Below are 72,089 nucleotides of genomic sequence, written 5' to 3' on the forward strand. Positions count from 1 at the left end.
ACCCCCACCACCATGCTTGACTGTAGGCAAGACAAACTTGTCATTGTACTCCTCACCTGGTTGCCGCCACACACACTTGACACCATCTGAACCAAATAAGTTTACCTTGGTCTCATTGGACAACAGGACATGGTTCCAGTAATCCATGTCCTTAGTCTGTTTGTCTACAGCAAACTGTTTGTGGGTTTTCTTGTGCATCATCCTTTTGGGACGACAGCCATGCAGACCAATTTGATGCAGTGTGCGGCATATGGTATGAGCACTGACAGGCTGACTCCCCCATCCCTTCAACCAGCAATACGTCTATTTCCCAAAGACAACCTCTGGATATGATGCTGAGCACGTGCACTCTACTTCTTTGGTCGACCATGGCAAGGCCTGTTCTGAGTGTAACCTGTCCTGTGAAACCACTGTATGGTCTTGCCCACCGTGCTGCAGCTCAGTTTCAGGGTTTTGGCAATCTTTTTATAGCCTAGGCCATCTTTATGTAGAGCAACAATTATTTTTTTCAGATCCTCAGAGAGTTCTTTGCCATGAGGTGTCATGTTGAACTTCCAGTGACCAGTGTGAGAGAGTGTGAGAGCGATAACACCAAATTTAACACATCTGCTCCTCATTCACACCTGAGACCTTGTAACACTAACGAGTCACATGACACCAGGGAGGGAAAATGGCTAATTGGGCCCAATTTGGACATTTCCACTTAGGGGTGTACTCACTTTTGTTGCCAACGATTCAGACATTAATGGCTGTGTGTTGAGTTATTTTGAGGAGACAGCAAATTTACACTGTTATACAGGCTGTACACTCACTACTTTACATTGTAGCAAAGTGTCATTTCTTCAGTGTTGTCACATGAAAAGATATAATAAAATATTTACAAAAATGTGAGGGACACAGCAGAGTGCTCAGAGATGAAAAGGCAGGACACACTAAGCACCCACAGCCGCATCTACACGCTGCGCACCGCTCCACTTACAGTGTGTCACAGCCTTTATATTAATATACTTTTTACCTCTGTGATTACCTTGTATCTAAGCATCATCTGACTACCCCCTGATCACATTACTTTTTAATTAATTATCTATTGACTTGCACTTAGTACTGTGTTGTGCTAAATCTTAAATAACTTCTCAGGCGTGAACACAATGTTATATATATGGCCCACATGAACTTGCAGTCTCCTGTTGTGAAAAACAAATAAAAAAGCTTGCCCCACACTCCCTTAAAAAAAACATAAAGACAATTCTGTATTTTTAAAACCTAAGTTACAGAATTACCTTTTTGGCCTCTCTAGGGAGAGTGACACAAGCAAGGATGTGTTCTATGTCCCTTTAATTTTTTTACATGCCCAATTAACAGTAATAATTAGCAGTATTTGTTAGATCACTAAAAAGCTAACAAAATATTTTGGAAATATTTTGTTAACTTTTTACTAATTTAAAGTTTGTGTTTATAATTGCAAATACATTTTAGGACATTAAAAACATTATAAAAACAGATACTAAGACCTCCATTACATATAGAGCGTCGCCCGCAAAAGCCAGCGACGCCGGTTTTTGCACTGTTTTGGTATCAGATATACGGCGTAGCATACAAGTTACACCCTTATATTTCACCCGTAGGTCGCAATTTTTACTCCCATAGGCTAACATGGGACCGCGTCGTAAATCGGTATCCAATAGCCAGCGCAAGGCCTTACGTGGCGAAAATGGAGAAATCTTACTCCATTCTTACCTCGCCATAAAAGGCAGCCGTAGCAGGCCTTGCGCTGAGTATGGGAGCACCGTAACTCCTGAAAATGCCTGCAAAAATAAACTAACACCTAACGCATGCGCAATGTCAATCTACCCACCATAGCCCACACCACAATAAAACTATTCTAGTATTAACCCCTAAACCGCCGTAGCCCACAACGCAATAAACCTATTCTAGTATTAACCCCTAAACCGCCATAGCCCACACCGCAATAAACCTATTCTAGTATTAACTCCTAAACCGCCATAGCCCACATAGCCTATTAAATGTATTAACCCCTAATCTGCCGCCACCAACGTCGCCGTTGGTGACGTTGTTAATAATAGTAATATTATTTAGATTTATTTAAATAATATTTAAGTTAGGGGGGTTAGGGTTAGACTTAGGTTTAGGGGTTAATAACTTTATTATAGTTGCGGCGACGTTGGCGGCAGCAGATTAGGGGTTAATACATTTAATAGGCTATGTGGGCTATGGCGGTTTAGGTGTTAATACTAGAATAGGTTTATTGCGGTGTGGGCTATGGCGATTTAGGGGTTAATACTTGAATGGGTTAATTGCATTGTGGGCTATGGCGGTTTAGGGGTTAATAATTTAGTTATTATTTGCGGTGTGAGCTATGGGGGTTTAGGGGTTAATAATTAGGCTTATTGCGTTGTGGGGGGTTGTCGGTCTAGGGGTTAATACATTTATTATTAGTAGTGAGAGGGGGGGATTGCGGATATAGGGGTTTTACATGTCTGGCTTACTTTTGGGAGGCATGTTAGACTGTTACGGGAGATTTGATATTTCCTTTACTTTTCTTAGGTGCCGGCAGTTTCTAAAGTGCCATAAGTCACTAGCGACTCCAGAAATTTGTATTTACGCTCATTTCTGGACATCGCTAGTTTATCAGACTTACGGCACTTTATGAACTGCCGGCAGGGTATAGGTGAAATTACAGGCGGCGCAGGTTCCCACGCTTGCGCCAAAACCTGTGCCGTATATGTGATCGCGCCCTAAATTGTTAATTGCACACATAAGTAACTGATTTTATTTAAAGAGATATAAATCACCTTGTAATTACAAGATATGTCTGTAGCCTTAGTAAAAAAAAAACATATGAGCCAAGTTTAAATATTTTTCAAACAACGTAACATCTTGTTTGCTGCATTTTTTTAATAGCTAATAACTTGTCTTAGGAGCCAATCTGAGCTTGAACCTGCAGCTGCAAGGAAAGCCACAGTCATTATGTTAGTATTAAGTTCTTATCTGCTGCATATATTTACTGAAATATCTTAAAGCCATTTTATTATGCATCAGACAAAAATGTGTTTTATTCACTTTATTTCATACAGTAGCTATATAAACACCAGTAATAAAGAAATGGCTTAAATATTCCATTGTGCAGTTATTTTATTTATCGATATTGCAAAACTGGTCAGCAGAAAATTCCTTTCACAGTTACAAGCAAAATATATTATTAATAACAAAAAATAGCTTTTCAATTAGTTCTAATGTAATTATGATAGAAAGCCATTTTTTCCTTCCGCATATTCGGAACATTATTGAGTTTCTCTAATGTTACTTTAAAAATAATAATACATATGTTTATATTTGATTCTTTTACAGGGCCCTCCCTGCCCTGTCTAGACTTTTGAAAAGAAAATGTTCACATAATTCATCTGTAGGCACTTGAGTACTTCTAGCTAATTATTTTATAGCTATGTATCCCTAGTTTTTGTACTTTCTAAAAGATTCCTGCGGAGTTCAATGAGCTGGAATCACAATATCAAGTTATTACTATTCACAGTTGTTGCACTTAAAATCTCTATAAAAATCTTTAATAATATCTCTTTGGTGAATTAATGTAGGTAATATAGGTAATCAGAAGGCTATTTATAAGTCTTTCATAACTGTAGCAGTGGATCCTATATACAATACAAGGAAATCTGATGAAGACTAGATACTAACAAGTCTAAGTAAAGCAGCAAACTGATTATATAAACTGAGTCCTGTAAATGGTAAATAGGGTAACTGGAACAAGAGGAATTGCAAGGCTGGATGAGTTGAGCGCTTATTTATTGCAATAAATTAGCGCTCCACTTGTAATCTAACCCTCACAAGGGTGTTTGTATATATGTTAGGAATACAATAAACTCTTATCAGCTACTTGCCTGAGCCATTGTCCCTTTAACATTTGTTTCAGGCAAAAACACATACCTCCTGTAAGAGCATTAATCATTGTGTTGTAATAGGTTCTAGAAAATCTGCTACCCCCAACACCCACCATGAACAATTTTAGCATAAATGTATCTTATATATTTGTCACAGCTGGAAGCCACGTATACATAGAGGGGTCATGACCCCTTAGTAGACAACCAGGGATCTTTGATACCAAATCAAATTAGTACAACATTTTTGAGAACATAGGCGTTGGAAGACATCATGTCATTTCACAAAAACCTAAATGCCAAAACGAGCGGTCACAATCTAAAGTAAAAGGGTAGCAGATAAAGGAAACATTTGAGGAAGCATTTTTTTTACAGAAAGGGTGGTGGATTCATGGAATAAACTTACATTTGAGGTTGTAAACACAAGGAAATTATAAAATGCCTGGGACATGCATAAGGCTATCCTAAGGAAAAAGTAACATGTAATATGGGTAGACTTGATGGGCCTTTTTGGTTTTTATCTACCGTCAAATTCTATGTTTCTATGTTTAATTACCCCTTAAAAAAAGTTCCACCCTATACATCCTGATGTCCTATACACATACCTAGTTGGCTTAAGCCAAAATAAGCCTCTGATACCAACCAATAAGAAAACATTTACGGGCACATTTTTGTTTGATGCAATAGAAACCCAATGCCTTGTTTGAGCTCCATTTGTTGGCTGTATACACATATTTTATGAAGTTAAATATTAGAAAAATATGAGCAGCACTTTTTTCGAAACACTATAATTTATATATGAAATATGATCTCATTGGACCCCATTCCAATTATTAAGAATTCCAAGTGAAGAGCTTTACATGGCTTTTACATGTTTAAAATAGCCTATGGGGCATATTTAAGAAGGTGAGAGCAGACATGATCCAATTTAGTGGATCATGTCCACTGCACATCGATAATTGCCAACAGCATACGCTCTCGGCATTTATAATTGCACCCGCAGTTCTTGTGAACTGCTGGTGCAATGCCGCCCCCTGCAGATTTGCTAGCAGCGGGTGTCAGTCAACCCGATCGTATACGATCGGGTTGATTTCCAGTGATGTCTGTTATAATAATAATATCTAGTATTTATATAGCGCCTTTCTCCCAGTGGGACTCAAAGCGCTTGCTCTCGGAATTAACCAAATCGGCAGCTGAATAGTAATAGCTGTTATTATTACCCAATTTAATGGTACTCATTTTATTGACCTCGGAAGGATGAAGGGCTGAATCGGCCCTGCCAGGATTTGAAACTTTGATCTTTTAAACAGGCTTTTTTGTAGTCAGGGCATTTACCAACTGAGTTACCTCACCTCCTCTGAGCAGGCAGACAGGTTATGCAGCAGCGGTCTTTAGGCCGCTGCTTCATAACTTGTCTTTCCTGCAAGCTTGAAGGCTCACCAGAAACACGGACATCGAGCTCCGTTCAGAGCTTGATAATTTGGCCCCTATATATCAAACCTTTTAAACTATATTTGCAACAAAATAACTAGTCATCTAAATTCTCATTTATGATTGCAAATAAATTATTTAAAGGACCCCTTAATGCAATAGAATTGGATATCTGACAAAAGCACAATAAAAAGACAATGCAGTTTCTAGCAAATGTCAAAGTTAATCCAATTTTTCCTCCCCCTGTACCATGTGACATCCATCAACCAATCACAAAATTCATATATGTATATACTATGCACTTTTGCACATGCTCAGTAGGAGTTGGAGCCTCAGAAGTTGTGAATATAAACATAATGTGCACATTTTGATAAGCAAAGTATATTGCAAAGTGGTTTTAAATTTCATACTTTATCTAAATCATGAAACTTTGTTTTTGGCTTGTGTTCCTTTTAACATGTTATTTATAAAATTGCTCCAAATTATATAATTGACAAGAAAAAAGATGATCCAAGGCTTTGTCCAGGAAAAGGGAAAAACTTTGCACTCAAGTTCAAAACGTAAAAAAGCCTTTATTAGACAAACATAGGATAAAACAGGTCACAAAATTATCTCTGCATAGAGATCTAGTACAAAAGGTCTGACCGGTTTCGGCTCAGAGTGGCCGTAGTCATAGACTGATAACAGGTGTTCAACACAGAGCACCTGATATACCTGTTAACCACTCCCCCAGTGGGAGTGGTGAAAAAAATAAAACCAGGTTAAAAACAAACTAGTATCCCAAAGCAGTGCAGATGAAGGAATTAACATATATGTATAGTACATAATATATGTGCATGGGTATAAAAGGAGAATTATATAGGGAAATAAGTTAAACACATAAGTAACAAGAGCAATATGCTAAAATGTTACTACGAATATCGGCAGATTTATCTTATACAGATACTTATATACAAGTGGGAATGCACATACATAGTGTGATAGTGAAAATAAATGTTGTCAGATGCATAACTAAATAATCAAATAATGAGACCTCCATAAAAATAAAGTACATAAGTAATAAAAATACATATTTTAAATTACTAAAGCACTATATGAAATAGGTGGTTACTCATAAATTAAATACATAATATAACCTGAAAAAATATTTCCACATAATCTAAAGCTAACAGTAGCACCCACAGTAGACTGATATAGGCAACTCTATGCAAGTTAAATAACTAGATAAGATAGTAAAGCATAGCCACTATCTATGCCAAAAATTGATGATGTCAAATTCGGAATTGAAACCCTCAGGCAACAGGCTACCAAGCCTATGTATCCAATAAATCTCCTGTCTAGAGAGAATATGGAACAAATTGCCCCCTCTTGGTGGTCTGGACACTTGTTCTATAGCCTGCCACCTGAGGGTTCCAACATCTCCCGAATGAACTTCCAAAAAATGCTTAGATAAAGCAGAGACAGCCCTTTCCTGTGAGACATAAGAGAGATGCTCCCTGATTCGCTTGCCCACAGGTCTAGTGGTTCTGCCCACGTATTGCTTGTTACACTCAGTGCACTCAATAAGGTATATGACATATTTGCTGCCACACTTAATGCAACCTCTAGTGTCAAACACTTCTGACGTTCGGGCTGAGGTAAATGTTTTGGAAACATACATGTGGTCACATGATTTACATGTTCTTTTACCACACTTGTAAGTTCCTTTTACCTTCAGCCAGGAGCTGCCACTATCTTTCTGTGGCAGCATACTGGGAGACAAGATGTTACCCAAGGTTAGATTCCTTTTGTAAACAAAGTTACAGCCATCATCCATAATTTTCCTTAGAACCGTGTCACCACAGAGAATGGGCAGGTTCTTCTCAATTACCTTGCAAACTTTATTGAACTGATTAGAAAAGGCCGTAACCAGGGTAGGTTTGAACCTAGAAGAAGGATGATGCATCAATTTGTTTTCTTTTTGCCGACCATGGACACTTTTTCTGTCCATAGCCGATACCTCAGAGAAGGCCCTGTGTATCAAATTCTTAGGGTACCCCCTGTCCTTCAATCTAGATTTTAGTTCCTCACTCTCCCTAAGGAAATCCTCTTCCCGGGAACAATTTCTTTTAATCCGCATGAATTGGCCTTTAGCAATGCCTTTGAAGACATGCCGAGGATGACTGCTTCTGGCATGCAACAGCGTGTTCCCAGAAATAGGCTTCCTATAAAGAGATGAGGACACCCCCCTGGTTAGAGCATCAGAACTGAGGGTCACATCCAAATAGTTGACACTAGTCTGATTCCATTCAAAGGTGAAACTCAGGCCCACATTATTAGTGTTGAACATGTCAACCAGCGATTTTACTTGATCTTTATTGCCTGACAAGATGACCAACAGGTCATCTATATAGCGAAGATATTTAACAATATACCGAGTATTGTCTCTATTACCTCCAAAGACATGGAACCGCTCCCACCAACCCATAAATAGGTTGGCATAGGAGGGGGCAAACTTGGCCCCCATAGCGGTTCCACGTCTCTGTAGGTAAAATTTTCCTTCGAACATAAAAAAGTTATGCTGGAGTAGAAAATGAACCGCTCTCAGCACAAACTCCCTATGCTCCAAGGAGAGGTCAGTCTCCATTCTCAAAAAGTAAGATACTGCTTTTGGGCCACATTCGTGGGGAATAGAGGAGTACAAGGACACAGCGTCGATAGTAATCCAGCTGTATCCTGACTCCCAAATCACGTCTTCAAGTTTAGAGAGCACATGAGTTGTGTCTTTAACAAAACTTGGCAACTTTTGAACTAGGGGTTGAAGGAATTGGTCCACCCATTTGGATAGAGGTTCCAATAAGGAGCCAATCCCTGCCACTATTGGCCTACCTTGTACATCCACTAGGCTCTTATGGACCTTTGGAAAGAGGTGGAAGATGGGCACCACAGGACTATCGACCATTAGACAGTCATATGTCTGTTCATCAAAAATGCCCATCTCCACCCCATCATCCAAAAGGTCCCTAAGAATAGCTCTATACTGCATTGTGGGATCCCTGGCTAGTTCCATATAGGCCTCAGGATCTTCAAGTTGTCTTAAGGCCTCCTTAATGTACATGTCTTTATCCAGCAAAACCACACTGCCCCCTTTGTCGGACTGACGTATGACCACCTCCTTATTATTCTGTAGGGTCGCTACTGCCTCTCTTTCTAGTCTTGACAAATTAGAGTAACAGTCTGATTTGCTGGATTTATCCAGTGCAGTGAGATCTTCAATGACTCTTTTGTGAAAAACTTCCAGGCCTTTACCCCTAGTTTGCAACGGATAAAAGTTTGACCTAGATTTCAAATTGTATTGATGGTAGTTGGTTTGCGAGGTGGTTAATCTCGCCTCCTGTGTACCACCCAAATCTTCTAGGTCTGTCAGAGCACAGGCATCACTGAACGATAAGTCAGCTTGACTCCTCTCTTGATCATGTGTAAATGAAGTATCATATGCGCTATCAGTAGATGTTGAGAAGAACTTCCTCAGGGTAAGGTCCCTTACCATTTTATTTACATCCAATATAGTCTGGAATAGATCAAAGTCCCTGGAAGGGACAAAGTTAAGACCATATCCTAGGACTTTTCTCTCAACATCGGTTATCTGATAGGAGGATAAATTAATTACCGAAAAGTCATTCACTGATACCTGTGCCCCCTGGTATTCCTGTTCTCTCTCACTGGGTACCTCTGAAACTGTACATCTGTTTCCTCTTTCCTCTGTGAATAGTCTCTCCCTCCCCCTCTGCGTTGTTTCTGTGCCCACTGAAAAACCTGTGTATTGGGTCCCATTTCACTGGTCATAGACTCCCTAGTAATACTAGGTTGGGAATAATGAGACCGACCTCTTCTCTGCCTACCTCTCCCACCCCTTTTAGGGATGGTTCCCATATCAGCCCCCTTAGGCTCTTTCAGAATGCTTTTAGGCAAAGAGTTTTGTACAGTATTCTCCAATAATTCAGATATCTCTCCCTCAGAGGCTGAGCCTGTCTCATCATCAAAACTAGATGCAAATCTATCTTCATCAGTATGCTCAGGCTCTGAGTCAGAGAATACAACCTGTTTAGATCCAATCACTCTGGTGGATTTCTTATTCACCTTATTAGGTTTATAAGATGGAGTAGCCTGTCCCCCATTCTGCGCTATAGATTTATTAGTAGTTTGTGACCAAGCTCTACCTCTCTGCCTTTTACGCCAGATGTAAACCGTTCCATTGCTATAATCTTTTTGGTCACGTATGTATTTAGAATGCTTAATATGGATAATTAATTTCTTAGATTCTTCCATAACATTCTTGAGTATGGCATCATATTCTGGATAGACGTTACACAATTTATATTTATTCATATCACCCTGTAAAGCAGTTATCTTATTCTTAACCTCTGTCAATAGTAAATCCTTGTATTCAATTAATAAGGATATAAGTTTAACCTGGTTTTATTTTTTTCACCACTCCCACTGGGGGAGTGGTTAACAGGTATATCAGGTGCTCTGTGTTGAACACCTGTTATCAGTCTATGACTATGGCCACTCTGAGCCGAAACCGGTCAGACCTTTTGTACTAGATCTCTATGCAGAGATAATTTTGTGACCTGTTTTATCCTATGTTTGTCTAATAAAGGCTTTTTTACGTTTTGAACTTGAGTGCAAAGTTTTTCCCTTTTCCTGGACAAAGCCTTGGATCATCTTTTTTCTTGTACATTTCTGTGGAATACTGGGACTCCACTTCCATTTGGCTTTCTCCGGGCCGATTTGGGCTCCAGCTGACCCTGCTGACTCACACTGGAGGCGGAGTGTGCTACTGTGAGAGGTTGAGCTGTGTTTATCCGGCAATAAGCTGTCTGTGCTGCACCCGGCGTTGAGGACTACAACCTGAAACTATCCACTCTCCAGATCCCCGGTATTGTGAGTACATAATCTACAGTATTGGCTCTGTTGTTTTTTGCCCCAGGACTGTTGTCTTACTTGGCTTTTTTGGAGCTTGGGACCCGGCAGTATCCTATCCGCTTACCGCTAACAGCTTTACAGCACACATAATAGCTGCCAGGAAGTTTTAATATATATATCTACCTTCCTGTTGATATCTTACGGTAGCGGTTAACTTTGGAGGTTTTACTGCATGTGATGTCTTTATACTCTCACCCCTACGCTATCGATTACTGAAGTGGGAAGCTGACAGTGAGTGAAAAAGTAACTGACATAGAGATCTCTGTCTTGGGACATGCAGTTACCAATTGACTTCACACAATGAGCGCTGCTTTAACAGTTATCAGAAAACGTCTCTTTGCCTATGAGCTCTAAGTCTGTGCAAATTATACAGAAAGCATCTCTATCCTGGGTCTATTTTGGGGACTATCTTGGATGTGTTTATACATTGAGGATCCTATAACACTGCATGCCGCGAAGGTGGCAGCCTCCCTTAGCACACTATACACACCTGAACTCTTTATTCGTGAGCACAGTCAGTTGCTCAATTCCTCCTGTTGTTACATTACACCCTGACCTAGAGTTCAGCTGACTTCCTCTATGGGAGTCAGAGGGTCTTAACCTATATAAGCTACTTCGTGTGGGATTGCACTCATTTCTTCAAATATTTACATTATTAAAGCATTAACCAGTTAAAGTAGCTGTTGGCACTTTTTCCTGATTTATGGACAACATGTCACAATCAGATTTTTTTTTTTTCTCTTAATGAGACAGATGAAGAAAATTGGGATTCATTGGAATTGAAAGATGTGTTTGAAAGTGATACACCTAACACTGTTTTGGGAGATTTCTTTTATGATTTAGAGAATCTAAAGAAAAAAGAACAAAAACTCAAGTGGGACAAATGGATTCTATCTAAATATATTAACATGAAAATGATTCCAAGAGGTCTAAGGATTAACAAATTTCCTACATATGATGTAAAAGAGCCTGTTTTTATAGAAAGATGGAACCAAGCTTTAACAGACTGCTCACTTAAACTTATATCCTTATTAATTGAATACAAGGATTTACTATTGGCAGAGGTAAAAAATAAGATAACTGCTTTACAGGGTGATATGAATAAATATAAATTGTGTAATGTCTATCCAGAATATGATGCTATACTCAAGAATGTTATGGAAGAATCTAAGAAATTAATTATCCATATTAAGCATTCTAAATACATACGTGACCAAAAAGATTATAGCAATGGAACGGTTTACATCTGGCGTAAAAGGCAGAGAGGTAGAGCTTGGTCACAAACTACTAATAAATCTATAGCGCAGAATGGGGGACAGGCTACTCCATCTTATAAACCTAATAAGGTGAATAAGAAATCCACCAGAGTGATTGGATATAAACAGGTTGTATTATCTGACTCAGAGCCTGAGCATACTGATGAAGATAGATTTGCATCTAGTTTTGATGATGAGACAGGCTCAGCCTCTGAGGGAGAGATATCTGAATTATTGGAGAATACTGTACAAAACTCTTTGCCTAAAAGCATTCTGAAAGAGCCTAAGGGGGCTGATATGGGAACCATCCCTAAAAGGGGTGGGAAAGGTAGGCAGAGAAGAGGTCGGTCTCATTATTCCCAACCTAGTATTACTAGGGAGTCTATGACCAGTGAAATGGGACCCAATACACAGGTTTTTCAGTGGGCACAGAAACAACCCAGAGGGGGAGGGAGAGACTATTCACAGAGGAAAGAGGAAACAGATGTACAGTTTCAGAGGTACCCAGTGAGAGAGAACAGGAATACCAGGGGGCACAGGTATCAGTGAATGAATTTTCGGTAATTAATTTATCCTCCTATCAGATAACCGATGTTGAGAGAAAAGTCCTAGGATATGGTCTTAACTTTGTCCCTTCCAGGGACTTTGATCTATTCCAGACTATATTGGATGTAAATAAAATGGTAAGGGACCTTACCCTGAGGAAGTTCTTCTCAACATCTACTGATAGCGCATCTGATACTTCATTTACACATGATCAAGAGAGAAGTCAAGCTGACTTATCGTTCAGTGATGCCTGTGCTCTGACAGACCTAGAAGATTTGGGTGGTACACAGGAGGCGAGATTAACCACCTCGCAAACCAACTACCATTAATACAATTTGAAATCTAGGTCAAACTTTTATCCGTTGCAAACTAGGGGTAAAGGCCTGGAAGTTTTTCACAAAAGAGTCATTGAAGATCTCACTGCACTGGATAAATCCAGCAAATCAGACTGTTACTCTAATTTGTCAAGACTAGAAAGAGAGGCAGTAGCGACCCTACAGAATAATAAGGAGGTGGTCATACGTCAGTCCGACAAAGGGGGCAGTGTGGTTTTGCTGGATAAAGACATGTACATTAAGGAGGCCTTAAGACAACTTGAAGATCCTGAGGCCTATATGGAACTAGCCAGGGATCCCACAATGCAGTATAGAGCTATTCTTAGGGACCTTTTGGATGATGGGGTGGAGATGGGCATTTTTGATGAACAGACATATGACTGTCTAATGGTCGATAGTCCTGTGGTGCCCATCTTCCACCTCTTTCCAAAGGTCCATAAGAGCCTAGTGGATGTACAAGGTAGGCCAATAGTGGCAGGGATTGGCTCCTTATTGGAACCTCTATCCAAATGGGTGGACCAATTCCTTCAACCCCTAGTTCAAAAGTTGCCAAGTTTTGTTAAAGACACAACTCATGTGCTCTCTAAACTTGAAGACGTGATTTGGGAGTCAGGATACAGCTGGATTACTATCGACGCTGTGTCCTTGTACTCCTCTATTCCCCACGAATGTGGCCCAAAAGCAGTATCTTACTTTTTGAGAATGGAGACTGACCTCTCCTTGGAGCATAGGGAGTTTGTGCTGAGAGCGGTTCATTTTCTACTCCAGCATAACTTTTTTATGTTCGAAGGAAAATTTTACCTACAGAGACGTGGAACCGCTATGGGGGCCAAGTTTGCCCCCTCCTATGCCAACCTATTTATGGGTTGGTGGGAGCGGTTCCATGTCTTTGGAGGTAATAGAGACAATACTCGGTATATTGTTAAATATCTTCGCTATATAGATGACCTGTTGGTCATCTTGTCAGGCAATAAAGATCAAGTAAAATCGCTGGTTGACATGTTCAACACTAATAATGTGGGCCTGAGTTTCACCTTTGAATGGAATCAGACTAGTGTCAACTATTTGGATGTGACCCTCAGTTCTGATGCTCTAACCAGGGGGGTGTCCTCATCTCTTTATAGGAAGCCTATTTCTGGGAACACGCTGTTGCATGCCAGAAGCAGTCATCCTCGGCATGTCTTCAAAGGCATTGCTAAAGGCCAATTCATGCGGATTAAAAGAAATTGTTCCCGGGAAGAGGATTTCCTTAGGGAGAGTGAGGAACTAAAATCTAGATTGAAGGACAGGGGGTACCCTAAGAATTTGATACACAGGGCCTTCTCTGAGGTATCGGCTATGGACAGAAAAAGTGTCCATGGTCGGCAAAAAGAAAACAAATCGATGCATCATCCTTCTTCTAGGTTCAAACCTACCCTGGTTACGGCCTTTTCTAATCAGTTCAATAAAGTTTGCAAGGTAATTGAGAAGAACCTGCCCATTCTCCGTGGTGATACAGTTCTAAGGAAAATTATGGATGATGGCTGTTACTTTGTTTACAAAAGGAATCTAACCTTGGGTAACATCTTGTCTCCCAGTATGCTGCCACAGAAAGCTCCTGGCTGAAGGTAAAAGGAACTTACAAGTGTGGTAAAAGAACATGTAAATCATGTGACCACATGTATGTTTCCAAAACATTTACCTCAGCCCGAACGTCAGAAGTGTTTGACACTAGAGGTTGCATTAAGTGTGGCAGCAAATATGTCATATACCTTATTGAGTGCACTGAGTGTAACAAGCAATACGTGGGCAGAACCACTAGACCTGTGGGCAAGCGAATCAGGGAGCATCTCTCTTATGTCTCACAGGAAAGGGCTGTCTCTGCTTTATCTAAGCATTTTTTGGAAGTTCATTCGGGAGATGTTGGAACCCTCAGGTGGCAGGCTATAGAACAAGTGTCCAGACCACCAAGAGGGGGCAATTTGTTCCATATTCTCTCTAGACAGGAGATTTATTGGATACATAGGCTTGGTAGCCTGTTGCCTGAGGGTTTCAATTCCGAATTTGACATCATCAATTTTTGGCATAGATAGTGGCTATGCTTTACTATCTTATCTAGTTATTTAACTTGCATAGAGTTGCCTATATCAGTCTACTGTGGGTGCTACTGTTAGCTTTAGATTATGTGGAAATATTTTTTCAGGTTATATTATGTATTTAATTTATGAGTAACCACCTATTTCATATAGTGCTTTAGTAATTTAAAATATGTATTTTTATTACTTATGTACTTTATTTTTATGGAGGTCTCATTATTTGATTATTTAGTTATGCATCTGACAACATTTATTTTCACTATCACACTATGTATGTGCATTCCCACTTGTATATAAGTATCTGTATAAGATAAATCTGCCGATATTCGTAGTAACATTTTAGCATATTGCTCTTGTTACTTATGTGTTTAACTTATTTCCCTATATAATTCTCCTTTTATACCCATGCACATATATTATGTACTATACATATATGTTAATTCCTTCATCTGCACTGCTTTGGGATACTAGTTTGTTTTTAACCTGGTTTTATTTTTTTCACCACTCCCACTGGGGGAGTGGTTAACAGGTATATCAGGTGCTCTGTGTTGAACACCTGTTATCAGTCTATGACTACGGCCACTCTGAGCCGAAACCGGTCAGACCTTTTGTACTAGATCTCTATGCAGAGATAATTTTGTGACCTGTTTTATCCTATGTTTGTCTAATAAAGGCTTTTTTACGTTTTGAACTTGAGTGCAAAGTTTTTCCCTTTTCCTGGACAAAGCCTTGGATCATCTTTTTTCTTGTACATTTCTGTGGAATACTGGGACTCCACTTCCGTTTGGCTTTCTCCGGGCCGATTTGGGCTCCAGCTGACCCTGCTGACTCACACTGGAGGCGGAGTGTGCTACTGTGAGAGGCTGAGCTGTGTTTATCCGGCAATAAGCTGTCTGTGCTGCACCCGGCGTTGAGGACTACAACCTGAAACTATCCACTCTCCAGATCCCAGGTATTGTGATTACATAATCTACAGTATTGGCTCTGTTGTTTTTTGCCCCAGGACTGTTGTCTTACTTGGCTTTTTTGGAGCTTGGGACCCGGCAGTATCCTATCCGCTTACCGCTAACAGCTTTACAGCACACATAATAGCTGCCAGGAAGTTTTAATATATATATCTACCTTCCTGTTGATATCTTACGGTAGCGGTTAACTTTGGAGGTTTTACTGCATGTGATGTCTTTATACTCTCACCCCTACGCTATCGATTACTGAAGTGGGAAGCTGACAGTGAGTGAAAAAGTAACTGACATAGAGATCTCTGTCTTGGGACATGCAGTTACCAATTGACTTCACACAATGAGCGCTGCTTTAACAGTTATCAGAAAACGTCTCTTTGCCTATGAGCTCTAAGTCTGTGCAAATTATACAGAAAGCATCTCTATCCTGGGTCTATTTTGGGGACTATCTTGGATGTGTTTATACATTGAGGATCCTATAACAGTGCATGCCGCGAAGGTGGCAGCCTCCCTTAGCACACTATACACACCTGAACTCTTTATTCGTGAGCACAGTCAGTTGCTCAATTCCTCCTGTTGTTAAATTATATAATTGTATTGATTGCACATGGTGAAAAAAAACTTGCTTTCAATCATATTAGATATTCATCTTCAAAACTGATTATTTTTTTTAACTTCAACAACATATAAAGCTTCATCCCAATCCTTTAGAAAAATTGTATAAAATTATTTATTTACTTAAATCCCCATAGACTTTAATGGTTAATTTCCATTGAACATCATTATGTATATTTATTTATTTATAATACTTTTTTTATAAAGCACCAACAAATTATTCAGCGCTATCCATGGGTACAATTTATTTAAGTAAAAACAATACTTGTTAGAGACATGATCAAATTTGAACAAAAATGTCTTTAGGGAGCATTTAAAAGAAGGCAGATTAGAGAAAATGTGTACTGTGTGAGGGAGTGTGTTCCAGTGGGTTGTGCTGCGCGAGAGAGGTACTGCAGTCTGGCATGGGAAGAGGAGATGATAGAAGATGCAAGAGCAGGTCATTGTTGGATCTTAGGTGGAGGGCTGGAGTATTTTTGTTTATTAGTGAGGACAGGTAGTGGAGTGAGGTTGGTAAGGGTTTTGTAGGTCAGGGTCAGAATTTTTAATTTAATTCTGCTGTGAATGGAGAGTCAATTAAGGGACTCTCGGAGAGGTGCATTAGATACAGAGTGTTGAGAAAGGAGGATTAGCCAGGCAGATGCATTTAAAATGGATTGAACTGGGGAGAGGTGGGAGAGAGAAAGGCCAGTTAGCAGGTTATTGCAATAGCCAAGTCGAGAAATTAGAAGGGAGTGAATTAGTTGCTTAGTGGTGTCAGCACTCACAAAAGGATGACATTTGGAAATATTACATAGGTAGTTGTGGCAGGAGGAAGAGATTAATTGATTGTGGGGGATGAAGGACAGATTGGAGTCAAGCTTTACTTCGGGGCAATGGACTTGGGGTGATGGGGCGATAGTGATGTTGTTGAAATTGACACAAAAAAAAAGTCAGAGATCAGAATCGAGCTAGAGGGAGGGTTATAAAGATGGTTAAAGGGTTCATCAAGGAAAAAAGGCGAGATAAGAGGTTGCCTTTTGTGAGAAAGGACAGAGGGAGAGAGCGCAGGGGTGGAGAGGGTGGAGAAGTAGATCTGAGTGTCATCAGCATAAAGGTGATAGCTGTTAAAAGTTTACCCAGTGAAGAAGTATAAATGTGCAGAAGTATGGAGGAGTTGCCAGGAAATGACACAGAAAAGGACCTGTAAGAAAGATAAGAGTGGATCCAAGACAGGGCAGTGTAACAGATAACAAGTGAGCTTAAAGTCTGTAGGAGGAGGGAGTGGTCAACTATGTAAAAGACAGCTGAGATGTCAAGTAAGGTAAGGATAGAGTAGTGGGTGTTACTTTTAGCCTGAGAGAGGATCACTAGTAACTTTGGTCAGGTCAGTTTCAATTGAGTGTTGTGGACAGAAGCCAGATTGCAGGGGGTCAAGCAAGGAGTTGGGAAATAGGAAGTGGGTTAGGCGGTCGTAAAATAGTTTTTCCAGGAGATTTGAAGTTAGTGGAAGCAGTGATATGGGGAAGTAGTTTGCAGGAGAATTATGTTTTGTGATTAACCTCATAAAGGGACAATGTACTGTAAAATATTTTTTTCTGTAAACGTGTTTCCAATCCACTGTTATACCAGCTGCGGAGTAAAAGGCATGAAAATGTATTTTTTTGTTTTATTTTTGTGTATGAAATAGCTGGTTTTGTTCTTTGTCACCAAAACCTATTTAAATGGGTTGAGCTTGCAGGTTAATCAGATCTCCTTATTGTATCACTTTATGTGCACACACATATGCTTTTTATATATATTCAAAAGGGATCCATCACAGGAACAAGATTGCTGGTTGTTTATTGTGTTGTTGTCTTTGTGCTTTTTCTGTATTTTTCATTGGGGTTATGGCAGATATACGGTTTATAGTGTTGAAGGGTTAGGTTGTATTGGGGGCTATGGCTCTTAAGGGTTTAATAGTCTAGAGGGGTTAGGTTGCATTGGGGTATGGCACGTTATATGTATACCAATAGCTCCTATTGGTTTAATAGGAAGGTGTTTTTTTCTTTGTCTTTATTAGCAAGGTAGATCACAGACATGACATTTAAATAGGTGTTCTGTGGGAGTTAGGGAGTTTGTTGGCTTTCAATGGAAGTAGCCTGTATTTTAATTGGGGAACATCGTTGGGAGCGTGTAAAATTCAAAGCATTGCCCTCCGTGTGAAATAAAAAAATTTCAGCCATATTAGTCTTACCAGCTTTACAGTGGCGAGAATTTCTGGTGTGTGAAATGTAGATAATGTACAGTGACACGGTTTACACACAAGCATTATTTGAAGTGTTCCTACAAAGAAACCTTTTTTTGTTTCAGCGAATGCACAGTCTACGTTGTGTAAGAAGACTTCAAATACAGCCCCTTGCTGATATGAGTGGCGATGAGGGCGGACGTTTGCTGAAGTTGCGATCCCTATTGTTTGCTAGGCGAGAGACATCACTACTCATAGACACAGAGAGGGTCAGCCCACTTTTTTTAATATATCGCCTGACAATGTTTTTAATATTGGTGCCTTAGAGAGAACAATTGAAATTTAACTTTCAATTAATTATCTTTCCTAACCCCCAATGAGAGTGTAATTTCTCCTGCTAGCTATTTTTACAAAGCTTTTCTATATCCATTACTTAAGTATAGAAACTCAGTGCTCTCAGTGCAGAAAAATATTGCCAACCAGATGGCATTATGAAGTAACCGGGTGGGGGCAGTGTAATATTTTCTAATATTATATCATTTTCTGCTATCCAAAGCACAAATGGATTGCACAATTTAACATAAATTTATTTAATGATAATTTGTGCAATTTTTTTTTACATTTTTGATACTAGCTAATTCTGGCTTACTATTGGGTTAAATTTTAGCTGGGTGGTCAGTAAAATCAGCTGGGTGGTGAACACGTTAAACTGGTCCTGGGGAGAACACTGAAAACTTTCATTATAGGTAGGGATACCACGGACAAAACCAACTATTCTAAATACTGAAATAAAGGTAAAGGTGTTATTTGTAAAAATGTAATACACTCCAGCAGTTAAAATGGAAAATTGGAAACAAATTAAAGGGCACTACAAATTGCCAGACAGCACAAATAAAGGATAAAATATAACAGAAACGCATTTCAGCACTCAAAAGAGCCCAGTAAAATCACTTCATAGTTTAAATGATAGTTGCATTTTTAAACCATTAATCACCTTCAAGGATAGGCAGACACCTTTCTCAAATTAGATCCACTAACCTTCTGGTTATGCAAAAAAAGCAATCAAGCATTTGAATACACAAATATCACCCATATATTCTGTGCCACAAATATATAAATTAACATAAACAAGCAGCTTTATGCCATTTAATTTTTTCTTGATTACAGTATTGCTTAAACCCTTGCATTTGCTATGTTATGAAACATATTAGAATTTGTTTTCTCATTATTTTATATTTTATTTGTAATAGCATTTTTTTAAGTTAGTACATTACATTTCACAGTGGAAATCATTAATAATTAGTTTGACTGGAACACAGGTTATCATGTGTAATAAATACAATTCTCAGCAAATCACATATAGGGTTAGATTATGAGTGGAGCCCACTCGCACGTTAACCCCACTAGAGGTATGCTTTTTGCATGTATATTAGTTGAACATGAAAACTTTTTGAACAAACTCTAATCCAATGCACAAAAAAACATTGAACATGGAATATCCCGACCACAATAATGTATTCCCCCATAAATTTAAATGGAGCATGAAAAGGGGGAAAAAACTAACATACTAGTTTCACACACCCGATCACATTTTCACAACTGCGCTAACCTGACATGAAATATTACTATTGCGCAAACCTGGTGTTTACCTTTTACACAGCAGTCATTTTGACATGAAATAGTAGGACAATTTTTTTTTAGCAATTACATTAATTAGGGTTCCATTCCATTTAGGTTTACAAGAGAATGGTTCCTGCAATTGCCCAAGTGTAAGGGGAGGTCACACTAACTACTTGCAACTTTAGCCTATAGAAGCTCTTTTTTCTGATTTATTTCTGTTTTTTAATACTGCATACAAATATCCTGCATTTTCTGGTTGTATTCTAATAAAGAGACTGAGAAATTTGTATATGTGGTCATTATATCATTGCTAAAACAACAAATCTAATGGTGGCCTAAGAATTTATATAAATCTGATAGTTTTGTGGTAAACTTTTATATGATTTTTCATGTTTTCATCTACTTGATTGCAAAAGGCTCCAATTTATGTGTATATATATATATATATATATATATATATATATATATATATATATATATATGTTAAACACGCAGATAGTATCAGCACTAAGCAGGTAAAAATATAGTCACTTTGTTCTGAGAAAGTGAAGACAATGATGATTATCCTAACATAGTGACGGAATAATCTAGATTTTATTAGAGACAAAGACGAGTATTTTGCAATAACTTTTCATTTACTGAACAGACAGCACTTAAAAGCACTGAAAATGTTTTAAGAAGTATACAGAAAATGGAACCAATAAGGTTACAAGTACATGTTATGCAATAAGTGAACAGCCAATCACATAACATCCAAAGGTATATGTGGACATAGGTATAACATCTAATCCTCTTCGAACTTTGCTGTTAATAACATAAAGAAAGTAGGAACAAATATGAAACAAAATTCTGAAACACTTGCAAATATGCAAAATAGAATCGTGAAGAATACAGAAAACTTGATTGAAAGAAACTGTTTCCAGAGACGATATGACAATTCCTGAAGAGGTCCAATGCCATTCTGATGGAGAGAAGAATTCCTTGTTTAAATATATGATACCAAAGCTTCATCATTGATTGAATCCTAAATTCACAAAGTTCTGGACTGAAAAAATAAGATGTAAAATAACATAATATATAGTAAACCCTCAATTAACTGGGAGGGAAAAATATATACATAATTTAGATAAAATACATAGAAAAAATATGGGGGGAAGATACTCGTCTCTGTCTCTTTAATAAAATCTAGATTATTTCATCACTATGTTAGGATAATCGTCATTTTATTAGAAGAACAGAGACTCCTATTTTGCAAGTTTAAAGCAAAAATAATCATGACAAAAGATGGTGTGGAATTTAAGTGATCGGTTTAAAATAAAACTGACTAAATACAGAATCAGAGGACCAATCTGCTGCATTAAGAATTTCTTGTAATGAAGCAGATTTGACAAAGGCTTTAGAAGCAGCAGCTCCTCTAACTGAATGAGCTGAAAACTTGTCTTCCACACCAGCTAAAGACTTAATCCACTTAATTCACCTACTTATTGTGGTAATTGATATAGGTAGATGAGGAAAAACAAAATAAATAAGGAGTTGAGAGGAAGAAGAGGATAATCTGAAAGAGAAAGTTCTAGATTCACAATCTTTCAGGCAAAAAAACACACATAATTTAGAACAATCAAAAATGTAAGGATAGAAAATAGAGGATGACAGAGATTTAGTTCTCCTAAATAGAGAAAAAAACAACACCTTGAGGAGTAAACATATTAGCATTGTAATCTATTGCTCTAACATCTGAAACTCTTGTACAGGAAAATAAACATAATAAAGTAGCTAATTTACAGTTTAACTGCTTAAGAGAAAGATCTTTATTAAAAGGCCAGCTATTAAACAAATTAATAAATAAATCTACATCCCAAAAATAAGAATGTTTAGGAACCGGAGGTTTTTTGACTTTTATAGCTTTAAGAAGTTTCTTAACAGATGAGATCTGGCCAATAGGGATATTAGCTAAAGGATAATGTCCAGCTGAAATTGCAGATCATGCAAAATTAATAGATCTATATGCCAGACCTGCTTTAAACAAAGAAGTCAAATAGTTAATGACCTCATTTACAGGGGCTGAAAAAGGATCCAAGTTTCTGCGACTGCACCAATCAGACCATTTGAGCCATGCATATTTGTATAATTTCTTGGTTCCTGGTGCCCAAGATTCTCGGAGTAGCAATTTAGCTTCTTCCGAAAGGCCATCGAATGACCAGGATCCCCTAAAATCGTCCAAGCAATCAGATGAAGGGATCCCTGAAGAATCAAGTTTTGAGGATGTCCTGTCAGGTCCAATAGAAGATCTTGTTGGAGAGGAAGAAGAAGAGGAGTAAGGTAAGACATCTCCAGGAGGGCTGGAAGCCAAGACTGGGCTGACCACGAGGGAGTTATCAGAATAACTGATATAAGATTTCTCCTGACGAAGACTATTGTCCGTGGAATCATTGAAAAAGGAGGGAATGCATAAGCTCCCATAATTGGCCATTCCTGAAGGAATGCATCCGTCGCTAAAGCTAGAGGATCTTGTCTCCAACTGAAAAATGGAGTCAGTTGATGGTTCAAGTGAGAGGCAAAGAGGTCTATGGAAAAAGGACCTCTGCGGTAAGACAGAATTTGAAAAATCTTGGAGTTCAATTTCCAATCGCTGGAATCCTGAAGGTGACGAGAACCCTAATCTGACATGGTGTTGTTCTGACCTGGGATATATTGTGATCCAAGCAAGAATGTATAAAATCTGAAGTTAAATCTGACAATATTTTTGATGTAGTACCTCCTAACTGGTTGAGGTACCTGACAGCAGAGATATTGTCCATCTTGAGTAAGACAGAAACAGGACGATCGGAGTGCACAAAGCTCTTGACGGCAAAATAACCTGCTAATAGCTCGAAACAATTGATATGAAGGTTCTTTTCTTCTGAAGTCCATTAGCCTCCAGTAATGAAGGGACCTAATCTGGCTCCCCATCCTGAATTGCTGGCATCTGATTCCAAAATTATCTTGGGAGAACATCCAAAAATGGTTCTCCCATTCCAAGCCTCTAAATTGGATAACCACCATAATAATTCTGATCTTACTTCTTCGGACAAAGTAATCTTGTGAAAATAAGAAAAACCTTGTTGAAGATAAAAAATTCTTCAGTCTCTGAAGAGCCCTGTAGTGAAGGGGAGCTGGAAAAATAGCTTGGATAGATGAAGAAAGAAGACCAATTATACGGGCTAAAGCCTGAATTGGAAATAGAGGTTTCTTGAGTAAATAAAAATGTATTTCTTTATCTTCTTGACTTTGTTCAAAGGAAGACTCAAGGTTGCAGATTGAGAATGTATCAAAAAAACTAAATAATTTAGAGATTGGGAAGGATGGATCCTGATTTGTTGAAATTGATAACAAATCCTAAATTCTAAAAGAGATCTATTGTTATATTGAGATGATAAGTCAAACAAAGATGATCTTGGTGCATTATAAGGATGTCATCTAAATAAATTATAAGACGAACACCCCTCATCCGGAGCCAAGCAACTATAGGGAGAAGTATCTTTGTAAATGCCCAAGGCGCTGAAGAAAGTCGAAAAGGAAGGCATGTAAATTGCCAAAGGTTGTTTTCCCAAAGAAATCTCAAAAAAATTCTGATAGAATAATGAACTGTAATAGAAAGGTATGCATCTTTCAGATCTAGATTAACTAATCAATCCTTGGAAAGAAAATAATCTCTGAGGAGATGAATTCCCTCCATCTTAAAATGATTGTATTCTAAATGGTAATTGAGATTTCTTAGATTTATAACAGGATGAAAATAACCTTCTTTCTTTTTTACCAGAAACATGTTGCTGACGAAAGAATCTTTGTCTGATGGGGTTATTTCTATAGCTTGTTTTTTGGCTAAGTCTGAGATCTCTAGGTCTAAAAGATGATAATCTGAAAGGGAAAAGATAATGGGATTTGGAATGGAAGACTGATAGGGGATGGATATGAAGTTTAAATGAAGACCTGAAACTGCTTGAAGCACCCACGGGTCTTGAGTTATTCTTTCCCAATTGTGAATAAATAAGGCAAGTCTGCCTCCTATTTTTTGAGATAAAAAAGGTATGGAATGATAAATGCTCAAACTCACCTGAGAAGGGTCTTCTAGAAGGTCTCCCTCTAAATGGTCTGGATGACCATTGTCTGCCTCTTGTAGGAAAGAAGTTGTTGAAGAAGGTTGATAGAACAGGATTGTTCTGGTAGAAAGGCCTTGAGATGTAGGATGAGCGGCCAGGAAAGTGGCCCCTTCCTTTACCAGCCCTGTCAAAAACTCTAGTGTTTTGATTAAAGATTTTCTTTGTTTGGAATTTTATTTTATTTAAAGAATTGAGAAATGAAACATAATTGGATAGTTCTTTCAGTCCTGCATTATCGAACAAAAAACCTTTGGCCTTCTGTTCATTTAGGGCCAAGTTTCCTTAATAAAATTTGTCTTCTTTGGCAAGATAAAGCTGAATTAGAATCCCCTAATTCAGGTCTATGACATTCTGTCCTTAAAATACTTTTTGATTTTTTGGGTAAAGGGCTCCTTATATAAAAAGCTATGAATTTAGAAACCCTTTTAGATGGTCTCCAATTAGAAGACCTGGTATGTTCAATGTCATCAGGATCTAGGTAGGTTTCCCCTGCATTATCGAATACTCTTGGTTTCTTAGATTTATTAATCTTTTTAGACCTTTTATATTTGGGAGAATCATCATTCGAGGATGATGAGTCAGAAACATCATCATAAAAAGAATCATCATCTTTGTCATCATTAATTTGTCATCATAAAATGTATTAGAAGCATAGGAGTCGTTGTTGTTTTGAAACAATGTATATATATATATATATATATATATATATATATATATATATATATATATATATATATATACATATATATACATATATGTATGGATCTCTATGTTAAAGCCCTTTTATGAGCTTTTTTAAATAATAATTTTATTAGATAGTGTTATTATGAGTGTAATTGTACTTTTAAATATAAGTTTGATGAGTTTTGAGAAACTTTTTTGTTTTGAGTATCAGTTAAAGGGACAGTATACACCAATTTTCAAATAACTGCATGTAATAAACACTACTATAAAAAATAATATTCACAGATACTGATCTAAAAATTCAGTATAAAACCATTTAAAACATACTTAGAAGCTCCCAGTTTAACTCTGTTTAAAAGATAGCTGGAACTCCCACTGCAAGTGGGAAATAGCAGACCCTCCCCCTTTGCATATGAAATGACCCTTTACACAAACAGGGGCAAGCTGGTGTAGGTATACATCAGTATTCTCCTGAAACTTTGGGGCTTGGTTAGGAGTCTGAAAATCAGAGCAATGTTAATTAGAAATAAGCAATTCTATACATTTAAAAAAAAAAACAACAACCTGTATGGGCTATATAAATGGTTCATCTACAAAACATTTATGCAAATAAAAATCTACTGTATAATGTCCCTGTAACCAGAGCTCTGAAGACACTCGATCCTGGCGCTAGTTAAATTTAATTGCACTCCAGCAAATGCGTTTACTTTTAACCTGCAATACTGACGCTACTTCAGACTCATACAAAGAATTGTGATAAACCCTTTAGCGCAACAGTCAGCGCACCACTTGTTATCTAGCCCCTAGGAAGTTATATGTCAACACTTAAAAAAAGCCAAGCTAAATGTAAACCTATTTAAACCCTGACTTTATTTGAAATCTACTTTGACAAATGCTTAGCCACTGTATTTAAGGGAAAACAACATTTTACTGCAGTGTAGTACAACAAGTTTCAGCACTTGGACAGCACCAATGATCAGGTTCCTTCATCCATAAATGACAGCAATCACTTTCACTAGATGTGTGGAATGCAGGTGTTTTGTAAACCTATAATTTAAGAGGATATGAGAGAAAAAGAACATTTCTATAGTCTGATCATACATTAAATCCCTTTTTCTATTAAAATATCTGCAGACTCACTTAAAGCACCTCTGAACCCAATTTTCTACATTTTCAGGAATTCTCCTTTGAGGTTACTGGTGTCATTTTAGACTATCATTACCATTATTTTCCTTCAGTTGTTGCAACTGTATTATTTATAGCAATATATCCATAATACAAATTCCTCTAATATTTTTGTGGATAAAAATGATGGTCAGTTACAGATTTATGAGTAGAAGCATAAACAGGCACTCACAAAAGAAATCACCATATAGATCACCAACAAAAAAATGATCACATAACCTGCAAAGCTCACAGAATAACAGGAAAATATACAGTGCATTAGTATGAATTAGATAGTCACTTAAAGTTCCTACTCATTATAAACATATGTCAGTTTTAATAAGATATAATAATGAAAAATCATGTTTCAAAGAGAAAAAATAATTCTGAATGAAAGACACTAATAAGTATTTTATTGGCTTATGAGCTGTAATCAAATACCTATATAAAAACATTCTCCCTTTTCATTTATCTTCAAATTTTTCAAATGTTCTCAATAATCGCATACTGTATCTATTCAATAAATAACCTAGATATGACTGAAATATTACGTTTCTTTATTTAGCTCACTGAACTTGGCATATCTATACAGTACTGCAGCAAAAATAATTTAATAATGCCAATATTTAAATAGGTAAATATATATGTACTTATCTAAGCAATCACATAGCTGGTTTAAGCGATTTGCATCACCTTGAAGAAAACCTAGATTACAACATTTGCTTTCTGGTAACAAGACAAGATGTGTTAAATGTATTTTTAAGTTTGTACTTAAACATTCTAATGATATAAAATGTTATCATTTAGATGTTTACTTAATGAAATTTCATTATTTAAGCTCTGCGCCTCCCATATTCTTTTAGATAGAAATGTTTACATTACTGTGAAGCGAAAGACAAAGCCGGTTTACTGTTCCCTGTTTTAACATTACAGAGGAATGAGATAGAACTGAGCTGAAAAACTTGACAACACAACGCTTTATGTGGATAGTTAAGTAATTGTTCTTCTTTTCTTTCAGGGACCTGAATCACAGTAATAGATGTTTACTATAAACTACAAATCTTGCGAATTTTCTGGAAATATATTTCAGTTCATTTGAAAGCCCCAAATTAGAAAAAAGAAAATATTTTACCCATAATCCACTGATATGGAATTTCATATTTAATGAAATATAGAAAATGTAGATCAATTTAATAAATTCAAAAACAAATAGCCATAAATTTGTATTTGTTTGTTTATACTGTATTTATTTATTTGTCTTATTTTATAAGAAAATAGTAAATGGTTAATTATTAATAGTAATTTAATATTTATATTATTTAATATGGCAAATAAAACATCAATTAGAAATAGTGATTGTCAGTCACTCAATCCATAAACATTCAGTTCTTTTTGTAGCATATAAAATGTAAGATTATTTGACAAACTGTAGTAAATTTAATTTGGTTCAATAATACAAAATTAGTTAAATTAAGACAATATATTTAGAATATAAAAATAAATAGAATGCTTCTGGTTACATTTTTTGAATTTCGTTTAAAGAAACACGAGAAATGGACTGGTTAATGGAAGATGAGGATCAACACAAAATCATGTGAAATTATACATTTTCCATTAAAAACAATGCCCGCTACCAATTAAATAAATGAGACAATGATATTATCATTTATGCACCAATTCCCCTGCCTGCTTCTTTCTGCTGTACTTACACAGCAATGACGAAACCGGCTTCCTCCAATTACGGCGTGGCCTCACCAGATAAACGCTCCTGGTGGGGAAGCCGTGATTGGAGGAAGACTGTTTCGTCATTGCTGATGAAGTACAGAGGCCCTGCAGGCGGGGGATCGGCGATCAGGCGTTTCAGGAGAAGAAGGTAAGTATTTGTAAAATCCGCTGCAATGTAAACTATGATGAATGAAAGTGCCCCTGTTTTTAATAGTATTTTAAAAAAACGGGCACTATTTAATCAAAGTTTACATTCACTTTAAGTAATAAATACAGTTAGGAACAATATAAGGGATTGTCAAGAGCACTTTTTTTATAAGGAAATTACAAAAATTGGAAAGCTTGCAAAGCATAAAAAATATCCATCATGGAGTTTATAAAATTTTACTAATGATAAGGACATTCAAACTGTAGTCCACATGGACAATCAATGGGATAAACTTGATGCTTTAAAATATTGCATTTTTTATTCTAGTCAACACTGAAGCCAATCAAAGTCTATTTTTTGAGCGGGCTTCTGGGTGGCGGCTATGTCAGGTCGCAAGATTGTTTGCTGTGCCAGACCTCAGAACTAATCAGTTTCAAATCTACTTTCAGATGTTCCATTGGGCGTGGACCTCTATTGTATGCTCTGCAGATGAAAATTGCCATTTGAATGAGACTAATTTCTTCAGGTTTGGTGTCAGTTTTATTCTTCCGGAGACCATACAACTGCGGCCTTCTAGTTAAACCCATGGCAGAGCCTTTTTGTGGTTCTCTCATTACATAGCAGTATTAACTTGAAAGGCACTGCAGGTACCTGTCCTCTTTATCTGTTTGGCAAAATGAATAACCTACTAGTATAGGGGATGGAGATGAAGAGACTTTTGCAGCGCCATTTTCCCAAAATTGAGCAAGCCTTAAATGAAGATTAAAGGTCTCCTTCAAACTCAGAGCAAACAGAGGAGGAGTCTCAGCCTGCTGAGCCAGCTACTTACCTGAGAACTTCCCTAAAGACTCCTTCTGCTAGGGAAACAGTTGAAGCCTACCTAGGAGACAAACATATATCTGGCACTACCAATATTGCACATAGAATGTTGGAAGAGACCTATATTTCGGCAATCTCACTCTACCATATGCAACGCAAGAGAAGCAGGATGGCACTTTAAAGCCTGCTGTGATCTCAGTAGTTACCTGGGATTGCAGTGTGCTTACTCTGAGTGATGGGGATGCTGCATGGGGATTGGTAAGCCTGTTAGTCCAGGATTCTTTTTTATTGTTTAGCATGGAGGTGTGGAGTTGGATAAAGAAATAGGTGCTTTCAACACTTCAACTAACTAAGTAGACACTTGCAATTTTCAAAAATGATCAAAAAAGGATGTGCATAGGCAGAGCTATTTGTGTTATATAACGCTGTATTTATACTTGCTAATTATGACAGTCTCTTTTTCTGACATATTTGCAAGTATTGCCTTTGATTAATTACCTAGTGCATTAGGGGTACCTGTAACTTTTCTGTTTATTTCTGTAAGGGGTGCCTTGTGTGAGAAGTCTGTATTGTCAGTGGGGCTATTGTAAGTCACAGCGGTACAGCTATACCGCTAGCATTTTGGCCTTTACGCAACTCTCCATTCCGGGCTCAAAAAATGGCTTTTGATTGCGGGATTTTCATTGTGCCTGTATTACAGGTTGTGCAGTCCGGCTATAATGCTAGCATTATAGTTTATACCACCACAATCAATTCCGCTATCTGAGATCAGTAGTTATGGATTTTGCGAAACAAAAATGTTTCACAAACTCATAACAAAAATGTTACAAAGTACACTAACACCCATTAACTACAATGTTAACCCCTAAACTGCCATCCCCAGCATCGCAAATACTTTATTAAACTGATTAACCCCTAATCCGCCGCCCACCCACATAGCCAACACTAAATAAAGATATTAACCCCTAAACCGCTGACCCCCAGATCGCCAACACTAAATAAAGCTATTAACCCCTAAACCGCTAGCCCCCCACATCGCCAACACTAAATAAACCTATTAACCTCTAAACCGCTGGCCCCCCCACATCACTACTAAAAAAAAACTATTAACCCCTAAACCGCCAACCCCCCACATCACCAACACTAAATAAAAATTTTAACCCCAAACCGACGGCCCCCTACATCGCTACCACTATAAAAAAAAAATGTGACGGAGGAAGATGTCGCCGTCTGGATGAAGACTTCTCGCCGCCTGGATGAAGATGGATGTCTGGACTTCAGGAACCGTAAGTACATTTTCTCGGGGTTAGTGTTTAGACTTTTTTTTTAAGATAAGGGCTTTTTTATTTTAATAAGCACAAAAGAGCTGATTGCCCTTTCAAGGGCAATGCCCATACAAATGCCCCTTTAGGGGCTATGGGTAGCTTAGGGTTTTTTTTTTAGGCAAGTTTTTTATTTTGGGGGGTTTGTTGGGTGTGGGTTTTACTTTTAGGGGGGAACTTTGTAACTTTATTATGTAAAAGAGCTACAAAAAGCCCTTTTCAGGACTATTCGTAGTTTATTGATAGATTAGGGGGTGTTTTTTGTGTTTTTATAGGGCTATTAGATTAGGTTTAATTTTTATTATTTTGGATAATTTAGTTTATTATTTTTTGTAATCTTAGTGTTTTTTATTTTTCGAAATTTTAATGTTTCATAATGTTAGATTTGTTTTTATTTTTTTGTAGTGTTAGGTTTATTTAATTTTGTAATTTAGTTGTTTTTTTTTTAGTTCATTTTATTTTCTTAAAAAAGTTATGTTAGGTTTATTCATAGTTGAATCTTAGTTTTATTTATTTTTTTGAATATTTTTTTTATTGAGGTCAAAAAAATAATAAACCATCCAAATAATGTTTGAAAACATAATACAGCAACCAAATAGTGCATATTGTTAACGAGATACAGAAAAGGAATCTTAACTTCTCAGTTTTACATGTTTTCGTAAATACATAATACAGTAATCAAAATATACATATTGTTAACGAGATGCAGACAAATCTGTAACATAAAGACTCTTAACCTCTCCATTTTACATTTTTCTTTGCTTTATAACATATGTTGACCCAGAAAAATAAAAAGCACAAATATCAAATTAAGGCCTATAGTGAAAAGAAACCGTCAAATATAAATCTAAACTCTTCAGGGCCTTCTAGAAAAGGGTATCTAAAAAAGAATAATAAAACATAGAAGGGAAGGGTAACAAATTGCGGTATGCTACAAGAGAAACCGCTCAAGGGGACCCATAACGCCGTTCCACGGCGTCAGGGCAACCCAAAAAGGGAAAGGGAAGGGAAAGGAAAGGGGAAGGGGGGGCGGTAACCGGCCAGGTATTGAATATAGCCTGCATGAATCAGAAAATATGGTAGTGAGCATATGAATATGCGGTGCATACAGGGAGTATATAATAACAATATCAGTGCATATAACAGTATTAAAGAGGCATTAAGGAGTCACTAACATAAAGTGGGCAATCTCTTAATCAGCTAAGTCTGAAAGGGAAAGAACTTAGTAGGATATATATACTGAACCATGGATAAACCATATACAAGGAGGATATGTAGAAAGAAGGTCTCAAGCAGGGATAGAAAATATTCAGACCCTTCACGGGTCTGTATGACCATAAGTTGAAATGTCATCATTCCATTGATGTAGATTATATAGCTGGGTGTGATTAAAATATGCCTAGACAGGACCTCTTCCAGCCCTGCGAACATATAATGAAAAAAATCATGGCGTATAATATATGATAAAATGCAATATGGGTATCTTACATTGTAGCGAGATATGCAAATAGACAATGTTAAATCATTTCTACATATGCATGCACAATTGAATATAATATATATCCCAGTCAATTAGTAGTATCATTTGAATCATATACCAGAAATCCTTACCATATGGGTATGGGCCCTACACCCCATGGTAAGGTAAAATGTGTTATTAAGTAAACATGCCACTGGTACAATGCAATAATCCCCACCCTGAAACATATATCCCACAACATATGCTTAAAAGTCAAATTACCCTCCAGAACCAAAATAAACATTCTCCCTGTTATTGATGTCTGATAAAACTGACTCCCAGCTCGTGGTAAGAGTTGAGATTTATGTTGAATCTTGAAATAGTTCACTATAGAGCTACTAAACATATCTTATAAAATATAAAAGAAAGGGAAAATCATATAAAGAATTAGATATATTGAACCTACATACCTCAGCTTGTCAACTGATCAAGAGTCATATTACCCTCCAGGATCACAGTAATACTTCATGCCTGAGATATATGTGCATAACTAAGCATTTGCAACCATCTAATGGTAAGGGCTAGAATTTATAATGAATCTCAAAATAATGCACTGTATAGCCACTTAACATATTAAAGAGTATCAGATTCAGGTATATTCCTATAAGGGTTTAGGTATGTTAAACAGGACTTCATCAGAACTCAGACTAGTTTCACAGTCACATGTATATGTAAATATTAATGAGGACGCACATATCTAGATATATAACTTTCTAAATGCAAGTCTTCTATGTAGCACAGGTATAGGTCCAGAACAGAACAGAACAGTAACTTTCAACTTGGATTGACCTTATTACCATATGTAAACAAAATGTAAACAATTCCCATATAGAACAGTAAGTATGTAAAGTTTGATCCATTTAATAACATGGGAGTAAACATATTAATGAAACAAGCATCCAGGGAGATATGAGCAGCAAACTTAATGTATACAGTAACTGCTAAACTAGTACATAGACTAGGACCAAAAATAATAAGAACAAAAAGTTACGGTGAACAAATTATAATCAGACCATGACTCCCCTCAAGTGGTGGAAAATGGCTATTACATCTTTCATCTAGGGATATTAAATTAAAGCCATGTTCTGCGATAAGACTTATTTCATATAAAAATCTCAAATAACATAAAGCTATATAGCTTAATAGGACACATGTAATTATGTAGCTGTGCAAAAGAAAAAGTGAGGCCCTGAACATGAAGAAAAAAAAAACAAAAAAAAACTTTTAGATACAAAAGGGAAAACATATTCATTATTAGCCACCCTGATCTGTAACTTCTATCAGAGCCAAACTCAAAAACGGAGGCAATTGCGTATAGGAAACAACAAGATAAAATGTTATTGTCCAGTGTATTTCGCAATATCTTTGGACACAGAGCCTGCTATTGATAAGTTTATCCTGCTTCATAGTAGTTCAAGCGCACCACAAACCCAATTATGAGGCCTTCATGTTTGTGGTACTTGTAATGTTGAAATACATGTGAGACCCTCCAGGCAGATGTAGCAATAAGTAGACTTATAGTCCGTTTAAAGTCACCAACACAATTATGTGACCAGCGTCCACAGAAATACAGACAGCTCTCAACCAATGCCAGCTTCAAGTCGGAATGATGTAAAAGTCTCAAAGCATCCATCAAACATAACCTCCAGGATCCCACTGCAAATTCAATGAGTGTGTACAGCAGTAATGGTAGAGATGGTTGGAACGCTAACCTGAAGGCATTATGCACCGGACCAACAGCCAGACGTAAGTTGGATGAAGAACATAGCCTCCCCTCAGGGTCTTCTCTGTCTCCAGGGTGCCTGACATCTGATCTCGCAGGGGAAATAGTGGGTAAGTAAGAGGGTTGCGCCAAATTAGAGGGGCCGATTTACTGCTCCAGAATTTAGGTTGAGGTTCCCCACCTGAAAAGTCACTCTGGGATTCCAAGAGAATGGACGATGAGCATCGAGGTCCCAAAGTGCTGCCATTCCCACACTCCACCGGATCACAATCAAGAGGGATCTTAGTAGCAGCAGTCTGAGTGACTTCACAATGGAATGTCCCACACAGTGACTCGGTAAGTTTAGCATGGTGCCTGTCGAGTAAACTGCGCAATGCTTCAATGAAGGATAGGGAAGTCGCCATGTTGGAAAAGTCGAAGTGGGTGCACCTTGCTGTGTCTATCAACACGGGAGTTTCCCCAATCTTGCATATAGGTCAAATCAATTTTGTAGCTTAGTTTAGAGATGGCCAGAGCATAGGTTGGTCCCTACGATGGTCGGCCGATGCGTACAAAACATGAGAGTGTTGCCCTTCTGCGTCTGCGTCTGCAAAGTCGACACCACCATGTAGTTGACGGTATTAGAAGTTCACCACTCAACCTTTTAGCCTATTTAGGTACTATAGGTACATGCTTTAAGCTTAATTTGACCATCCATGTACGGAGCTTCTCTATGAAGCAGCCATTCTTGTCAGAGCTTGGCTCTGCCCCCCCCCCCCTTAGTTTTATTTTTATTTCACAGGTAAGTTTTTATTTATTTTAAGATAGTTATATTGTAAATTTAATTTAAAGATAGGGGATAGTTAGGTTTAGGGGTTAATAGTTTAATTTAGTGTGTTGCGATGTGGGGGCTGGCGGTTGAGGGGTCAATAGGTTTATTTAGTGTCTGCAATGTCGAGGGGGTAGCGATTTAGGGGTTCGTAGGTTTATTATAGTAGTAGCGATGTGGGGGGCGGCGGTTTAGGGGTTGAAAGATTTATTTAGTTTCGGCGATGTTGGGGCAGCAGTTTAGGCGTTAATAGGTTTATTTAGATGTTAGCGATGTGGGGGCAGTAGTTTATGGGTTAATAACTTTATTTAGTGTCGGCAATGTCGGGGGGCAGCAGTTTAGGGGTATTTCGACTAGGGGTTTATGTTAGGGTGTTAGGTTTTTCCATAACTTTCTTTTCCCCATAGACATCAATGGGGATTGCGTTATGGCGATCGCCATTCCATGAACGCAGGTGTTAGTTTTTTTCAAACACTTTCTCTCCATTGATGTCTATGGGGAAGAACGTGCACGAGCTTGTCAAGTCAGGTCTTGGGTTTTCTGCAGTATTGAGCATCATAACGCACAGCACAAGAAGGTTTTTGTGTCATTTGTAATGGCAGCGCTATGGAGAGTGTGATACTGCTAATTTTTTTGCCTTGTTTGCGCACCCGGTTTGGCGCATACCCTGTAATTTTGCCGATTGATTCTACTGAGATTACAACATTACAGTATCTTGTATTTAAATGTTAGTAATATGCTATAGTCTTTTATAAGCATTATTGTATTATTGTATTTTGTAATTGTGTTTTACAATTTATGAGCATCTGTTATGTACTTTGCAATGTTGCAGCTGTAATGTTGTTTTGTATACTCATGCTTGCCGTAAACCAACCAGTCATGCTATAGTGTATTCTTTTTAATGTTATATGTTTGCCTACTGTTCTAAAGGTGTGGCTAGAAGTTTTACACTTCCCATCCTGACAGTATAGATATGTGTTTATCTTGCTTATGTTTCTTATTAAAAGGACATGAAACCCAACATTTTACTTTCATGATATTTTAAACAACTTTCCAGTTTACTTCTATTAAAAACGTTGTTTCATTCTCTTGGTATTGTTGAAGGAGCAGCAATACACTACTAGTTTCTAAATGAACACCTGGGTGAGCCAATAAAAAAATAGTAGATCTATGCAGCCATCAATCAGCAGCTTGAACCTAGGTTCTTTGCTGTTCCTGAGCTTACCTAGATAAACCTTTCAGCAAAAGATAACAAGAGAAGGAATCAAATTAAATCATAGAAGTAAATTGGAAAGTTGTTTAAAATGGTATTCTCTGACTAAATCAGCAATGTCTAAATATGACTTTACTGTTCCTTTAATCTCATCCCCATTCCTAATATGTTTAGGGCTAGATTACAAGTGGAGCGCTATATATCGCTTTCATGAAAGTGGTATTACAATTTCACAGCAATGCGAACACAACCTCGTGTTTGCATTGATGCCGAGCATTGTGCTTTTGAGAGTGTGCTACCATAGGCTTCTGATGCCGTCAGAGCTTTCTGCACGTCTCAGCTTGTGCTCGTATTACGAGTTGAAAGTAAAGAGTTTGCACATAAGTGAAACCCGACGCGCTAACAAAATATTGCGACTGTGTTAGCGTAATTCTCCCATAGAAGTCAATGGAGAGTGCAAACTGAAAAAAAAAAATAACACCACATATACTAACGCGCTAACCTGACAGTTATAAAAATGTGTCAGAAATGCCAATGTTATCAAAGTTTATACATTATTTTGTGCCAGATTAACTAACCCTTAAGCTATTAGCTGTGATTATTGGGTTTGTCAGTCTGACTTATTTTTACCAAAGGCACACAGCAAACAAGGAAGAGATTTAATCCTTGATTCTATTTATGCTTTGGATTAACACCAAAAGAGACTTAGGTACTGATACAATGTAGTAACCTTATGTGCTGAACACAAACACACAATATTGAATAAGAAAGTTCAGGTAAGTAACAATTGTTAAATATTACCTTTAGTGGATTTCAGAGAGTGCAGGAACTGTGGTAAAAGTGTCAGCGTTACCTGTTGTTAGTAGGAGGTTGTTTGCAGTGTGTTGCGCTTGGGAGAGCGGATCGTCTGTAGCTGATGACGTCACAGGTTTGTAAGCTTCTCCCCTGACACAGGCTACAGTGAGTGCGGATCAGAATGTTGCTGCAGGGGAAAGCAATTAGCAGGAATGCAAAGTACTGCGAGTAAGGAAGATGGCTGTGAGTCTTGAGTGCTTCAATAATCCGGCAAGGAAGGAAGTGGGGAGGAGACTTTTATAGGGATAAATGGAGAGATTTAAAGGGACAGGCAGAATCCTTGCATAGTCCCCCCTCAAAGACACCACTCCGGGGTGTCATGGACGCGGCCTATCAGGGGGACGACTATGAAACTGGGAAACCAATCTAGGTGCTGACAGATTCGAAGCAGGTTCCCAGGTATCAACCTCATGGACATAACCACACCAATGCACTAAATATTGAAGCTGACCATGTCGAAGTCTGGAATCAAGAATACTTTGGACTTTGAAGTCCAGATTAGATGTGGAAGTAAGTGGAACTAAAGGTTGTGAAATAGATGTCACAGGTGATATACACGGTTTTATTAGAGAAACATGGAAAGTGGGATGGATCTTGTATTCGGAAGGCAGGGTCAATGTAACTGTAGTATTACTGGGTATGACGGAGATGGGAAACGGTCCGATAAACAATCTTCCTAGTTTTTAACTTGAAACGTGCAATCTTAAATCCTTTGTAGACAACCAGACATTTTGACAAATGTGGTACTGTGGTTGATCCCTATGACGCAAATCATAGTGTTTCTTTTGGGATGCCTGTGCATGTCGAATGTTATTCTCTATGATGCTAAAAGCTTGATTGATGTTGTCAACCTGTTCGAGAACTTGGGGACAGGGAACATCTTTTCTTGGTAGGAAGTGAAAATTTGGATGAAATCCTGTGTTGATAAAGAAAGGACTGAAACCAGTACTAGTGCTCTTTGTGTTTTTATAGGCAAATTCTGCAAGGGGAAGATAAGTAGCCCATGTGTCCTGTTGATGGGTAGAGTAACATCGCAAGTACTGTACAATCCATTGATTTGTTCGCTCAGTTTGACCGTTTGACTGTGGGTGATATGATGTGGTAAGGTTTAGTTGAATACCCAGTGCTACACGCATTTGTCTCCAGAATCTAGAGGTGACGTGAGCGCCTCTATCGCTGATAATTACCTTTGGTATCCCATGTAATCTGACAACCTCTTTGATTAATATCTCGGATGTCTGGCTGTTGGAATTTTTTCTAATGGTACAAAATGTACCATCTTTGAAAACATGTCCAGGATTACAAATATGGTAGTATAGTTAGTGGAAGGAGGTAGGTCTACAATAAAATCCATCGACACCTGGATCCAAGGTTTATTAGGGACAGGAATTGGCTGTAATAAGCCAACAGGTTTTTTACACGAAGGTTTGGAAGTTGCACATATGGAAAATTAACTGACATAAGTTTTGACAGTTTGATACATATTTGGCCACCAAAATGATCTTAATAATAACTCAAAAGTCTTATTGGTTCCTAAATTACCTGCTAAAGGGGGATCATGAGTGGATTGCAGAATTTGTGTTCTGAGTTTAGGTGGTATGTATAGGAGATCCTTTTAATAGTATGTTCTTTCCTTATCTTTGTTTAACAATTCGATAGGTTTGGTTTGATCTGAGTTTTGTGCTTGCTTGATGTTCTGTGGCAAGTTTGTAATAATTCCAAGGAAATTTTCACGGGGTATGACAGTTGATTGGGAGTCTCGTTGAACCGGTTTTTCATATATCCTAGATAATGCATCTGCTTTACCGTTTTTTGAATCAGGACAGTAAGTAATAAAGTAACGAAAACGAGAAAAATACATACTCCATCTTAGTTGTCTAGAGGATAGTGTCCTGTTTGTTTGTAAATACTGTACATTTTTATGGTCTGAGTAGATTACTATAGGATGAGTAGCCCCCTCTAGTAAATGACGCCAGTGATAAAATGAAGCTTTGATTGCCAATAACTCCTTTTCCCCAACCGGATAATTCATTTCTGCTGAAGTCATAATTCGTGAGTAGTACGCAACGGGGTGTAAAGGTTCTTTATAGGATTTTCTCTGGGAGAGAATCACTCCAATCGCGTGTTCAGATGCGTCTACCTCTAAAGTAAATTGTGAACGGGTATCTGGAAATTGCAGTATTGGTGCTGTTATGAACTTTTGTTTCAATTGATCAAATGCCGACTGGGTTTGGGTGGTCCATTTATATGAAGTTTGATTCTTAGTTAATTCTGACAATGGTTTAGCTAGGGTGGCGAAATTATAGATGAATTTGCGGTAAAAGTTTGCGAAACCTAGAAAACGCTGGACATGTTTCTTTGATTTTGGTATTGGCCAGTTTTTTTTATAGCTATTACTTTACTGTCTTCCCTTTTAATACCTTCACAGGTGATATGATATCCAAGGAACGATATTTGTGTTGAGTCAAATATATATTTTTTTCATTTTAGCATACAAATTATAAGTTCTCAATCTATATAGTATAGTCCGGACATTTGTTATGTGTTCAGTAATGTTGGATGAATAGATAAGTATATCATCTAAATATACTACGAGATATGCGTCTAAAATATCCCGGAATATATCATTAATGAAATTCTGAAATGTTGCAGGAGCATTACATAGACTGAATGTCATTGCTGTACACTCAAATAAACCATATCTGGTCTTAAATGCAGTTAGCCATTCATCACCTGCTCTTATTCTGATGAGGTTATTCGTGCCTCTAAGGTCCAATTTGGTGAAAACCTTAGCTCCTCGCAACCGTTCAACTAGCTCTGAAATTAGGGGTAGTGGGTATCAATTTTTTATTGTGCATTTATTAAGTTCTCTATAATATATTATGGGGCGTAAACTCTGATCTTTGTTTTTTACAAAAAATATACCAGCGCCTGCTGGAGACGTAGAGGGTCTGTTATATGTCTTAGACTTTAATTCAAATAAAAGCAAACATGCATTTCTGAATTCTCTAAATGCTGACCTATTTCCTGAAAATGTTTCTGGGGCTGATACCAAGGATTCTGACATCTGTTCTGTTGGTTTTATTTTAACTAATACGACCTCACTTAAACAGGCTTTTATAGCCTGATTTTCCACTTGTAAGTCCCTAAAAGCTTGTGAGATCTCATCCATACGCTGTGTCAGGTGAACTACTTGATTTGATAGGTCATTTGGATCCATATTGAATTATATATATAATTTTTATTATGGCTGGATTATTATGTCAGAAATGCTAATGTTGTCAAAGTTTATACATTATTTTGTGCCAGATTAACTAACCCTTAAACTATTAGCTGTGATTATTGGGTTTGTCAGTCTGACTTATTTTTACCAAAGGCACACAGCAAACAAGGAAGAGATTTAATCCTTGATTCTATTTATGCTTTGGATTAACACCAAAAGAGACTTAGGTACTGATACAATGTAGTAACCTTATGTGCTGAACACAAACACACAATATTGAATAAGAAAGTTCAGGTAAGTAACAATTGTTAAATATTACCTTTAGTTGAATTCAGAGAGTGCAGGAACAGTGGTAAAAGTGTCAGCGTTACCTGTTGTTAGTAGGAGGTTGTTTGCAGTGTGTTGCGCTTGGGAGAGCGGATCGTCTGTAGCTGATGACATCACAGGTTTGTAAGCTTCTCCCCTGACACAGGCTACAGTGAGTGCGGATCAGCTTATTGCTGCAGGGGAAAGCAATTAGCAGGAATGCAAAGTACTGCGAGTAAGGAAGATGGCTGTGAGTCTTGAGTGCTTCAATAATCCAGCAAGGAAGGAAGTGGGGAGGATCAGGGCCGGATTGGGCTGCCGGGATACCGGGAAAAATCCCGGTGGGCTGCCGGCCGACTCAGGATCCGATTCAGGAATCCTCATATGCGGGCCGGGTCTGGTGTGGTGAGCTGGGCGGCGGCTTGTGATGTCACCGTCACGACAAGTCAGTGTGAGGAGCGGATGCGTCGCAGCCTCAGACAGTGAGCACTGAGCTCAAGCAGGCTGCAGACCATGTGCGGTCAGGTGTGTGAGTCGTGACAAGTCTGGAGTGGACAGCAGTCAGTGGGACCAGCAGGTGCCAGCCCAGCGGGGACACTGACCCGAAGAGACAGCGGGAGTCCTCCTGTGCACAACACAAGGCATAGCCGTAGAAGGTGACAGACACAAATTTCAGGGACTCGGGAGGTATATATTTTTTTGTGTTAATGATGTTATCAGTTCTAAGGCAGCGCCAGCTATTGTGCAATCAATGGTGTCAAAAGTTACAGGCCACAATTACTTTTTTGGCAGTTACTTACTCCTCAATTACATGCAGTGTTACTTTACTGTCTAATGTGTGGTTGTAACTCACTATATATTATATATATATATATATATATATATTATATATATAATATATATATATATATATATATATATATATAGAAAAGCAAAAAAAGAAGCACTCACTGGATTTTCATCAAAAAATGACCAGAAATTTAATGTAGTTTGTGACGTTTCGGGACAACAACAGTCCCTTCCTCTGACAAATGAACACTGAACAAAAGCTGCCTTAAATAGGCACCCAAATACACTCCCCTCAGGATCAGCCAATCAGGCTGAATAATTACACACACCCATTAAGTGACCAATTAAAAAACATAATACAATTTGTGCATGTGACTGTTATAGCGTTATTGAAAAAAAAGGATTAAAAACACATTCCCCTTGGACCCTAATGCTAGTAGTCATGCCCTCTAGTGACAATAAACATCCTTTGTAATTATCAATAGTGTAAATAAATGCAAAAGATCATAACATCATCTATTATTCAACATCCAATCAAACATTGGATTACAGAAACTCAACTTGTACTAAATTCCAATTCGTCATTCCTCTTGCTACTGATCCGCCCCTTGTTACCAGGGACGCGATCAGCTGCAAGTCTATAGCCATCAACCTAAGTTTCAGATCAGCCCCTGATTACTAGGGACCCAGACCTCAGTCTAATTCTAGCTCTTAAAACAAATGCGCATCACCACACACACTAGCGTATCAACTGCTAAATACCTTATTGACTGCGCCTTCATAGAAACTCAGTAGCCGATCGCCTTGTAGAAAATTGACAAGCCTGTAAACAGAAAATCGTCCAATGGCAAGCTGCCATGTGAAAAATGGGCGTGTCAAAAGGAGCGTGTATGCCTCAGTGGTAGATATGCTAATGTCTAACACGTCATCATCCAAAAAGCCAATAGCAAGAAGCCACGACGAAAATAGGCGTATACATAAAGGCTTGCCTGTCACTAACGTAAATACCCTGACATCCAATGTACCGCAGTCAAAACACAAGCAAAAACCAAAAATAAAAAGTGAAAACCAAAAAACCAAAATGTGCCAAAGTATAAACCCTCTGTATACCGGCAACCGTGTCAAATATAGCGAAATCGCAATGTTTAAATTTTCGAGATGCACCTAAAGCAGAAGCAAAAATCGGCTACATCCAGTGTGACATACCCTCAGGTGCCCATAACTAAACACGGATTTATTTCTGGACCACCTATTTGGTGTCCAGCATGTTAAGTATGTTATTCTTGAATATCAGTGAAACCAATTTAGCCAATCGCTAAAAGTGCAGCCCTGCCAGGGCGTGTTTATTAATTTCTAGTGCCTAAAAAATGAGCCCATTGCTCAAATCCTAACGTGAAATGTTATCACTTAAAAATTATACAATACCCGTCTGGGAAAAAAAGAGGACTGAAAAAATCCAAACATTTATTTGAAAAATATTAACACTTGTGTCTAAATAAGTGCATAAACCTAGATAGTAAATAAAAATAAAAATAATAAAAATAAAAATAAAAATAAAACCTATACCCACACCTGTTGACCTCACCAGGTCTTTGCCCCAATCTCGGGCATCCAACTGTACCCTCAAAGGGAAACACGGAGGTGGGAGGGAGGGGACAGACAAAAAGGGGGCTACATCTTGTAGGGCATGAAAAAACTGCAGAAGGATCCAATAGGAATCGTGTAACCACTCCGTTGGAGTGATACACCACACAGACAATACAAAAACAGTAAAACAAAAAATTGGCACGTGGAGAACTGACAGAGAACAAATAATATTCTGTTGATAAACATGATCATAAAAAAGATGGTCATAAAAAACAGATCATAAAGGAAGCAATTATCCAAGAAAAATTAAATATATTACAACGGATTATCATGGACTCTCACCAAAGCAGGGAATCCCATAGGGATTCCTAAGTAATAAAAATAAAAATGAAAAGTATAAAGTATAAACAAGCCAAAAAGTGTAAGTCAAAAATGAAATTCAAAATCAATAAAAATTACAAATTTTTAAAAAATGATACTAATGATAACCAAAAACTGAAAATATATGCTTAGAGTCAAAAAAACAGGCCAAAACTTCTAACTATAAAATATATAGTGCAAAAATTAAAACAGAAAAATTGCATTGCTGATAATGGACTCATGGACTCTCATATATGTAACAGTGGGATATCATGGACTCTCATAGAAGCATAGAATCTCTTATGGATTCCTAAAGAATAAAAAGTCCAAAAAAATTAAAATTAAAAAAAGGAGGATCAAAAAGTCAAAATCAAAGTTCACAGAAAACATTGCCATCCAGTGTGGGTATTGAGTCCTCTAGGGTGTATAGTCCCCAATTCATAGATCCATCTTGTTTCCTTGCGTAATAGGAGATTACCCCTATTGCCTCCTCTCCTAAGGACTGGTACATGGTCAATGAGTCTAAATCTCAAGTCATTGACTGAATGACCCGCCTCCAGAAAGTGTCTCGCCACCGGTTGGTCCGCCTTTCCATTCCGTATTGCCAGTCTGATACTAGATCTATGATTGGCCATCCTGGTTTTGGCATCATCTGTCGTCTTACCGACATAAAACTTGCCACACGGGCAGTTTAGTAAATACACGACATATTTCGTGGTGCAAGTAAGGAAATATCTGATGTTATAGATTTTGTTACTTTCTGGATGGTGGAACTGGGAGCCGGTGAGCATCCCACTACAGGTCACGCAGCTGATGCATCGATAACAGCCCTTTTTCTTTGTTTTTAACCACGTTTGTGAACCACCATCTGGATTAATGTCGGCCTTTACCAAGATATCCCTAAGGTTTTTGCCCCGTCTGAAGCTTATTCTTGGTGGTTTCCAATCTTTGAATGGTAAGGTGTTGTCTGCTTCTATTAGTTTCCATTCTTCCTTGACCATTCTCGTTAGTGGTACTACTCCAGGGGAATATGTGGTCACAAAAGTCAATTGATTGGTGTTATCAGATGATATACTAGCCGTTATGTCTCCCATGTTTAATGCTTGAGTCTTCATATCTCTTAACTCATTTGCTTTATATCCCCTCTGGATAAAACGTTTTGTCATCTCCTGTAGTTGTTGTTCGCATGTTGTTTCATCCGTGTTGTTTCTAATTACACGTTGGTATTGAGCCTTAGGAATGTTGCGGATAAGGCTAGGTTGATGGCAGCTTTTTGCATGTAATAATGAATTCCGGTCAGTTTCTTTACGGAATAGCGTAGTTCCCAATCTGTCTTCTACTTTGAACACTCTCACGTCGAGGTAGTCCACACTATTGTTGTTAACTGTGTGTGTAAATTTAATAGGGCTTGCCAATGAATTAAGATGGTTAATCCATTCCAATAGACTGTTCTCACTCTCACTCCATATCAAGAACAGATCGTCGATGTAGCGACAATAGTGCCTGATGCGATTGTCGTCATATACTTTCATCAGGGTTGACTCGTGTTGAGCCATAAACAAATTGGCAAAGGATGGGGCCACATTTGACCCCATTGCTGTCCCCGAAATTTGTTTGTAGAATGTAGCATCAAACAAAAAATAGTTCTCTGTTAAGCATAGAGTGAGCAGGCCAACAAGTACTTCTTCAGATGGACCGATATATACCGCTTTTCTTAAGGTCTGTATAACTGCCTTGGTGCCTTCATGGTGGGGAATTACAGTGTATAGGCTTGACACGTCTAGAGTGACCAATAGATCTTGGTCAGTGATGTTCTTTAAATTAGTGATCTTCGTGATGAAATCCTGAGAGTCCCGTATGTACGATGGAGTTAATTTAACAAGAGGTTGTAAATAGAAATCCACAAACTGGGCTAAAGGCTGAAGTAAAGACCCTCTAGCCGAGACAATAGGTCTCCCCGGTGGTTGTTGTGCGTTCTTATGGACCTTAGGTAAGGTATATAGTAGGGGAATAAGTGGATGTTCCCGACGTAAAAAGTTGTAATCATCTTGTGTGATCAGACCATTATTTTTGTACTCAATCAAAGTTGTGTCAATTCTCCTCTTTAATCTTGAAGTGGGATCCCTATCCAAAGCTAGATAGGTATTTGTATCTCTCAACTGGCTGAGAATCTCGGATTTGTAGTATGACACGTCCATGATCACAATAGCCCCACCCTTATCAGCAGGGCGAATCACGATTGAAGAATCTTCACTTAAGGATTTAAGGGCCAATCTCTCGTCTTTTGTTAGATTGTCTCTTATTGACATGTCTGGTCTTTCTTTGATGTTGTTAGAAAGAAAACCAGTGAAGGTGCTGATAGTAGGGTTATTTGAGGATGGATCAAAAGACCCTTTTGCTCTAAAGTCACTCCTTTGTTCTGAATTGGTATTGAAATATTCCTTTAGTCTAAGATTTCTGCTGAACCTCTGCACATCAATATACAGATCAAATTCATTGGTTTTCACCGAGGGCACAAAAGATAAGCCTTTATTTAACAAATTAATTTCAGTCTCAGATAGTGTACGTGAACTGATGTTAAATACAATATTATCTATGCTCTCCGTTGTTGGTGGTGTCGGCGGGCAATGCCCCCCCGCCTCGTGTGTGGCCTCCGCCTCTTCCTAAAAAACGATGTGCAGATGGATGTCCCGCCAATGGAGGTAATGCTGCTGCACCTGAGTTAGAGGACTCCCAATGTCCCCTATTGCCTCTTGATCTCGTAGTAACGCCCCTATTGGAGCCAACCGTATCCTCAATTTGAGTCTCAGTTCCTGAGCTATCTCCAGAGCTCGTATCTACCGTGGCTATGGACTTTTTGGTAAACCGCTGGTCCCTCCTTGGCCTGTGTGGTCTCCTATCCTCTGGTGCTACCATCCATCTATAGATAGATTTGTAGGAATAATCTTGTGTGACAGTATGTAATTTTCGGTTTTTAAAGGCAATAAGATCTTGTTTATAGGTCTTGATCTGGAGGCTTAATTTGTTCAGCCAATTTGTGTTGGTATCAGATTCTAGTAGTCCCTGTTTTTCTCGTTCAAATGTTAATATTTCAATTTTGACTTCTTTCAAGAGGCGACCAACCTCTCTGATGACAAGTAGCATAAGGTCGAATGAACATTTATTTAGAATTTTGCACCAGTTGATGCAAAATTCGTTATTCGACCTGCCAATAGTGGGGATATTCCTTATTCTGAAACCCCTCGGGATCATTCTCTTTTTATGGTAGTCTGATAGATATGCTCCATGCAGATTTAAATCGACTTCTCTCTGTTTAAGCTTAATCAATGTATTGTACATTGTTTGTAATGATTCCTCCACTTGTTGCTCCTCTATGGAGCCAAAGCGGATCAGTTCTGCGTCCTCATCAGTGAAAGTGAAGATATCCTCATCCTTATCGTCCGATAACGTACCACTAGGATTCACAGCGGTCTCTGTGTCCATAATGTCCATGTCCTCTCTGTTGGTCATTGTCAGTTCTCCCAATATGTCAAATAGTCGTATAGCAGGGGGGGGGAAGAAATGATTCGGGTAAAAAACAACCCTGTTGTGGGTGCACTGCACAAGGTTTCAAATTCAGTCAAAAAATTGGTGTATGCGCACTCTCACCAACGTTCAACAGCTACCAGGGTGCTATACGGTGTATGATAGAAAAGCAAAAAAAGAAGCACTCACTGGATTTTCATCAAAAAATGACCAGAAATTTAATGTAGTTTGTGACGTTTCGGGACAACAACAGTCCCTTCCTCTGACAAATGAACACTGAACAAAAGCTGCCTTAAATAGGCACCCAAATACACTCCCCTCAGGATCAGCCAATCAGGCTGAATAATTACACACACCCATTAAGTGACCAATTAAAAAACATAATACAATTTGTGCATGTGACTGTTATAGCGTTATTGAAAAAAAAGGATTAAAAACACATTCCCCTTGGACCCTAATGCTAGTAGTCATGCCCTCTAGTGACAATAAACATCCTTTGTAATTATCAATAGTGTAAATAAATGCAAAAGATCATAACATCATCTATTATTCAACATCCAATCAAACATTGGATTACAGAAACTCAACTTGTACTAAATTCCAATTCGTCATTCCTCTTGCTACTGATCCGCCCCTTGTTACCAGGGACGCGATCAGCTGCAAGTCTATAGCCATCAACCTAAGTTTCAGATCAGCCCCTGATTACTAGGGACCCAGACCTCAGTCTAATTCTAGCTCTTAAAACAAATGCGCATCACCACACACACTAGCGTATCAACTGCTAAATACCTTATTGACTGCGCCTTCATAGAAACTCAGTAGCCGATCGCCTTGTAGAAAATTGATAAGCCTGTAAACAGAAAATCGTCCAATGGCAAGCTGCCATGTGAAAAATGGGCGTGTCAAAAGGAGCGTGTATGCCTCAGTGGTAGATATGCTAATGTCTAACACGTCATCATCCAAAAAGCCAATAGCAAGAAGCCACGACGAAAATAGGCGTATACATAAAGGCTTGCCTGTCACTAACGTAAATACCCTGACATCCAATGTACCGCAGTCAAAACACAAGCAAAAACCAAAAATAAAAAGTGAAAACCAAAAAACCAAAATGTGCCAAAGTATAAACCCTCTGTATACCGGCAACCGTGTCAAATATAGCGAAATCGCAATGTTTAAATTTTCTAGATGCACCTAAAGCAGAAGCAAAAAGTGTTAATATTTTTCAAATAAATGTTTGGATTTTTTCAGTCCTCTTTTTTTCCCAGACGGGTATTGTATAATTTTTAAGTGATAACATTTCACGTTAGGATTTGAGCAATGGGCTCATTTTTTAGGCACTAGAAATTAATAAACACGCCCTGGCAGGGCTGCACTTTTAGCGATTGGCTAAATTGGTTTCACTGATATTCAAGAATAACATACTTAACATGCTGGACACCAAATAGGTGGTCCAGAAATAAATCCGTGTTTAGTTATGGGCACCTGAGGGTATGTCACACTGGATGTAGCCGATTTTTGCTTCTGCTTTAGGTGCATCTCGAAAATTTAAACATTGCGATTTCGCTATATTTGACACGGTTGCCGGTATACAGAGGGTTTATACTTTGGCACATTTTGGTTTTTTGGTTTTCACTTTTTATTTTTGGTTTTTGCTTGTGTTTTGACTGCGGTACATTGGATGTCAGGGTATTTACGTTAGTGACAGGCAAGCCTTTATGTATACGCCTATTTTCGTCGTGGCTTCTTGCTATTGGCTTTTTGGATGATGACGTGTTAGACATTAGCATATCTACCACTGAGGCATACACGCTCCTTTTGACACGCCCATTTTTCACATGGCAGCTTGCCATTGGACGATTTTCTGTTTACAGGCTTGTCAATTTTCTACAAGGCGATCGGCTACTGAGTTTCTATGAAGGCGCAGTCAATAAGGTATTTAGCAGTTGATACGCTAGTGTGTGTGGTGATGCGCATTTGTTTTAAGAGCTAGAATTAGACTGAGGTCTGGGTCCCTAGTAATCAGGGGCTGATCTGAAACTTAGGTTGATGGCTATAGACTTGCAGCTGATCGCGTCCCTGGTAACAAGGGGCGGATCAGTAGCAAGAGGAATGACGAATTGGAATTTAGTACAAGTTGAGTTTCTGTAATCCAATGTTTGATTGGATGTTGAATAATAGATGATGTTATGATCTTTTGCATTTATTTACACTATTGATAATTACAAAGGATGTTTATTGTCACTAGAGGGCATGACTACTAGCATTAGGGTCCAAGGGGAATGTGTTTTTAATCCTTTTTTTTCAATAACGCTATAACAGTCACATGCACAAATTGTATTATGTTTTTTAATTGGTCACTTAATGGGTGTGTGTAATTATTCAGCCTGATTGGCTGATCCTGAGGGGAGTGTATTTGGGTGCCTATTTAAGGCAGCTTTTGTTCAGTGTTCATTTTTCAGAGGAAGGGACTGTTGTTGTCCCGAAACGTCACAAACTACATTAAATTTCTGGTCATTTTTTGATGAAAATCCAGTGAGTGCTTCTTTTTTTGCTTTTCTATCATACACCGTATAGCACCCTGGTAGCTGTTGAACGTTGGTGAGAGTGCGCATACACCAATTTTTTGACTGAATTTGAAACCTTGTGCAGTGCACCCACAACAGGGTTGTTTTTTACCCGAATCATTTCTTCCCCCCCCCTGCTATACGACTATTTGACATATTGGGAGAACTGACAATGACCAACAGAGAGGACATGGACATTATGGACACAGAGACCGCTGTGAATCCTAGTGGTACGTTATCGGACGATAAGGATGAGGATATCTTCACTTTCACTGATGAGGACGCAGAACTGATCCGCTTTGGCTCCATAGAGGAGCAACAAGTGGAGGAATCATTACAAACAATGTACAATACATTGATTAAGCTTAAACAGAGAGAAGTCGATTTAAATCTGCATGGAGCATATCTATCAGACTACCATAAAAAGAGAATGATCCCGAGGGGTTTCAGAATAAGGAATATCCCCACTATTGGCAGGTCGAATAACGAATTTTGCATCAACTGGTGCAAAATTCTAAATAAATGTTCATTCGACCTTATGCTACTTGTCATCAGAGAGGTTGGTCGCCTCTTGAAAGAAGTCAAAATTGAAATATTAACATTTGAACGAGAAAAACAGGGACTACTAGAATCTGATACCAACACAAATTGGCTGAACAAATTAAGCCTCCAGATCAAGACCTATAAACAAGATCTTATTGCCTTTAAAAACCGAAAATTACATACTGTCACACAAGATTATTCCTACAAATCTATCTATAGATGGATGGTAGCACCAGAGGATAGGAGACCACACAGGCCAAGGAGGGACCGGCGGTTTACCAAAAAGTCCATAGCCACGGTAGATACGAGCTCTGGAGATAGCTCAGGAACTGAGACTCAAATTGAGGATACGGTTGGCTCCAATAGGGGCGTTACTACGAGATCAAGAGGCAATAGGGGACATTGGGAGTCCTCTAACTCAGGTGCAGCAGCATTACCTCCATTGGCGGGACATCCATCTGCACATCGTTTTTTAGGAAGAGGCGGAGGCCACACACGAGGCGGGGGGGGCATTGCCCGCCGACACCACCAACAACGGAGAGCATAGATAATATTGTATTTAACATCAGTTCACGTACACTATCTGAGACTGAAATTAATTTGTTAAATAAAGGCTTATCTTTTGTGCCCTCGGTGAAAACCAATGAATTTGATCTGTATATTGATGTGCAGAGGTTCAGCAGAAATCTTAGACTAAAGGAATATTTCAATACCAATTCAGAACAAAGGAGTGACTTTAGAGCAAAAGGGTCTTTTGATCCATCCTCAAATAACCCTACTATCAGCACCTTCACTGGTTTTCTTTCTAACAACATCAAAGAAAGACCAGACATGTCAATAAGAGACAATCTAACAAAAGACGAGAGATTGGCCCTTAAATCCTTAAGTGAAGATTCTTCAATCGTGATTCGCCCTGCTGATAAGGGTGGGGCTATTGTGATCATGGACGTGTCATACTACAAATCCGAGATTCTCAGCCAGTTGAGAGATACAAATACCTATCTAGCTTTGGATAGGGATCCCACTTCAAGATTAAAGAGGAGAATTGACACAACTTTGATTGAGTACAAAAATAATGGTCTGATCACACAAGATGATTACAACTTTTTACGTCGGGAACATCCACTTATTCCCCTACTATATACCTTACCTAAGGTCCATAAGAACGCACAACAACCACCGGGGAGACCTATTGTCTCGGCTAGAGGGTCTTTACTTCAGCCTTTAGCCCAGTTTGTGGATTTCTATTTACAACCTCTTGTTAAATTAACTCCATCGTACATACGGGACTCTCAGGATTTCATCACGAAGATCACTAATTTAAAGAACATCACTGACCAAGATCTATTGGTCACTCTAGACTTGTCAAGCCTATACACTGTAATTCCCCACCATGAAGGCACCAAGGCAGTTATACAGACCTTAAGAAAAGCGGTATATATCGGTCCATCTGAAGAAGTACTTGTTGGCCTGCTCACTCTATGCTTAACAGAGAACTATTTTTTGTTTGATGCTACATTCTACAAACAAATTTCGGGGACAGCAATGGGGTCAAATGTGGCCCCATCCTTTGCCAATTTGTTTATGGCTCAACACGAGTCAACCCTGATGAAAGTATATGACGACAATCGCATCAGGCACTATTGTCGCTACATCGACGATCTGTTCTTGATATGGAGTGAGAGTGAGAACAGTCTATTGGAATGGATTAACCATCTTAATTCATTGGCAAGCCCTATTAAATTTACACACACAGTTAACAACAATAGTGTGGACTACCTCGACGTGAGAGTGTTCAAAGTAGAAGACAGATTGGGAACTACGCTATTCCGTAAAGAAACTGACCGGAATTCATTATTACATGCAAAAAGCTGCCATCAACCTAGCCTTATCCGCAACATTCCTAAGGCTCAATACCAACGTGTAATTAGAAACAACACGGATGAAACAACATGCGAACAACAACTACAGGAGATGACAAAACGTTTTATCCAGAGGGGATATAAAGCAAATGAGTTAAGAGATATGAAGACTCAAGCATTAAACATGGGAGACATAACGGCTAGTATATCATCTGATAACATCAATCAATTGACTTTTGTGACCACATATTCCCCTGGAGTAGTACCACTAACGAGAATGGTCAAGGAAGAATGGAAACTAATAGAAGCAGACAACACCTTACCATTCAAAGATTGGAAACCACCAAGAATAGGCTTCAGACGGGGCAAAAACCTTAGGGATATCTTGGTAAAGGCCGACATTAATCCAGATGGTGGTTCACAAACGTGGTTAAAAACAAAGAAAAAGGGATGTTATCGATGCATCAGCTGCGTGACCTGTAGTGGGATGCTCACCGGCTCCCAGTTCCACCATCCAGAAAGTAACAAAATCTATAACATCAGATATTTCCTTACTTGCACCACGAAATATGTCGTGTATTTACTAAACTGCCCGTGTGGCAAGTTTTATGTCGGTAAGACGACAGATGATGCCAAAACCAGGATGGCCAATCATAGATCTAGTATCAGACTGGCAATACGGAATGGAAAGGCGGACCAACCGGTGGCGAGACACTTTCTGGAGGCGGGGCATTCAGTCAATGACTTGAGATTTAGACTCATTGACCATGTACCAGTCCTTAGGAGAGGAGGCAATAGGGGTAATCTCCTATTACGCAAGGAAACAAGATGGATCTATGAATTGGGGACTATACACCCTAGAGGACTCAATACCCACACTGGATGGCAATGTTTTCTGTGAACTTTGATTTTGACTTTTTGATCCTCCTTTTTTTAATTTTAATTTTTTTGGACTTTTTATTCTTTAGGAATCCATAAGAGATTCTATGCTTCTATGAGAGTCCATGATATCCCACTGTTACATATATGAGAGTCCATGAGTCCATTATCAGCAATGCAATTTTTCTGTTTTAATTTTTGCACTATATATTTTATAGTTATAAGTTTTGGCCTGTTTTTTTGACTCTAAGCATATATTTTCAGTTTTTGGTTATCATTAGTATCATTTTTTAAAAATTTGTAATTTTTATTGATTTTGAATTTCATTTTTGACTTACACTTTTTGGCTTGTTTATACTTTATACTTTTCATTTTTATTTTTATTACTTAGGAATCCCTATGGGATTCCCTGCTTTGGTGAGAGTCCATGATAATCCGTTGTAATATATTTAATTTTTCTTGGATAATTGCTTCCTTTATGATCTGTTTTTTATGACCATCTTTTTTATGATCATGTTTATCAACAGAATATTATTTGTTCTCTGTCAGTTCTCCACGTGCCAATTTTTTGTTTTACTGTTTTTGTATTGTCTGTGTGGTGTATCACTCCAACGGAGTGGTTACACGATTCCTATTGGATCCTTCTGCAGTTTTTTCATGCCCTACAAGATGTAGCCCCCTTTTTGTCTGTCCCCTCCCTCCCACCTCCGTGTTTCCCTTTGAGGGTACAGTTGGATGCCCGAGATTGGGGCAAAGACCTGGTGAGGTCAACAGGTGTGGGTATAGGTTTTATTTTTATTTTTATTTTTATTATTTTTATTTTTATTTACTATCTAGGTTTATGCACTTATTTAGACACAAGTGTTAATATTTTTCAAATAAATGTTTGGATTTTTTCAGTCCTCTTTTTTTCCCAGACGGGTATTGTATAATTTTTAAGTGATAACATTTCACGTTAGGATTTGAGCAATGGGCTCATTTTTTAGGCACTAGAAATTAATAAACACGCCCTGGCAGGGCTGCACTTTTAGCGATTGGCTAAATTGGTTTCACTGATATTCAAGAATAACATACTTAACATGCTGGACACCAAATAGGTGGTCCAGAAATAAATCCGTGTTTAGTTATGGGCACCTGAGGGTATGTCACACTGGATGTAGCCGATTTTTGCTTCTGCTTTAGGTGCATCTCGAAAATTTAAACATTGCGATTTCGCTATATTTGACACGGTTGCCGGTATACAGAGGGTTTATACTTTGGCACATTTTGGTTTTTTGGTTTTCACTTTTTATTTTTGGTTTTTGCTTGTGTTTTGACTGCGGTACATTGGATGTCAGGGTATTTACGTTAGTGACAGGCAAGCCTTTATGTATACGCCTATTTTCGTCGTGGCTTCTTGCTATTGGCTTTTTGGATGATGACGTGTTAGACATTAGCATATCTACCACTGAGGCATACACGCTCCTTTTGACACGCCCATTTTTCACATGGCAGCTTGCCATTGGACGATTTTCTGTTTACAGGCTTGTCAATTTTCTACAAGGCGATCGGCTACTGAGTTTCTATGAAGGCGCAGCCAATAAGGTATTTAGCAGTTGATACGCTAGTGTGTGTGGTGATGCGCATTTGTTTTAAGAGCTAGAATTAGACTGAGGTCTGGGTCCCTAGTAATCAGGGGCTGATCTGAAACTTAGGTTGATGGCTATAGACTTGCAGCTGATCGCGTCCCTGGTAACAAGGGGCGGATCAGTAGCAAGAGGAATGACGAATTGGAATTTAGTACAAGTTGAGTTTCTGTAATCCAATGTTTGATTGGATGTTGAATAATAGATGATGTTATGATCTTTTGCATTTATTTACACTATTGATAATTACAAAGGATGTTTATTGTCACTAGAGGGCATGACTACTAGCATTAGGGTCCAAGGGGAATGTGTTTTTAATCCTTTTTTTTTCAATAACGCTATAACAGTCACATGCACAAATTGTATTATGTTTTTTAATTGGTCACTTAATGGGTGTGTGTAATTATTCAGCCTGATTGGCTGATCCTGAGGGGAGTGTATTTGGGTGCCTATTTAAGGCAGCTTTTGTTCAGTGTTCATTTGTCAGAGGAAGGGACTGTTGTTGTCCCGAAACGTCACAAACTACATTAAATTTCTGGTCATTTTTTGATGAAAATCCAGTGAGTGCTTCTTTTTTTGCTTTTCTATCATACACCGTATAGCACCCTGGTAGCTGTTGAACGTTGGTGAGAGTGCGCATACACCAATTTTTTGACTATATATATATATATATATATATATATATATATATTGTGTGTGTATATATATATATATATATATATATTATATATATATTATTATATATATATGTATATATATTATCTATATATATATATATGTATATATATTATCTATCTATATATATATATATATATATATATATATTATATCTATTATATATTATATTATATCTATTATATATATATATATATATTTTATCTATATATATATATATTAAATATATATATATATTATATTAAATATATATATATATATACACACACAATATATATATATATTCCTATATATATATATATATATATATATATGGGAAAACCGGGGTGTGGCTGCGCTGGAGGGGGCGTGGTTAGATTGGAGGGGGTGGGGCTGGGCGGTCCATACAAATTTCCAGGGCTGGTCTGATTTCCCAGTCTGGCCCTGCGGAGGAGACTTTTATAGGGATGAATGGAGAAATTTAAAGGGACAGTCAGAATCCTTACAAAATGTCACATTCCATTTTTTGTTGTGTATGTATATATATATATATATATAAGAAACAAGAGAATGCACTCTCAGGACTTCTTCAAAAAACCAATTTAATGGAACGTTTTTGGGGTTCACAACCCCTTCATCAGCATACAAAATAGACAAAATACAACTCATTTATAGTGTTTCATACAAATTAAATCACACCAACCTTAGTGCCTCTCCAAAAAAGTGCGCCAATATTTTGAGCTTGGAACGCATCTTGCGTTCCACAGTGCTGTCCGAAACCGGAAGTTTCCATACATCACTTCCGGTTTTCGGTCCCACTATATAATCATAAACTTATTCAATCTACATGTTTTAACAATCTTATGTGACATACTAGTGTAGATATAATCAAATAAACCAAGTAAGCAAACATGTGGAACATTGCCACAAATACCTGAAAATGTGTCAAATAAATATTTGATAGTGTTTGTGCGTCGAGTTGGCATGGTGACAGTAACCAAGGTAATTGTATACAATATAGATTACCCATAGGTGTCATAGCTGTGTTAAGTTTAAAACAATATACTTTAATAACAACTTGATAGAAAGAGGATTTTCTTAATGTGCAAAACAACATATATTCATGCTGAATATGTTCATTACTATTAAAATAACAATTGGACTATGTATCAGTACATGTGGTTGGAATGACATTTTCTAAATAAGAAACAAATGGAATGCTGCAGATATGGATAGAAAAAAATCAGAGTGTGACATCAATATGGTATGAGGGTAACCTGGACCAACTGACAGTTGGAATGAATGTTAGTTCAATCAATATGCAAACAGATAAATATGAGATAAATGCATATAATGAGAGGAATATATGATAAAAGGAATATGTGGGATATTGTAGGGCTATATGAATTATAGACTGTACAGCTGGGGCATCACATCGTATTCATATATAGTAAATATAGCCATCGGCCGGTTATAACATACATAAGCCCAAATATAGATGCAGGTGAATATATAATGGCTGGGAAGATATACAAGGTTAGTAACCTTATTGTGTATTTGTAGCCTCAAACATGGCAGCAAAGCCACCAATATGGCAAGATAGAAAGAATAATGATGATAAGGACATATAGCTCATATATAAAGTCCCAACATTAGAAACTTCTCCAAGTGGGTATAGTAGTGATCATATCTACTATAAGACTGGTGGTGCGTTTTTGAACAGTGGGTAATTGCACAGGGCAGACCAGGCTTCCAAGGAGAAGATGGAGACAGATGTCACCCCTGCACCGTGCCGTTAGGTACACATCAATTCCCCCTAAAATTAGGGGCAAATGAAGTGTGTAACAAAAACGGAGCCACAATGTCCACCTGACATACCCCAAGTATGTGGCACCTCAATTGTTGATCACAAAAGGCTCTTAAAGTCCGGCATGGTATTCAAGCCGCCTGGTTGTATCGTGTCCATTCTAAACATCCACTGGGTCTCGCGTTTCAGAAGTTGCTTGTTCCGGTCACCCCCCCCCCCCGATCCAATGGGGGTATGTGATCAATTAGAATGTAACGGATAGAAGACACTGAATGTCCCTTTTTGGCGCAATGTCGCGCCACTGGCTGCTCAGAATCTCCTTGTTTGAGTGCAGTCCTTATGGTGTGGCGATGGTTTACCATACGCTCACGGAGTGTGCCAGATGTTTTCCCTACATAGAAACAGGAACATGGGCAAAATAATAGATATATTACGTGAGTAGTAGTGCACGTAATAGAGTGCCTGATAGAAAATGTTCGATTTGTGTGTGGATGATGGAATACTTTGGTGCCCACTGGGCCATTGCATGTTGTGCAGCCCAAGCAGCGATAAGATCCCTTGATATTCCTTTTGTTCCCGGTCAAGTAACACTGCTTGGGGTCCGTTTTCACCAATAGATCCTTAAGATTAGTCCCCCTCTTGAACCCAACCATAGGTTGTAAATTGTGAGTGAATGTGAGATTAGGGTCTGAAGACATAATTGGCCAGTGTTGGCGAAGAATCTGGCCAACATTTTTTGTCGCTGGAGTGAAAGTGGTGGACATAATGAGCTTATCACTTGTGTCCCTTTTGGGTTTAGGTAGAATCAAATCCATCTGTGTTAATGTTGAAGCGGATTCCATAGCGTCTTGAATTACCGGGATCTTATATCCCCTATTCTGGAACCTCTCACCCACTCCTTTCAATTGGGAGACCCCAGTTTCGGCATTAGAGTTATTAGGCATTGTTCTTATGCATTGTGATTTTACTATGCCTTTTAGTAGGGCTGGGGGATGGCAACTATCTGCCCTTAGTATAGAGTTGCGATCAGTGGGTTTATGATATAATGTGGTTCCTAGATTATTGGAATCCTTGAAGACTGTTAAGTCCAAGAAATGAATGGATTGAAAATCCACTGTCATCTTAAACTTAACATTATTAGTAGTGTTGTTATACACTTCAAACCATTTGTGGAGTTCCTCCAGGCCCCCTCGCCACACCAAAAATATATCATCTATATATCTGTAATAACAAATAATAGATACATTCGGCGTGTTCCACAGATACATGTTTTCGAATTGTGACATGTAGATGTTGGCGTACGAGGGGGCCATGGAGGAACCCATGGCTGTGCCAGCAGTTTGTAAATAAAATTTACTCTCGAACCGAAAATAGTTTTTAAACAGACAGTATTCAATGAGGGACAGTAAGTATTCCACTGGGGGACCCACATAGAGGGGGTTTCCCGTGAGATGTTCTTGTATGGCTTTAAGTCCATCAAGATGGGGTATGATAGTATACAGACTGTTGACATCCAGAGTGACGAGCAAATCGTCTGGCTGGATGTCAACAGTCCGTATTTTACGAATGAAATCATTCGTATCCATAACGTAAGACCGTGTTTCCCTCACCACTGGCTGTAATAGTACATCCACAAATTGTGCTACAGGCAGGGTGAGTGACTCCCTAGCCGACACAATGGGACGGCCCAGTGGGTGGTCCAATGTTTTATGGATTTTGGGAATTGAATACAAAATGGGTATCTTGGGATGTGTAGTAGTGCAAAAATCACGAATGTGCTCAGATAAGTACCCTTGTTCAAATCCCAAACTAATCAGTTTGTCAAGTTGTGTTTTGAATTGTATGGTAGGGTCAGATGTTAACAGAGTGTATGTCAGGGTATCAGCCAGTTGTTCCAGGATGTCATCTCTATAATCATTATAATCCAAAAGGACAATGGCCCCGCCCTTGTCGGTGGGCCTGATGACTATAGAGGAATCATTCTGGAGGGTTTTAATGGCTTTCAATTCATCTCTGGAGAGATTGTGTTTCCACAATGTATCTGTTCTTGCTATGTCCAAATCTTGGGTTACCAGCCTCAAAAAGGTTTTAGTACTTGGACTGCTATTAATATTCTCAAAGGAACTGGGTACTTTACATTTAAGTTCAACATGGGACTTCAGTGATGGCGAATCTTTATTTTGAAAAAAATCCTTAATCTTAAGGGATCTATTCAATTTATAAATTCAAATTCAGATACTGGGGTGCTCGGCACAAAGGATAAACCTTTGTTAAGAACTTTGCGCTCACTGTCAGTCAAGGTGTGTGTACTCAGATTAACAATTATGTCCTCTGTCGTGGTCGTCTGGGGGGTCTGTGTCTGATGCCCCGCCCGCCTGATGTGGGGTCTGTGATGCCTCCCCCTCCCCGAGAATGTGTTGTTACCCCTAAAAAATGACTAGGGGTTGAATGTGATCTAGATTCATGTGAGGAAAATTGGTCCTGATGTCTATGTGGACCAGGTGGAGTGAACAGAGTACCAGAGGGATTCCTTTCGGTATCTGTGGAGTCGTCCCCACTCGTATTAGTAGTGTTGTTATACACTTCAAACCATTTGTGGAGCTTACTCTATAACTACAAACAAGAGATTTATAGTATGGGACCCAAAAGTGGTCTCTCCCATTTCAAAGTACTTTATACAAGTATACTAGTTTTACAGGTTGTGGCGCTACAAAAGTAACCTCTTGGGTAATTCAGAAAGTTATAGCTTGGTTTGCACGCTGTTTGAATTTTTTTCTATCAGGATTCTTATTTGTAGATTTTTTAGAAATGTACTGTCTTATTGTTATTTACAATAGATAGGCTAAAGTATTGTTTTAGAGAGTTTGATAAAACTGTGTATTGTAACTATTTTGTAGCTCCTGTATGATAACAAACCTCAAATATAATTTTTTTTAAAAATCTATTGACTGATTTTATTTGGTGGGTTTTTAGTTGCTTTTTGAGTTTCAGCTGATAACAATCACACGTTTTCTGTTGTTTCTCAGCAATCACAATCCAGAACATTGTTAGTGGGTGGTCTAGAAATTGACATATGTAAGTATATGTGTGATATCTTGTACAGTAAATGAGATCTGCAGGAAAAGGGAGAGCACAAATGCAAGATTTAAAAAATGTTCCTTTGTTTTATCTAATAATTGTATTTTTGAGATTGTAGTTAACAATATTTTCAACTATTCAAATTCAAATCACAAGTTCAAATATCATGTTCTGAATCAATGCAATTTACAGTATCTAGAACATTATGCGGTCATTTAATAATTAAAGTAATTTAATAATTATGAGGTTGCTAAAATGTTTTTTTTTTGTTCACATATTAAAGGTGTTACAGTAGATGATTTGCAATAAAATATGGAAAAAAAACACTGTGTACTTTTCATAGTTCAAAAAGTAATAAAAGCATTTATTTACAATGTAATAAAAAATACATGATGTTACAGGGCCAACTATGCCCCTTTATCAAATTTTTATGCCACATAAGTTAGTTTACAAAAGAGTGTAGTTCACAGCGCAAAAATAGCATACAAGCTCACTACTCTAGATCACCTATCAGGAGGAATGCAATAAGATAGTGAATAGGAGCGCCAGGAGGCTGTATTATGTATTCAGACAATGCATAAAATGAACATGTTTAAGGTAAAAACATAAAGTTAAAAACAAAGAGCAAATCCCAATAGGGAAGCAGGAGTTAAGCTAATCCTAAAGAGGGGATGTTATGTGAATGTTCTGGTTAGTTTTCAGTTTAGGTTACAAATCCTTGGAAGAAAAGATCCTCAAATAATGAGGTGTAGTGAAGTGATGATGTCCCAAAAAACTTGTGATATCAATTATATTCTATGAAAAAGTGATCAAAATAAAAATTAAAAATAAAAGTAAAAATAAAAGTAAATGGTGCGTGTACACGTATAAAAAAGAGTAGGTGGGCGGACCCGGCTGCCGAGAGAGATGGGCATACTTTAAGTGAGCTCCAGGAGCCGATGCCCAAAATCACTGCACTACAGGGCAATTATATGACCATAACTGGCAGAATATCCCGACTAGTCAATGGTCATGTGAGCGAATCAGACAGTTGAAAATTAGCCATAAAGACCGCACAGTTTACACGCGATCCGTGTTAGGGCCTTAGTCGCGGCCGCCATCTTGAGCCTGATAACAGTGATGTTTACACCGGACACACTGATGCTTTCCCATGCCGTACAGAATGCCCTGAAAGAAACCACAGTCCATTGACACAGGTGGCATTGACCCACTAATCCGCCAAGAAGAAGTTTTGAAACCTCTCTCCATGCACTTTAAGTGTACAAACGCCACATGAAATAGATGCTACAACTGAAAAGGTACACACGCTGTTAAACGCAGCAGAACACACTGGGGAGGCACATAATCCCTATTAAGCAGTGGGCCTTACTTGAAGCCTATACACATGTACGTCCCCGCACGGAAGACCCAAGATACAACTTAGCATACCTGTAGGCTTTAACTTGAAGCAGGACAGGCAAAGTTTTACTTAAATGTAACGCTCAACTATGCGCCCTATAACAGCTCACTAAACCTTTGGTGAGGGAGAACTATCAATACACAAAGAGATTACACAGCTAATATAGAAAAGCCAAGCAGGGATAAACATACTCAGTAAAGTTAAAAGAAAGATGGGTATGGGTGTACCAAGGTACACACAAGCCCAATAGGGGGCGCTTCCTAACACTAAAACTAAAGTCAATAATAACTAGAATAATAATAATAGTAATAACAAAACAAAAAAAATATAAAATATATATAACTCAATAATATATTAGTAGAGTGTACATATGATAACCATACACCAACAGAACCCAAAAGTCCAATGTAGTCCACAAAGCGGCAGCACTCTGTCAAAGGACGGTCAAATCCTGGTATATTATGATCTGTGGAGAAAAAACAACAGAGGCGCCACCTAGTACCACCAACGCAATGGGAGAGTGATGCAAGATGTCAAATTATACTCACAAAGGTGAAGCACCTAACGGTGCTAATGGGGCAAACTGGAGCTACGCAGTGGTCCAGCTCACTGTAAAAACCAGCAATGTGTCAAGTCACAGATCACTTTGGGAAATCTCTCTTATATGTTGGCCGCACTTTGAAATATTGCATGTGTTAACAATCCATTTCCCCGGCTCAACTTCGAATTGGAAGAAAACAATTACTAGACGCCAGAGGGCATTGTGCGAATAACTCTCTGCCAGCTATCATAGCTGCAAACTATGACCCAAGCACATGATCTACTTATCATACAGCTACAAGACAAATTAGAAGACCTGGAGAACCTCCGCATCAGGGGGATACCTGAATCTGTCTTACCTAATACTATCCCTGAATTCTTACAGGGCCTTTTTTCACACCTTCTGGGCCCCTTATCTTCCACCGACACATCATATGGATAGAGCACATAGAGCGCTTAGGCCACAGCCACCAGATCAAGCACCTCCACGTGATGTTGTTCTAAAGTTGAAAGATTACCAAGCCAAAGAGGAGATCCTCAGAGCTGCCAGACAACTCAACAATATCAACTTTCAGAACTGTCGCTTACAAATCTTTGTAGACCTTGCTCCCCGCACACTACAGAGAAGGAAAGAATTCTTGCCTCTTACAACCATCCTTAGAGCAAAAGAAATCCTGTACAGGTGGGGTTCCCCTGTTTTCTCCATGTTTCCCATCAGGGTACTAGGCACATCTGCAAGTCACTTGAAGATGCCCCGGCTCAATACTCTGCTTTAGGTATAGAGCCCCCACAAACCACATCAGAGACTGCAGAGACGGTGTATACTAATAAGCTACAACCACAAAGGCCTCCTCACAATCCTTGGCAGCTTCATCAGGCTAACAATACGAAGAAAACGCTGATAGCTAATCTACCCGACAACACCTGAGAACTGTCACTCAACAGATTGGTGAGATATATCCAGTATGTCCGAAGACTACTTATTTTGTAAAAATTGTTTTCCTTCCTTGTTTAGGTTCTGTCTGCTTTTGAGCAGTAAAGGCTGAGCTACGTTATAAAGATGTTATCTTAGTTCTAACAGTTCCCAGCTCAATATGAACAATTTGCCCTTTACATATTCATGTTTACATTTTAGAATGGGATAGGTTATTCTTTCCCGATTCTGTGACATAAGATGTCATGTTATTTGTTTATGTTCTTGTTGTTTTTGTTTTCGTGCTGTTTAGTTGTTGTTAACAGCTAACACTTAACAGTGCTTACTACATTATCCCAATGTCCACCTAACAGACCTTTGACAAGAACTTATATTGCTACATAATTTAATTAATCTGCTGGACCTCCCCATCATTACCTTAACTCTCTTACCTACACTCCAACTAGTTAATCGGTTAGGATTAGTACAAAACCTATACGAATAATGACACAAAACGTTAAAGGGTTCAATGTTCCTCACACGCGTTCTATGGCGTTTACTGACATTGCCCACAAACAAGTAGACATCTGGTTCTTACAAGAAACACATTATTTAGCCGGACACGAACCCTCTTTCTTCACTTCTACCTACCCCATTCATCACCATAGCAGTCATGCAATTAAGAAAATCTCAGGTGTTAGTATTCTACTCCACAGGTCATTACCCTTTAATTTACAACAAGTGGAAAGAGATGATGAGGGGAGATATTTGGCACTACTAGACTTACTATATGGCAGACCAGTCACGTTGGTAAATATATATATCCCAAACACACAACAGGCATCCTTCTTTCGTAGAGTCACTAATAATATATTGTCTTTTTCTAAGGGCTCACTTATCATAGGAAGGGACCTCAATACTCCCTTAAACCCACTCATGGATAGCTCTACTACACGGTCCCACCTGTTCAAACAAACCCTCAAATCAATAAAGGATGACTTAACACTCATGGGAGTACATGACACCTGGCGCATCCAACACCCCACTAAAAAAGATTTCACCTAACCAATCACACTCATGCATAGACTATATCCTTATAGACCACACTACCATCACCTCAGTAGTCAATACTGAAATTATTCCCACGGCCTGGTCGGACCACTCAGCAGTCCTTTGTAATTTACAATGGTCCTCTCTGCCCCTCAAACCCTATCAATGGCGTCTAGATGACACACTACTAAAGGATGACCTAATAGTACAACAATTGGAGAAATTCCTACTGGATTATTTCCAGAACAATGATACTCCAGATATTGACCCATACATATTGTGGGAAGCACACAAGTGCTCTTTGAGGGGGGAATTGATAAAAATCAAGTCCACCCAGCGGGAAAAAAACATAGATTACAATACCAAGACCTAACCAATCACTATCAACATCTAGACTGTTCCCACAAGATAAATCCCAGTGATAAATCTCATAAATCACAGTTAGACCAAGCAAAACACAAACTTACTGAGTTTTTGGACCACTTTGCACAAGCACAAGCCTTCATATTACAGCAAAGGTTTTTTTCTGGAAGGGAATAAACTTGTCAAACTGTTAACTAGAGCACTTAAAACTAAGCAATCAACTCACTTCATTATATCTCTCCAAGACCCTCCTAACAAGCCAACCGTAGAGTCCCAGAGAATCGCAGAGATCTTTAAAAATTATTATTCTGACCTCTATAACTTAACACCCAACAGAAACATCAGAGCCCACCAACTCAAATGCCACGATATTTAGATTCCTTATCCCTCCCAACTATCCCGCTCGATTGCATTTACATGCTAACCACACCAATTGCTGTGGAGGAAATTAAAGCCGAAATTTTCTCTCTCTAAAACATGGGAAAAGCCCTGGCCATGACGGTCTTTCAGGCACTAATTATAAGAAATGTAAACATATCATAATACCATATCTGTTATTGGTTTTTAACCATATTGATGAAAACACAAGTTTACCCCTCTCCATGTTAGAGGCAATAGTGACCATGATACTTAAACCACATAAAGACCCCACAGTCCCTTCAAACTATCATCCCATTTCCCTCCTAAATATTGACATTAAGATATACACAAAAATATTGGCCACTAGATTAAATAAAATACTACCCTTCCTTATACATACCGACCAGGTGGGCTTTTTGCCACCGAGAAAGGCAACACCGTGAAAATTCTCCACCTAATGCAATATGCCTCCGAACATAATCTCCCTCTCATTCCACTTTCGACAGATGCTGAAAAAGCATTTGACAGACTAGATTGAACCTTTCTAACACTCACTTTACAAAAATGTGGCTTCCCCAACAGTTTTATTCACAGGATTTTTGCTCTATACAACTCACCGACAGCTAAAATCAGAGTTAATAGTATTTTATCTTCTCCTTTTCACATCTCAAACGGTACCCGTCAGGGCTGCCCACTATTCCCGCTACTATTTGTACTGTCAATGGAGGCCCTAGCCACTGTGTTACATAACAACCCCGATATACACTGACTTACCATACACTCCACCAATCACAAATTAGTGTTATATGCAGATGACCTACTGTTGACACTGACATATCCAACTATCTCTCTCTCTGTGGTGCAGAGCTCCATGGAGGACTTTGGCTCATGTTCCAACTACTTAGTTAACCAACACAAATTGGAAATTCTCCCTATCAACTTAACAGATTAAACATACACACAATGCAACAACAATCCCCATTCCTATTACAATAATATTCCTTAAAATACTTAGGTGTCCATCTCTCTACAAACTGACAGCCATTATTTGACTTAAACTACAAAGCCCTTCTTACCACCCTCACAAAAGACACATCGACATGGATACATAAAAAGATATCTTGGATTGGTAAAATAGGAATAACCAAAATGACTATCCTTCCAAAAATCCTCTACCTGTTCCAAACTCTCCCAATACCATTTCCAGTGACATACCTTCCCAGATTACAAACAATGGTAAATTCCTATATCTGGAAAATATGCCCACCCAGGGTCGCTAGAGCTACCCTATATCTCCCGAAAAAATTTGGAGTCCTGGGACTGTCAGATTTAACTACATATCGCTTAGCAGTGTTCCTGAGAAGAATTGTGGATAGGTGCACGCTCTCTCAAACACATAACAAAACTTGGATAATCTTAGAGCATGATATTATAAATGTGCCTCAACTAGGTGTGTATTGTTGGCAGCCCAAAATTAACCAACCACCTCTCATTAACAAATATCCTATCATCAAGGAAACCCTTGCGTCTTGGTCAAGTATACTGCACGCACACCAGACCCTTTCCATGGTCCCCTCCCCACTGACCACTTCACTGTCTAACGCCGACTTCCCAATAGGAGTGTCAGTCACCCCAAATTTAATAGGTAATCTGAATAACTCACTGCCTTTATAGAGACTGTTGGATGCAGGTAAATTGATACCCAAGCAACACTTGGAAAGCCTTAACATTACGCAATTTACACATTGGTTCCGATGTCTTCAACTTAAACACTTTGTAGACACACACAAGTTTAAACACTTAATAACGAGAGACCGCACACCACTAGAAAAACTATGCACTCTTGACTCTCCTCCCCAGCACGCTATTTCTTTGTTGTATTTGTTACTCATAACACCTTCGGGAATCATGCAAACATCAACAATTGTTTCCTGGCACAGGGAACTACCATACACCTTTACTGAACAAGAATGGTACACTATTTTCCAAGATACCTCCAAATCAGCACACTCCACTGCTCTTCTAGAAACCAATTATAAATTTCTTCTCAGATGGTACCTTACCCCTCACAGGTTAAAGTATATCTTCCCAGAGGCATCTAACCGGTGTTGGAGGAAATGTTAAGAGGAAGGTACCCCACATCACATCTGGTGGACATGCCCCCTAATATGAAAATTCTGGCAGGATATCAATCAAACTATGAGTAAACTCCTAAACCACGATATACCTCTAGATCCCATAATATACATATTCCATGTTATTCCTAAATTACCCTTTAAACACTATACTTCACTTCTTCAGCTAGCCATATGCAGCGCTAAACAGGTGATACCTAGGCTATGGAAATCTCATTCTCTCCCCACACTGTCTATGTGGATAGACCAGATGAAGCTTAATTTAGCCCTGGAACGATATTTTTACTACACCAATGGAAAGCTAGAGTACTATGCCGAGCTGTTGTTCTTTTGGGAATCCCACTTTCTGCTTAGATAGAAACAAAGAGATCCCTGTGTACCCTTTAAGACCTGGTCTGTCAAGAATTTCCCCTTAGATGTTCGTACCCTTCAACCACATCCGCTTTCCTTAACCACACTAGAGGAGAAAGAGGTATATCTGCACACATCTACTTATAATTAAGTGTCATGTATCTTACCTATTATATGTTAAAATGTATTATAAATATATTAGCAGTAAACCCTGGATCATCATTTCTCATATACTGTTCCTTAGGTCTGTTGTCAAAACCGATGTTAACATTCTTATAGCTGTTATGTTGACTGTTCACCTGGTCTTGTTTATGATATGTTGAACCCTCGTGAGCATGCCTTGGAAATGGACTTCCTAAAACAATAAAGACTGAACCCAAGGCACAATAATGAGACCATACCATATGCATACTGTAAATTTTTCCTGGATGTACTGTTATAACCATTGATATAAATAAAAGATTGAACAAAAAAAAAAAGAAATCAGTAATCAATAATTAGGAAACTGGGTCCTTCTATTAATTAGTGTATCCAAATTGTGTTCACCTGAAAAGGAAAGAAAATACAAATGTGCAAAATGTTCCTAAAATAATAAACTCAATAGGAGATATGCTCAAGTTAGGAAAAGACTCGAACCCCTTAATGACCGGACCATTTTTCAGTTTTCTTACCCTTAATGACAATGGCTATTTTTAAATTTCTGCAGTGTTTGTGTTTAGCTGTAATTTTCCTCTTACTCATTTACTGTACCCACACATATTATATACTGTTTTTCTCGCCATTAAATGGACTTTCTAAAGATACAATTTTTTTCATCATATCTTATAATTTAATATAAAAAATATATAAAATATGAGGAAAAAATGGAAAAAAACACACTTTTTCTAACTTTGACCTCCAAAATCTGTTACACATCTACAACCACCAAAAAACACCCATGCTAAATAGTTTCTAAATTTTGTCCTGAGTTTAGAAATACCCAATGGTTACATGTTGTTTGCTTTTTTTGCAAGTTATAGGGCAATAAGTACAAGTAGAACTTTGCTATTTCCAAACCACTTTTTTTCAAAATTAGCGCTAGTTACATTAGAACACTGATATCTGCCCGGAATCCCTGAATATCCCTTGACATGTATATATTTTTTTTTAGAAGACAACCCAAAGTATTGATTTATGCCCATTTTGGTATATTTCATGCCACCATTTCACTGCCAAATGCGAGCAAATAAAAAAAATTGTTCACTTTTTCACAAATTTTGTCACAAACTTTAGGTTTCTCACTGAAATTATTTACAAACAGTTTGTGCAATTATGGCACAAATGGTTGTAAATGCTTCTCTGGGATCCCCTTTGTTCAGAAATAGCAGACATATATGGCTTTGGCGTTGCTTTTTGGTAATTAGAAGGCTGCTAAATGCAGCTGCGCACCACACGTGTATTATGCCCAGCAGTGAAGGGGTTAATTAGGGATCTTGTAGGGACCTTGAAGGGTTAATTTTAGCTTTAGTGTAGTGTAGTAGACAACCCAAAGTATTGATCTAGGCCCATTTTGGTATATTTCATGCCACCATTTCACCGCCAAATGCGAGCAAATAAAAAAAAAAGTGAAATTTTTCACAATTTTAGGTTTCTCACTTAAATTATTTACAAACAGCTTGGCAATTATGGCACAAATGGTTGTAAATGCTTCTCTGGGATCTCCTTTGTTCAGAAATAGCAGACATATATGGCTTTGGCGTTGCTTTTTGGCAATTAGGAGGCCACTAAATGCTGCTGCGCACCACACTTGTATTAAGCCCAGCAGTGAAGGGGTTAATTAGGTAGCTTGTAGAGAGCTTGCAGGGTTAATTTTAGCTTTAGTGTAGAGATTAGCCTCCCACCTGACACATCCCACCCTCTGATCCCTCCCAGACAGCTCTCTTCCCTCCCCCACCCCACAATTGTCCCCGCCATCTTAAGTACTGGCAGAAAGTCTGCCAGTACTAAAATAAAAGTTTTTTTTTTTTTTTTTTTTTTTTTTTTAATTATTCAGCTGTGATGGACCCCTGCCTTAACCCCCAACCTCCCTGATCCCCCCCAAACACCTCTCTAACCCTCCCCACCTACCTATTTGCCACCATCTTGGGTACTGGCAGCTGTCTGCCAGTACCCAGTTTTCCCCAAAAAATAAAGTGTGTTTTTTTTATTTTTAAATGTTTTTTTTTTCATTTTTTCTGTAGTGTAGCTGCCCCCCCCCAGTACCCCCACCCCCCTAACCCTACCAGATCCTATTATTATTATTTTTTTTACAGTTTGCTGCCCCCCCCTCCCTCTTAACAAAATTCATTGGTGGCAGTGTGTGCTGCGCACGCGCGCACACACACACACACGCGCGCGCGCGCATGCAGGCCCCCCTCTGCTCGCTCTCGGCATCCGGCGTGCACAATGCACTTGTAGGAACCGGATGCCGGGTAGCGATGGGCTGCCCACCCTCCTCCCTTGTAAGCTCCCACCCACCAACGAACGGCCCCATCGCTACCGGTGCAGAGAGGGCCACAGAGTGGCTCTCTCTGCATCGGATGCTTTTTAAAGGGTATTGCAGGATGCCTCAATATCGAGGCATCACTGCAATACCCTGAGAGCTGCTGGAAGCGATTGCGATCGCTTCCAGCACTCTCTTAGACAACTGACGTACCAGGTACGTCCATTGTCACTAACTGCTAGTTTTTGCAGGACGTACCTGGTACGTCAGTTGTCATTAAGGGGTTAAAAATTTTTATTGAGGTTATTCAGACATAGAACAGCAAATATAAGTTACATACAGTATAAACAACAGTTACAGTAGTGATTGATTTTCTAGAGTATTCTAGTATAGAGTATTACTTTACAATATAAATAATTGTGTATACTCAAAAAAAAAAAAAGTAAAACATTAGCAGTATACAAAATAGCCTTGAACCTGTATATTAGAACCTCATTCTTACTTTAATTATAGAATAATCTATAAATTTGACTTCCACTAGTCCTTGACTCCCCTCTAGTGGCGGAAATTAGAATCCAATTTTATCACCAGATAAATATTTTATAATTCACATTCTGTACCCTAAGAAATTTAGAGAAATAACTCAGACAACTTTGAGATGTATTCTTAGTATCTAATTAGGAACCATTGGATACTATAGACAACTGTGTCCGGCATTAAGAGTTCCCCAATAGCAATGTATGAGAGGATCTAAAAGTACACCTCTGGCATGACCATATGATTCTAGTGTTTACCCCGAATTGCGGGCCAAGTGTGTATTAGTAGGGCACCTCTGTATATATAAATAAATATAACATTTGCAAATAAGTTAAACACAAAACTTAGAACTATGAACTACATAACAATTAGTGCATATATTTTGCAAGTATGGTAAGAAAATTATCACACTTCCTGAGTCTGGAGACCCGTTAGCCAACATAGTCAATGCAGATTATATTAAAGAAGTTTCACAGAGGCACAGTCAATCCTCTCACAAGTAGGGTATTAATCCCACTGTACGAGGTGCAATATTCTATCCCACTCCAGTGCTGCTTAAAGGGACAGTCTAGGCCAAAATAAACTTTCATGATTCAGATAGAGCATGTAATTTTAAACAATTTTAAAAATTTACTTTTATCACCAATTTTGCTTTGTTCTCTTGGTATTCTTAGTTGAAATCTTAACCTAGGAGGTTCATATGCTAATTTCTTAGACCTTGAAGGCCACCTCTTTTCAGAATGCATTTTAACAGTTTTTCACCACTAGAGGGTGTTAGTTCATGTATTTCATATAGATAACACTGTGCATGTGCACGTGAAGTTATCTGGGAGCAGGTACTGATTGGCTAAACTGCAAGTCTGTCAAATGAACTGAAATAAGGGGGCAGTCTGCAGAGGCTTAGATACAAGATAATCACAGAGGTTAAAAGTACATTAATATAACTGTGTTGGTTATGCAAAACTGGGGAATGGGTAATAAAGGGATTATCTATGTTTTAAAACAATAAAAATTCTGGTGTAGACTGTCCCTTTAATGTCCGTTTGGGATTATAGGGGTTAACCTATAAGTTCCTTGTGGGATTTGTGTTCTAATGATCCAGTTGAGAGCTCTGTACAAGTCTCCTGCTCCGCTACTCATAAAATGTTGTCAGAGATTGTGCCTCACATCGACTAATGTATATATCTTCACTACACTCCGGGAGGCCGGCCGCACCTCCCCGAGTGAAACTTACAGGCAGCTTTGCTCCGGACCCTTCCAATACTGTAATCGATAGGGGACAATCTGTAAAGTCCAATATCTCATTTTGTTGGGTTGTAGGAACAGCTGTCTGTGCCTTATTTGGACACTCTGGACCCCCTAACAGGTCGATGTCGGGACTCGGTGTAGGGTGGTCAACTGCAGTGAGGTAGGTTCTCTCCCTGGTGTCTAGGTTCAGGGACGTAATCTGTTAACAAAATGGCTGCCACGCTGTCTGCTCCCTCTCTCTCCTTTCAAAAGGCTTCTGCTGCAATGTTAGAGATGATGTAGACTTTTCAGAGTGCAGGTTATGACTTTCAGATATCAATGATAATAGGCTCCTTTCAAATTCACAAAAATGGCTGTGAATCAGTCGGGACATTTCAGCTTCCCATTTATTGAGAGTGTCCATGATCGTATCCTTAGCTGACCTGCTATATGTTCTCTGTGTCTCCGGTATGGTCAGTGGTAGCTTGCTACAGGGGATTCAATTTATTAAAGTCGCTAAGCCAATCTGATTCCTCCGGTAGGTCTCCACATGGGCTGAGAAATAGTCTCTCCCGAGGGCTATAGGCCCAAAAGCCCTTAATAATAGCGTGTCAACCCCAAGATGAGTTTTTCTTGGATACCAGGTTGCTACACCTTCTGAGCCTGTGGTGTGCCAATATTGTTGAAAAATTAGATGCTGGATGGTCGCTAAATTTGACTTTTAAAAGTAATGTAGCTAGAGCTGCTGAGATATGTGACCATCCAGCTCAAGAGTTATCTCCTCCCCCCGTTGACTTGTTTTGGCCCAACCTGGGGATTTTTTCAAGACATTCAAGACTTTGGTGAGTATAACTCCTATTGAGTTTATTATTTTAGGAAGATTTTGCACATTTGTATTCTCTTACTTTTTCAGGTGAACACACATTGGATACACTACATAATACAAGGACCCAGCTTCCTAATTATTGATTAATGATCTCTTTTTTATCCGTGTACACCCACCATTTATTTTTATTTTTACTTTTTATCACTATTTATCGGATATAATTTATAGCACAAGTTTTTTGGGACATCATAACTTCACTAAAAATCATTTAAAGGGCCATAATACCCAAATGTTTAAACACTTGAAAGTGATGCAGCATAGCTGTAAAAAGCTGATTAGAAAATATCACTTGAACATCTCTATGTAAAAAAGAAAGATATTTTACCTCAAAAGTTCCTCAGTAGCCACCTCCCATTGTAAAGGATTTCTAAGCAGCATTTTAGTGTGTTTGTCCTGGGACATCTGAAGGGACTAGCATCGTGCATCATATTATTTCACCAATCAGGTAAAGGAAGCTTACTATGAAATCTCATGAGAGTTAAGTCAAATCTCATGAGATCACAGTAAGAGTTCATGACCTCAGCACTGCTGATGCTGATTGGCTGCTGTTCATTTCTTCCTTTTTTTTAATTTTTTTTACCTGCAGCTGGGAGCAGCTGAGTATAACTTTTTACACAGAACTTACTCTGCTGAGCTGAGGAAATTGTGAGGTAAAATATCTTCCTTTTTTACATAGAGATGCTCAGGTGATATTTTCCTGTCAGCTTTTTACAGTTATACTGCATCAGTTTCAAGTGATTTAGCATATGAGTATTATGTCCCTTTAAGGATCACTTCACCTCAGCCCATTATTTGAGGATCTTTTCTTCCAAGGATTTGTAAAATGAACTATAGACTAACCGAAACATTCACATAACATCCCCTCTTTTGGAAATAGTTTAACTCCTGCTTCCCTATTGGGATTTGCTCTTTGTTTTTAACATAATGGTTTTACTTTAAATTGTTAATTTAATGTGTTAATTTTATGCATTGCCTGATGACATACTTCAGCCTAATGTCGCTCCTATTCACTATCTTATTGTTT

This window comes from Bombina bombina, chromosome 4 (assembly GCF_027579735.1).
Source record: "Bombina bombina isolate aBomBom1 chromosome 4, aBomBom1.pri, whole genome shotgun sequence".
Taxonomy (NCBI): Eukaryota; Metazoa; Chordata; class Amphibia; order Anura; family Bombinatoridae; genus Bombina; species Bombina bombina.